The sequence below is a fragment of the Mytilus trossulus genome, chromosome 12 (assembly GCF_036588685.1).
Source record: "Mytilus trossulus isolate FHL-02 chromosome 12, PNRI_Mtr1.1.1.hap1, whole genome shotgun sequence".
In the NCBI taxonomy this organism is placed as follows: Eukaryota; Metazoa; Mollusca; class Bivalvia; order Mytilida; family Mytilidae; genus Mytilus; species Mytilus trossulus.
Genome location: NC_086384.1, coordinates 48631666 through 48703754, shown reverse-complemented (window position 1 = coordinate 48703754; position 72089 = coordinate 48631666). Strand labels below are relative to the sequence as shown.

Sequence of the window (72089 nt, the reverse complement as noted above, 5' to 3'; positions counted from 1 at the left end):
CCAAAAGTTAAGCACCACCGAAATATAACTGGCAATATGTTTATAACTATTGCAAAAAAATTATTAATGTTTAGTGTTATGTATTACCTTCAACATACCCTAAGAAAATCCATTACGACCAAAAAGATTGAACTCCGATAAAGCAGTCAAGCAACCTCTTATCAAAGGTCATCTGCGCGTTTACAAATACACTGTTTCTCCAGGTGGTCGTGTTTGTATTCGTACATTGGTCAGTCGACTTTTCAGAGGCAACCAAAGAGCAAGTTTTGGTGTATAGAGACCTGTACTTACAGGTAGGCACTCTACCGTCAGGTTTTAATGGGATAATGACTATCTATGCTTGAACATAAGAAGCTGAGAAAACACTCATTGTTCAGATGGTAGTCAGCTTCTTTTACTGCCAGTAGAGGCCATAATACGAATTTCGCGGGGAAACAAAACGGCCTATGACCAAAAAACAATGTTTGCACAAGGACTGCATTCAGTGCTGGTGGTGTTCCAGTACGGGGTTGCTTCTTATGCACTTATAAGCTGGGTACGCATATTCTTCAGGGTAGTATAAACGGACATACATAGAGAGATTTGGTGCCTTAAAACATTGTAGTCCCTCATTTTAATAACCCCCCACTTGCGTCTACATTGCTAAGACCTTTGTACATGGAGGACAACGCTAGAACACATAGGGCAAGGATTTTAACCGAGTCCAAAGAGACACAAGCCATTTACACTATTTTTTAACCTTCCATGTCCTCATAAATAAACCTTATCAAACATGTCTGAGATGCCATTGGCGGAAATCTCAATCACAGAGATCCACCTTCACAATACTTAGTCGATCAAAAAGTGGTATTTGTTGTTTAATGCAACAGATTTCCCTAAACTAAAGCTTGAAGGCTTGCACCGATAATGATACGTCGTGTTTGAAACTGTACCGGAAGTGAGGTTGTTACACATGCTATTGGCTCAAATATTGACCTTAAATTTGCCAAACATACCAAAGCTTATGTGTAGACAATTTTAATAATATTGGGTGATCAATTGTTGTAAAAAAATAAAATTACAGTGAAACTTAAATTATGTTTCTGAATTGTGTAATTTACACTATTTCTATGAACGGAAAACCTACATGCATAGAACCTTGCAGAGACTATAATTACATTTCTGGTTTGTTTATTGTATACATTAGCAAAATTGCTATATGATTGATTTCTTTTTTTGGTGGAATAATTGATTTTTTAAATTTGAAAAAAAATCTATGCAATAAAATAGGTGGTGCTTAACTTTTGGCGGACTGTATATATACAGTTTTTTCTTATTAGTGATAGAGTTTATTTATCAAATTTTGTGTCTCTTATTGATTTTATTTGCCGATATTCAGTCTTGTTTCAGTTTTGTTGCAGTCCAAATTTAAAAAGAAATATCTATATTATGTGTATTTTGTGTTATGTAATTTAAACATTGTTCCGAAAGAGAAAACAGTTTGGTAACAATTTGTATTTCTATTCTTAAAAAAGGGACGAAAGATACCAAAGGGACAGTCAAACTCATATATCTAAAACAAACTGACAACGCTTTAAATGATGAGATTTTATATTGCCAATTAAGGTCAATAAGAGTGCAAAAAAATACATTGAAAACATTACATTTAAAGGTTAACTTACGAAAGTTAAAAAAAAAATAGTTTTTTGTATATTCTTGCGTCAGCGGCATTAACATGAACAACTACATGAGTGCCACACGAATAGCAGGAGATGATAAAACTGCATTAGAAGTATTTGCAATGTAGACAAAGCCGCACGGTGCGTGACTGAATTAACGTACCTTAGCCTTATTTTAAGTCTGAAATGTTAGCATCCGTATCTTCATTGGATAAAGCCATGCTAATAATAGGTAAACAGAATTCTCTATTTTCCAAACCTTTGGGTTTTGAGGAAGAAATCTTTATTGTTGCCTTTATATTTAAATTTTCCTGTAAACTCGACCTGCGTTACTTTTTAAGATCATGCTGAAACTGATTACACCATAATGCAAATGTGTAGCCAAAATATATAGGAAACTATAAAACTGAAATATATAAATCTTTATAATTAGACATGGTGCGTTATTTGTGTGATTTAGTATAGATTTGCGTAAAATGAATATCATATTACATGTAGATAGTTAGAAGTGAATAATTGGACCTTTGCATATATATAGGTCTTAAGAATTGCGTACCGGTACTATTATAAGATTGTTATGTAAGGTGATGTTACAAAATTGTATTGGCAAAAATTTCGGCTTAACAAATAGCCGTCGTCAGTGTCAATAATCTTGACAATTTTCATTAACCTTAAACTTTCCCGAATCTGAAGCTGAGCATCTCTCCTGTGACTGTTCCATTCAATCATTAGAATTTTCATGCGGTCAAAGTCATCAAGGTCTTAAATGCTAACTAACTTATAGAAGAGGACTTTCAAATATCGTATAATTTACCGGGATACCATTCATGTTTACAGACTCTAATATTCCATTATACAAAGCATAAATACACATCCTATCAAAAGGATTTCCAGATTATTTTTTTTTTTATCTAAGATACATGTTGTACGTACATGTTTATTCTGTGTCGAATTTCATATCGGTTGAAAGATCAGGGATTATTATTTAACGCATTCGGCTTTTGATTTTAATAAATTTGTTTTATATGTCTCTCGAACACGTCGAACGAAATTTTTTTCAAGAGTATTGTTCAGATAGTATCGATATGATAATATAGCCTAATAATTATAAACGTATATTGGCTTTGAAATATCCGGAATGTCTCACTATCATTTCAGCGGCGCCTGATAGTCTTTTGTAATACATTTTGCTTCTAAAGTTTCACGTTGTTCTCTATTTGCGCAAAATGAAGAAAAAATTTGTCTGAATGGCTCCAGTTGGATATTAAAAACTAACAGTGAACAGGCCAGTCACTTCGCATACATAAACAACTGTCAGTTGTAGCCTCTACTCTTTAATTCAGTAGGAAAAGGAATGTATGATTATTAGAAGAAGTTCCTTTTTGAGACAGAAGAGGATGCGGTGCACCTGTCATTTCCATGATTGATACTTATCGCTAAAATTGACAAAATGTTATCGATATCTTTGTTAAATGATTTTAATCTTCGAAAATGACAGAAACTTTTTAGTTCGGCGTAGATTAAATGCGGAGCCGTAGCTCTTAGGTCCTTATGATATCGTTTTACCTATTAGCTGACCATATAGATCTTTGGTCCGCAAAAAGTCAAAAATTTCAAAAGAACCAAAGAGCTACGGTCTAACGTCCGTAAATAGTCAAAAAATATCACAAGGGCCTGAAAGCTGTGATTCCTCAGATAGGCTTAAGCATTACTGAAATCTAAACCCTTGAAAACTAAGATGGAATTATTGTTACTTTAGTGTATTTAGTAGTGGATGGCTTTGAAAAATTTAGTGTTTGGTTTGTTTTAAATTTATCACTCAAATGCCCTTTATATGATACTTGACCTTTGTGTAACGTGCGCCGGTTTATCAATTTTTAATTTCTCTTGTTACTACATTACAATCGAATTTATATAGAACAATTAACTTTCTGTCTCTCAGCTTTTAATAGTTTTGATGTTATATTTGTTATTCCTGTGGGATTTTGTCTGATGTTCGGTCCGTTTCTGTGTGTGTTACATTTAAGTGTTATGTGTTATGTCCTTGTTCTCCTCTTATATTTAATGCGTTTCCCTCGGTTTAAGTTTGTAACCCCGATTTTGTTTTTTGTCCATGGATTTATGAGTTTTGAACAGCTGTCTTCTACTGTTGCCTTTCTTTATTCAAGTAAAAAGAGGGTTCACAAAGTACCAAATGATGATTTATTAGTATCATTCAAATAATAATAATAACATTATAAGAATAAAATAATATCTGCAAACAAATATAAGGGTATTTAAAGTAAATCTTACACTGGGAACTATTTATTGTTGTTATTCTGTGTTATTTCGATGTGTGTAATTTTTGGGCTTCGTGCAATTGATAGGTTCAATTTTGGAACAACTGAAGTGAACAAGATCTTTCAAATTAACCTTTATGTACCCGTTTTTAGACAAAATACTATTGAATGTCTTGAATTTCGCAAACAAGAAACACGACAATGTTCACTTAATGAAGGAATCAGATGCGGATGCAATTGACAAAAATCTGTAAATCAATATTCAAAGCTACATGTAATTAAAAAAAAATGAAACCTAAACATTAAAATGACTTTTTCATAGATTATTTATTTTTTACAAATATCAAATGAAATAAATTAAATCATCTCTATTGCAGTTCTTGTTAATCTATTGACGATCTAGGATTTAAATTGTAATCGTAATTCCTCTGACAGTACATGTTAATTAAATTGAAGATTACGGATTACAAGGAGTTTGAATATTCTAGTAACCAAGAATGGCCTTTAATCAGTCAGGCATATCTATGACAGGTGTGAATAAAAATTCATGTTGTGTTTTCTTAACAATTTGAGAAAAGTTAAAATGTTAAGATGTTGTTGTCAAATCGTACTAGGTATGTATTTACAGATTTCACCATGTATAGAATTGTAGGAAATATACGGCAGATATAATGAAACAACATATTTTCCCCAAAAAAATATCATAAAGATATATCAGTACCGGTACGCGATTTAAGTGTTTGCCCTATTTGTATGTAATTAGTTTTGACACTTTTTTTGGAGGCACCAAATAAACCAAAATAAAACTATCACCCAAATAAATAACTGTAGTGCTCGCTTCGTGTTTAAAGTTTTGATCACTGTAGTTTTTGATGGAATGAAGTCTAATCAACTTGAAATTTAGTGCCCGTGGTCCCTTCAATGTTATCTTTCTGATTTTAATACCATCTAGAGTTTTACCTCAATTTCACGGTCCACTGAACATATAAAATGAAAGTGCAAGGTTTTAAAAATGCAAAATACTGATAAATATTTGACAAGAAATGAAATTTTAAACCCATAATGGAGCAGATTTGTTGGACACAAGAAAAAACAAGAATGTGTCCATAGTACACGTATTTTGCATTTTTAAAATGTCAACAGAATTAGTATTCCATTTAATTTCAATGATTACATTTTTTAATCAATTTTAAAAATACTACAAACAATGAATAATCAATTAAATGTATTTATTTTCAACAATTAAATATATAATAATAGATTTCTTGATTAAATGATTACCTATAAGGTTTATTGCCACCAAATGCATAATTAAAAAAAAGATGATTAAGGATATTTTGCTTTATGTTGACGATTTATGGATGTCAAAAGATCAATAATTGAAAACATAATTTGAAAAATCATTTCAGTTTAGCTGATGCATTTGAATTTATTCCGTCATCTTTTATTTATAAACACAATGATCCAGCCGACATATATGTATCAACAAATTTAAAAAAAAAAAAAAAACATTTGATGAACTGTTCATTCAAATAATACAATATTTGTGGTTTGATCTGATTGGAAAACATATTTTGCATTTCCGAAAATTTCAAATCAGTTAAACAAGCTCAGCTTAATAAGCCGACGAAAATTATAATAATCATATTATAAAATTAAGGTTTTCGTTTATTGTATTATCATAAAGAGTAGAATGGTTATTCTATATTATAATGTCTATTTTATAAAAGCTCTTTTCTCAAAAAGTAAAACAATACAAATACCAAACTCCGATAACAATTAAAAACGGAAAATCTCTTATCAAATAGAAAATTGAAAGCTTGAACAACTGGATAACAACAGTCATATAATGACTTCCTTAATTTCACTCATCAATTTGTTCTCGTTGTTGTGAAATTCAAGTACTAATAACGTGTCTTGTACTATACTTAAGAATGTCGTATCTTTAGAAAATTGTGACTTACATCTACTTTTATAACAATTTATCAACACATGTTTTGTGTGTTTATATTCCCGTCATCTTTGACGCTACTCCATACAAAATGATATATCTAATTTATATATAAACATCAATACATGTTATTTGTTCTATATGATTATCAACGAAAGAGGTACGTTCAATGTAGTCAAGGAAAATTATTTTACACAGATGTGGTTTTTTTTTTGCTATGAGACACTAATCTGTGGGAGAATGCACTGGCATTCCTGATGATGAAGCATTTGTATATCCCGGAAAAAAATAAAGCTTTTTTTCCTCACAAAATTGTAGCAAGACAATTTGTGCAACCATTTTTTTCTCGACTACCCCACTGTTACAACCGTCTGTTGTCATGACTGGTACCACAGCTTTCATCAAACAGCTGTTAGCCTGTAAAGGTAAAATGTTAAATAAACTCACCAAAGATACCCATAAATGATTCGTTTACAAATTTAAAGACAAAAAAAAGGCAAAATTGACCAATTTTGTTTTTATCATTCTTCATAATTTACACAATACTGTGTAAAATATTTTAAAAATTCCATGATAAATTTCTAAATAAATAATCCCTTGTATTAATTATTGAAATGATTTTGAATCAAGAAAACTTTTCTGCGCATACTTTCTTCTGATTTCGTTCCCTGGTTTGGATTTCGCTTTTGCTCTTTAAATTTGTTGTTATATTAGATTGTCAACATTATTGGTTGGGATCCCGCTAACATGTTTAACCCTGCCACATTATTTATCTATGTGCCTGTCCCAAGTCAGGAGCCTGTAATTCAGTGGTTGTCGTTTGTTTATGTGTTACATATTTGTTTTTCGTTCATTTGTTTACATAAATAAGGCCGTTAGTTTTCTCGCTTGAACTGTTTAACATTGTCTTTTTGGGGCCTTTTATAGCTGACTATATGCGGTATGGGATTTGCTCATTGTTGAAGGCCGTACGGTGACCTATAATTGTTAATGTTTGTGTTATTTTGGTCTTTTGTGGATAGTTGTCTCATTGGCAATCACACCACATCTTTTTTTTATATTATATTTGGATTAAGATTCTGAAATATTGTTCCTACTGCTATCATTTTATTTTACTTTCTGAACAGTTACCTCTTCATTTTTCGTGTATTTCATCATTAAACATAGCTTTAATATTTTTTAAACTTGATTGATTCTTAAAAATGTACAACCCTTCGGACGTTCAAAAAAATTTAGGTTGCCTTTTGTAAATGCAGTTGTTTCTCAAAATACGCCTCTTTTGGGGAGATCTTGAATATTCATAGAAAATTGATATTGTTTATATACTGGTGCTCAGTTGTGCTTTCTGTGTTCAAACTCACAGATACATAACTTGGGAATATTATCAGTAAATAAACATATGCATATTGTTTACATTGAAATCGGTGGTAACATTTCATTCGAGGAAGGGGTAGTAGAATAAGTGTTAGTTTAAAATCTAAGACGTTCAGAGCATATAAACGTTGAAAATATGCCGCACAGTCCTATATTATGACCTTTGAAAAAAAAATATGGTGCATTTGAACTTTCAATTCTAGGATAAGATTTTTTTTTAAACTTCATTATAAAAGTGGTGTAGTTATGCCGTGAAAGGTGTTCCTATGGGAAATTGCATTGTCAATATTTACAGAAATGCAACATATAACAACTCTTTGTAGGTGTCTGCATAATTTTGTGCCTGTATGTGTTTTTGGTTGTCTTTTGCTTTGTGCCTTTTCTATTACTGATTAATTTTTATTTTAACCATTTACATAATGCAGTTAAAGTAAGTGTAGAAATTCAGTTAACTCTCTTACAAATGTAATATCTTCAATTCTATATATCACAGAGTATAACATGTATAAGTACACAACATCATACTTTTTTGTGCTATAAATTCGTTACTCAATATTTTACCTCTTGCAACAATTCCATAAATGATTTTTCGAATGCAAAGTTCTTGAAGACGTGTACAATTGCCTGAATGAAGTATGATCCACTCATGTGTTCACCAATTAACCATGGACCTTGCTCTGAAATACGAATATTTCATTTTTTTACATAAATAAGGCCGTTAGTTTTCTCGCTTGAACTGTTTTACATTGTCTTTTTGGTTGGAAAACAAGTTAGTTCAAGTTATATAATCATCCCTTTTCACTATGTGGTGCGAGTGCCTTGTAGCGTCATTAGTATGATTAAGTTGTCCTTATTCAAAACCTACAAGGGTGTCTTCATTTTGCATGAGACATTGCTTTCTCTTAACACAAGTAAGCCATTCATTGTCCCTCCCAACTATCATCGTTTCTCAAGACCATATTCGCATATATTGGCAAAGGAGACCTTAGTTAGTTAACTGTTAAATTCATTAGTACCTGTTCTTTGATAATTTGACACCACAAACAAGTCATCTGTGTTTGGATTGCTATTTTGTAGGATGTCCTTAGCGGCAGAATCTGATGACACAAAGGCACACACTGCTTCTGAAAGTAAATATGATTCATTATTTCAATCTGACAACTGCAAACTTTAAAACAGATGTTTAAGAAACTCTATGTGTAAGATATTAAACCATGATGTTTATTGTTCAATTCATTCATTCTTTCTGTCTATTCATATATATGCATGGGGCAGCCACACAACATTTCTAGAAGCTTTTAAGAGCCTGTGTCGCTCATCTTGGTTGATGTGCATATTAAACAAAGGAAACAGATGGATTCAACACAAAATTGTGTTTTGGTGATGGTGATGTGTTTGTAGATCATACCTTACTGATCATGCTTGTTACTTATAATTTTTTTTATCTGTAATGAACTTGGCCCTTTAGTTACAGAGGAAAACACTTTGTAAAAACTTACCAAAATTTACCAAATTAATGAAAATTGTTAAAAAAATGCCTATAAAGAGCAATTATTCCTAAAGGGTCAACTGACCATTTTGGTAATGTGACCTATTTGTAGATCTTAATTTGCTGAACATTATTGGCGTCTACAATTTATCTTTATCTATAATAGTTTTCAAGATAATAACCAAAAACGGCTAAATTTCTGTAAAAATTATCAGTTGAGGAGCAGCAACCAAACAACTAGCTGTCCAATTCATCTGAAAATTTTAGGGTAGATAGATATTTACTAGATCAACAAGTTAATCCCTTGTCTTAAATGCTTTAGTTTCAGAGTTATAAGCCAAAATCTACATTTTACCCCTTTGTTTTATTGTTAGCCATGGCGACCATCTTGGTTGGTTGGCCTGGTCATCGCTCACAATTTTAAAAGAAGATACCCTTATAAAGATTTTAGCTACGTTTCGTTAAATTTGACCAAGTAGTTTCAGAGGAGAAGATTATTGTAAAAGATTACAAAAATTTATGAAAAAATAGTAAAAAATTACTATTAAGGGCAATAACTCCTTAAGGGGTCAACTGACCATTTTGATTATGTTGACTTATTTGTAGATCAGTCTTTACTGGACATAATTGCTGTTTACAGTTTATCTCTATCTATAATAATTTTCAAGATAATAATCGCAAACGGACAAAGTTTCCTTAAAATTACTAATTCAGAGGCAGCAACCCAACGACCCATTGTCTGATTCATCTAAAAATTTAAGGGCAGATAAATCTTGACCTAAGAAGCAATTTTAATCCCATGTCAGATATGCTCTTAATGCTTTGGTTTCAGAGTTATAAGCCAAAATATACATTTTACACCTATGTTTTATTTTTAGCCATAGTGGCAATCTTGGTTATTTTGGCGGGTCACCGGATAAACTAGATACCCCAATGATAATTGTGGCCAAGTTTAGTTAAATTTGGCCGAGTAGTTTCAGAGGAGAGGATTTTTGTAAAAGTTAACGACGACGGACGACAACGGACGACGGACGACAACGGACGACGGACGCCAAATAATGAGAAAATTACTTGGCCCTGTGGGCCAGGTGAGCTAAAAATTAAACCAAAAGACATACATGTAGTTCAAATTAAAAACGCTATTGCGATTAAATCTATCAAAGTATAAAAAAACAAACATAGGAAAACACTTGTCATTTATTCACTCAATATTATGTCTGGATATCCACTGCTCTTTGGTAGTTTTGCCGAAGTGGAAAATGACTCAAAACACATATAGGTATCACATTTTACCTATGATTATTATGTTTAGGACACATAGTATATTTAAAGGAGTAGGGTTGATTAAACCCTAAAATTACCATTATGTTTACCTTAAAAAAATTAGGATTTATTGACTAATATCACAGAGAATCATAGCTAATACATTGACTAGATAGAAAATTAGCTTATTTGTTGAAAATTTACGTTCCTCCATTCTACTGATGACGTCACAAGCAGTACTCATTTTAATTTTTCACATAAAATCAATAAAAATGGTAAATTTTGAATTGATTATTGGACATTGAAAATAGAGCGTATACGTCGACAAAAAAGATTTTTGAACACAATGTTTCCAATGACATTTTACATGTTTAACTTGAATATTAAGTTTTTCGACGCCTACGCTCTATGTTTCCTGGTCCTAAATTTGGTTGAAATCTGGCCAATTTTGTCAAAATCCGTCAATATCTCTTATTTTGACATACTTCGGATGTAGAAATTAACGCTTTAGAATAAAACTTTGACGCAAATAGTTCAAATTTACTTTCTAAAATGTCTTTAATACAATTTCAAACATATTTCTTCTTGTACAATTCAATTTAATTATATTCGGGACCAAATATGGCCCTAACCGAACTTACTCCTTCATGGGACACTAGCTACAAAATGTATGAGATTCATACAAAATTTAAATTCTGATTGGTTTTGTTCAATCTTTAATGAAAGTAAAATAGTAAAATAACAACTCGCTTTTAGTAACCAGTTTAGTTCGATTTTGTCAAAATAAGCTTAGGAACACCGATGATGAATTGTCCACTTGCGAATGCATATTTCGACCTCATTGAATCTGTATTCATGTGAAGTTCAATTCAACCCCTTAGCTAAGGATTGATTATGTATTATAGGTTCAAAGAAAATAATGTTAACATTAAAGTTGAAACAAAAGCTAATTATTTGATTGACTGTTTCAAACCAAAAAACAAATCATTCTTATACAGGTACAAATTGAAAAAAAACTTATTTTCAATCTGTAACTTAACTTGAAATCAAACAAAACAGAAAAATCTTTTTGCACTAGGTCCATACATTTCATTATATTGAAGTTTATGCTCATATCGTATATTGTGACCGTCGGTTGTTTTCGAGGACATCTCGATTAATATTAAGATGGCGTCTAGCATACAATACACGCTAAAAAAAAAAAGCTACATTCTAAATATGGAGCCCATGTTCTTTAAATTATATATTGTAGACTTTTATAATTTGGATAAATGTTTAACATCGTTATAAATCTAATATAAGAATTTGAATTGAATCGGTGGTCAAGAATTTGACAGCTAGTGCCACTTTAAATGACATATAAGCCAGTCGTGCTGTTTGGTTTGACCATTCAAAGATGCTGTTTGGAAGTATTAATGGTAACGAGATTAACAATTACAACTGTGAAAGAAAGTATTAAACTCAAAATTTTTTTTTTAATGATTACACATAAATTACCTTTAACGCTATAGGCTTGGATGAAAACAACTTTTGGTTTTCCTTTAAAATGTTTACAGCTTTTGGTTATTTCTAACATTTCCTTCAAAGGTACAATTTTCCCATCTCTGTCATAAATCTCTGATGTGGACGATTCATATTTCCCAGACAAGAACAGTATGACAAGGCTATCATACATAGAAGACGCATCATTGTCTATCTTACTAAACTTTTCTTTCAAAAACTCTTTTATTTCCTGTGATGAAAAGAAAATAGTAGTGTTTCGTGATTTAGTGTGAAGTTTCAGAAATCAAAACTTAAAACTAGATTTTTTGTATGCCAACAAATAATCTAATAATCGTTTGACAAATATTCATTTTCACAAGGCCGATTATATTCGTTGCAGCATCTTTTAAAAAATAAGTTTGGTAGTACTTTATTTGATATATCAGCTGATATGATCTTAAGGGTGTTTGGAAGTATTGAATACTTAAACTGTTATTGCTATTATTGCTAAATTTAATATAGAAACCGACAATAAGATTCTTCACCAAGTATCTGTTACCGAATAATCTTTACAAAAGAATTATTGTATTTCTTTTCCTTTTCTAATATTCTACAAAATTATTATGCAGAAAACTGATTTCTTATATTTTTAGCCTTATTAAAAAAAAAAACAGAACAAAAACTGAACATACACTACACAAACTACTGTTCCATCCCAAACCCCGGATGTTCGGTGTATATATATACATACGTTAACACGATATTAGTTGGATGATAATTTATTTAACTAAAAGCAGAAATTTTCGTGAAGGATTTAAATCCGTTTATTTCATGGAAAGAATATATCTACAGAATTAAAACCCCCACGAAAATTTAACCTACATAATTTATCACTTACAATATATTGAAAACCATGAAATCTTATAGAGAGACAAATCCAAAAAAAATTAACCCCACGAAATTAATGATTCTACAGTATTAACTAAACTGGCGCTTTTTCTTTTCTTTTAGAATTCAAAATACAAATTAATAGAAATATATAATTTATGATGTACAATGTATTTACCGGTACCAATATTCTGTAATCATTGTTTAAAAACCCCACATAGATGCACTCGCTTCTGAATTGTTGAATTCCTTATTATCAAAACAAAAAGCTACATTAATGTTATTATTAACCATGTTAACCAGAACTAGGAAAGGCCATAACAATTAAAATTGAACAACACATTCCAACATAACAAGATGGTTTGACTTTTATTTGCAAATTATAATTGTCAGAATTGTTTTAATTATGTTAAGAAAAAGCACACATTAAATTTTTGAAAATACCTCATTTGTTTTATTAACCTGGGTGCCATCTGTGTCATATCCCATGTACTTAAATAGCTGATTCATGCTGGTGTTATCAAAGTCTGAATGTCTTTTTTCCTTGTCTTCCTCCTCTTTGTTCTCGGTGCTACTAGATTGGGGTTTGTACTGTGTGTTAGATATCAAGATGAACTGCCCTCTCTTTTTACCTGTCATTGAGTACGTCTTAAAGAGAAAACAATACTGTGATATTTCAGATTGTATTTCTCATTTCAGTTGAACGCACTAGAGTTATTGAAAAGGGAATCAAATGTTGGCAATATATTTATTATAATTTGTTTAGTCACATAAGTTTTCTTATCAGGTATTCTTATTTACAGCTTCTTTTACATGTTTTATTTGAAACCATGTATTTCAAAAGCCATACATATCATTGTGTAAGCACATGTACATAATGAGCACTCCCGATTACAAAGTTACTGAAAATCGTCTGTATTACCATTCGGAACATATTCATGAATAATGTATTTTATCGCTGATAATATGATATATATGTGTGGAACTGTTATATTGTATTGATCAAGAAAGAAGTGCACGGTCAATATAATCTAAGAGGTCGACATATAACGTATCGACTGATTGAAAATACTTAGATTATATATTAAACATATAATTGATGTATTACAGAAATATATTTCAATGTTACACCTATCACTTGCTTTTTTAATAATACCCACATTTCATTTAGAGAGGAATTACTCTATGTAGAGAAAAATGACAATATTAATCATGTTGACGTATTTGTAGAGATAATTCTGCTGATTATCTCTGCTTATTTCAATGTCTATTATATTTTTCAAAATAATAAACAAAAAGACAACAAGAATGTGTCCATAGTACACGGATGCTCAGTCTGCCCTATCATTTTATCATTTTTAGTGGACCGTGAAAATTGAGTAAAAGCTCTAATTTGGCATTGAAATTAGAAAGATCATAGCATAGGGAACATGTGCATTAGGTTTCAAATTGCTTGGACTTCAGCAAAAACTACCTCAAACAAAAACTTTAACCTGAAGCGGGACAGACAGCCGAACGAACCAACGGACGTATGAAAGAACGGACGGACGAACTAACGAACGCAATTACCAGAAAACATAGTGGGGCATAAAAATGCAAAAATAGGTCAAATCGTCAATAAAGGGCGATGACTGAAATAAAAAATTGACAAATGATTTCGTTCATTTTGACTTGTTTGCAAATCTTGTCTTGCTGGTCGTTTTTGCTATCTAGAATTTCTCTTTATCTAGCATTATTTTGCAGATAACAGGCAATAAAGGTAGATGGGGTGTCTAAATTATAATTCATAGAATTTCGTAACAATTTGCCAAAATGTAGTTTCTATCCTGCTTGTTGAAGAACATTAATAAAAAGAATGGGTCACCGGACTTATTTTCACACTACTGGTGGTGCAAGATTGCCAAATTTTGTATAGATTATGCATGGAAAACCAAATATTTTATCATAAAACAGAAACTACATCATAGAATTTTGAGATAAATTATAAGAAGATAGCTCCAATATTATTTTTTCAGATAAAAAAAGAAAAAATGGGGTCACCGGACTCGTTTTCTTGGTTCATAATAAAATGGGTAAATTCCTAACACATTCTATTAGAAAAACAACACTATCTGAATTATCTGCCCTTGCATTTGAGTTGTCTCCCTTTTTTTGGCAAAGTTGGAAACAAATGAATCAAACAAAAGTACTTGTTTTTTTGGAAAAATGGCATATTCTATATCATAATGAAAAAAATTGTACTCATGAATACCTACTAATATCAAAATTTGCACATTTTATCAAACATCTAGACCTTGTTTTCTGGTATTTCAAAATTGAAAATGGAGAGAGACACCCTATCTACCCTAAGTTGAAACACCTACGCAGTGTATCGGTCAAGAATAACGTCACGCCGATATTCAATTTGGCCGAACAAAATAGGTGGAGAACGGATACAAATGGAATAATAAGAAAATAGTGTTTAGGAAATGAATATTCAAACATAAATTGGTACGTCATATTCTAGAAAAAATATCTAACGGAACGAACTTCATATATTGACAAGCTTTACATTGATTGCAAATAATAGATTTGTGGGAAATAAGTGCGATCTGAACCTGGGTCGCAATTCCGAATGATTTGAAACAGAAAAATCCGTAGCTATATGGTCCGTTATTAGTAAAAAAATAACGTAAGAACCTACGAGCTACGTTTCTGCAGCTAGGGGTATGGTAATACTAAAAGGAGAACTTGACAATTAGAAAATTTAAGTGAAGACCTTTGCCATCGATTCTTGTTTGAAATTATCAATCTGGTTGTGTCATTGGTCAGGAAAAGATCAAGATGTGAATCAGACTTTCTACTTGAGGTAAAATCCTTAATATCATGGTTACTTGGTCATATGAGAATTCTCTGTAACCTACTACTAATGTCCAAAAACACATAACGTTGCAATGAACAGTTGAATGCTTACAACAAATGAATATTTACTATAGATCACATGTCAACTATAAGTCGTATAGCTTTTGAATAAAAGATATTCTTTCATATTTGAAAATAAGTCTCTGTAAGCTAATTATAATTCAATTTGACTAATGGTTATCAAAAGTACCAGGATTATAATTATAAGACGCGCGGTTCGTCTACATACGACTTAGCAGTGACGCTCAGATCAAATTAGTTAAAAAGTCAAAACAAATATAAAGTTGAGGAGCATTGAGGACCCAAAATTCCAAAAAGTTGTGCCAAATACGGCTAAGGTAATCTACTCTTGGGGTAAGAAAATCCTTAGTTTTTCGAAAAATTCAAAGTAATACCGTTGTTTCTTTTGTAATCTCGTTATACAAATCCCCTGAACATTGTTTTATATTTTTCTTCTGCACTGTTTGTCCACCAGTTTTTAAGTCGGGCCATCCAGTTACTGTTTAATTATTAAAAATATAATTACACGTTATGTAATATCCTTAATGCACTTGTATAACATTTTGTGAGTATTTACTCATTAACTGATTAATAAAAATCACATTAGATTTATTTTTTTTCAATCCTGATATCTTTTGGAATGACTCAGTTTTTATACATTCCACCATTTTTGTTATTTTGTTAGGGTCAGTATTCGTATTCTTGTATTTGTTTTGTGACAATGTGCGTTGTCTGTTGATTGTGTATTGCCTATTTTGTTTTTCTTTGTTGAGATCATTATAGTGATTAAGATTGTAACAGATTGTTGACTGTTGCACCGGAATATGTTTACATTTGACCTATTATGTTTTTCGCACACATTGTTGTCAATATAATGTGATTCTGTGTGCATGGTTGTCGTACTAGTGCAAAGTTTAGCTAGATTGTATTTTTCGTGTTGATGCTGTAATTACTCATATTTAACTTACAATTCCGACAATTTGACTGTATGACCTCTATATGAAAAAGTGTAAATATTGATGTCCGTAGAGAAAGATAGAAGGACACAATCATTTTTGTATGTTTGGTTTTTTTTTCGCTCGATTCCGCTCAGTAAAAATAATTTTTTTTCAATTTGCATGGTTCAATTAACCACAATATATTTAGTACCTTAGTTATATACTGTTTTCATTGTGTCAATTTAGGAAGAAATACAATAAATGAGCAGAACTAAAAACATTGTATATGTACAATGAGTATTAAAACATACATGGTGCCTTACTATAGCTTGTTGAATATACTTTTCGTTAAATATTAATTTCCATTAAAATTACTTTAGCATAGATGACAAAGTAAATACTTAGTACCTATTCCGTTTAATCCTGGGAAAAAGAATAAGTCCTTCTCCTCACTATGTTCCAGAACTATAACGTTTGCCACATGTTGCTTTCCTTTACCCGTTACCAAAGCACTGGTGAGACAATTATCTATCTGAGAAAAAAAGCTCTGTATCTAACATTCTTTTACAGAACATATGTTTACTGAATTTTATTTGTACATACTGACACAGCATATAACACTACTGACAATAATGAATGTTTGGTTTACATTACTCTTCAACTTCCTGCTTAACTTGGTCTGAAACAAGGAAATTTTATTGACTCGAGCGTCACTGATTAGTCTTTTGTGCAAAGAAATACAAAATTTCAATTATGGTATCTATGATGTCTTTTTTTTCAGTAATAATGTTTTTTCAATTTATAATATTGTGTATTCTGTTATCTAACTGCATTATATAAAAAAAATAGGTAGACATGATGAAATTCGCATATCGGTGTCAAAATTAATCTTTCACCATTTTCCTTTTCATATGCCTTCTTTCTGTCTCAGATACAATCATTTTTTTAGTTGTTATTGGCTTTTGACAAGATTTCGGCAACTGAGATTACTCTCAATTTTTTACTGTTTGTCTTCAGTGAATTTTCTAGTTTAGCTATAGCTTTCCTTGTGTGTTTTGTATCGATCATCTGAGTTAAGACGTTTTTGTTATTGTGCTGTGGTGTTAAAACACTATTCTATGTAAGGGACAGGCTTAAACACCCGCAAACATGAACCCCGCCACACGTAATAGTTTTGTTCATTTACGGTTGCCATATAATATCTGTTGTTGTTTATGTTTATGCATTTTGGCCTTTGAGTGAGATAACCATCACATCAAATACTGTATCCCCTAACTCATGTAACATCAATATGACTTTCAATTTGATAAACAACATATTAGTGTCAGAATGCAATTTTTTTAAAAGTCAAACTTTACAGAGAATTGAAAAATACCAAATTGATTAGTTGAAAACATTCTCACATTGACATGACAAAAAGCAATTTCGACGAAAAGACATACCGTAAACACAAAAGAGGGACGAAAGATACTAGAGGGACATTCAAACTCATAAATCGAAAAAAACTGACAACGCCATGGCTAAAAATGAAAAATACAAACAGACAAACAATAGTACACACGACACAACATAGAAAACTAAAAAATCAGCAACACGAACCCCACCAAAAACTAGGGGTGATCTCAGGTGTAGGGTAAGTAGATCCTACTCCACATGTTACATCCTTGGTGTTGCCTAGTTTACCGGATTCGGTGGGTCACATACATGAAAGGGAAGGGGACTGTAGTTACGACGTAAGAAACATATCCGATATCATTCGTGGTGTCGTCCATAAAATATACAAGTACGAAGGGATAATTTCAACTTCACAATTTGGAACTCTTAGTTTAATAGCTTCCTTTTGAGCAGCAACCCTCTATCAAGTAAATCATGATATGAAATACCAGCCCAGGAATATCGTATCAATTGCGAGATTTATATCTCATATGCAGGTGCTGCTAGAATGTTGCTATTAAGAAATGGAAATTTTACAATTGGAAAGCTAAAACCATCTCTTTAGCGTAAAGTTTTGTTTTCAACCGACCCTTATTGTCAATTCTAGATGTACATTTAATAAAATTGAGAATGGAAATGGGGAATGTGTCAAAGAGACAACAACCCGACCAAAATAAAAAAACACAACAGCAGAAGGTCACCAACAGGTCTTCAATGTAGAGTTAAGATATCAGGCCGACTTAACTGTATCTGTAGTATCCTTTATCTCTAGTTCGATGGGATAGACGCGTTTCACATAGTCACCAAATGTTGAGTTATTTAGTGAAAGAACATCATCTATATACCGGAATGTAGAGTTAAAGGATATCACTTACTTCCTATCTTTCTTCCTAAGACGTTCCTGTGGTCAAGAAAATCGAAGACCGAGCAACAATAACCATTTGTTATTGTTAATCTTCAAACATTTTTTATCAAATGGTGACTTACAATTAGCAGTGAGGTATTTTGCGGACTAGATTTACATTGAAATCAAAGACACACATTTAAACAGAAGACATTCAGTTAAACAGAAGAAATATAGTTAAACGGACTGCATTTAAGAAAGAAAGAAATTAACATCAATAGGTTGAGTAAAACACTACCAATCTTAGTCGAAACAAGGCGGATCTGGTTGAGAAAAGGCGTATGATATTTCAAAAATGTTAATGAATCTGATGTTGAGTTGTTTTCTTTTGTTGATGCGGTTCATAAGTATTTCTCGTTTCTCGTTTTTATATTGATTAGATTGTCCCGTGTAAATGGTTCAGCACTAGTAATTGTTGGTGCCCTGTAAATCGTGCTGTTCGATGTAAGCCAAGGCTCTGTGTTGAAGACCGTACTTTGACCTATAATGGTTTACGTTTCCAAATTATGACTTGGATAGAGAATTGTCTCATTGACACTCATACTGCATCTTCTTAAAACTATTTTGAATCATTACCTCCTTCATCATTTCCATAAATGATTTGTCGTGAGCCATATACTTGAAAATATGAATAAAAGCCTGTATGAAGTATGATCCTTGAATGCCATCGCCAATGATCCAAGGTCCCGTTTCTAAAAAAATATTGAAGTCCAGTCACATTAATTTACACTCAGTTAGTTTTAAATTTCAAATACAAGCCGCTTTTAAAACTTGAAAAATTTGCCATGTCAATATAAACAAACAAATAATAACACAAATGCTTCGTGCATTTTAAGACACTTCCAATTGTCATATTTTTCAATACTATCATACAGTTATAGTAGGAAGTTGTTGATAACGAAAGGGTTCAAAGTATTGGTTCAAAAATGAAATTGGATCATTCAATTGAAAATTGCACGGTATAAAATGAGGGGAACTATTAGTCTTTGTTATAATTGTGGTGTTGTTTTTTTTGCATCTAACAGGTAAAATCATATTTTAAAACCTTTATGTACGCTTTATATGTAAAACGTTTGATAGTCACTAGGCAAGTGTATAGTGGCATAAAAACATGTGTGTGGTTAATTGTTTTAACATAATTGTTACATATTGACACGGGATCATATGTTTTATAAGTTCGAAACATACGTCAATAGTTTCTCGCATAAGAGTTAACTTATCTGTACAATGCTGTTTATACATCATGCTGTGTGCCTTATACACATGTCAGTTGTTGTATAGTGATTAGTGCCCGCAACACATAATTTTATCTTCCACAAATACTTAAAATATCCATACTTGTCCTTGGTTGAGATGACACCACGAATAAATCATCTTTATTTGGCTCTTTTGTTGTCAGAGGGATATCATGTTTTTCAGCGTCCAGAACATCAATAGCCTCTGTGTCTCCTTCAAAAAAAGAACATGTATCTGCAATGCTATACCACAACTTGATCAATGCTGTTAGAAGATTAACAATACCAAGAAAGCATCCCACAATTGTTTTCTGGTGTTTGTGTTTTGTCTACTGTTTGTCTTTTATTTGTAGTTTTTTGTGTCCCAATTAACCCTCTGAGAAAAATAATTAGCAATTAAGAACTTCTCTTGATATGCTTACTTCTTTTTTTTACAAACACTGTTACACATACGAATGTTAATCAGCAATTAATAAATGTAAGCGGTTACATTTCAATTTCCTAATCTTCAAATGTATCATATAGTATTTTGTATGTTACTATGAGCATTTCTCACGTTTAATAGACTTTTCTTAACTAATTATGAATGACATGTGATATGCTATCGTTTCACTTCCTCAGGATCATGTCTTTTTTATAACTCATTGCCACAGCTGTTGACATATCTAACATTTGACCGATTGTACTCTATTTAGAATGTTTATTAAAAGTCAGCGTCAAATGCATATTCATGTAGTTATTGAAAAGCCACAGAGCATGTTATTTATGGTACATGTAAAACAAATGATGAAGACGATTATTAAACATATAGATCTGGTTTTTTTTTGTTTTTTTTTTATGTTCAAACGAACAAGAATTTCCAACTGAGATAACTTACTCAGGCAGAACTGCGGATTGACAAACCCCATAATGCAAGTGTTTACAAAAATTTTGAAATAGAATGGCCACATAACATGGTACTTTGCTCAGATCTTATACATGAACCAATTTACTGATCACTGTTTTTCTCTTTAGTGTGTCGTAAAATTTGATTCGTATGTGAAGGAAACAGGGTTATTTTTGTTAAAACAGATGCATGGGAAGCAAATAAATGTGCCTAAAGAAAAGCAGGGCAAACATGGAATGTTTGATGCCGTCGAAATTTAATTAGGTACAATAAATTATTGTTTTTAAAACTTAGAGCTTAACATTTCGATGTATTGTATCTAATATTTTAATTTATTGTGGTTAATAATTTATTTATTACATATTGTGCCTAATATTTTACAATTCATGTTTATACTGATGTTTTAATATGATTTTATAGAACAAAGTACTATTTGAATTTTATTTATATCATTTATCAATAACATAGATTCTTCGTTTCACTTATTATGTTTAATCCCTGACGTTTTTTTCTGGTGATTTTTCTTAATCATTAAAAGAAAATTCAGTGAGTATGTATAATCCCCAAACTAGCCAGTGATCCTACATAATCCCTGACAATTTAAGGGATTCTACCATGTCTACATAGTACAAATTCACTGTAACATATATACCTTCAAAATTATATGTTCTTATGATGACTATTTTTGGTTTGTCTTTGAATGCTGTAGATTTCCTGATCATTTCAATTATCCCTTCTCTTTCTACTTCGATGCCATCTTTGTCATATATGTGTCCTGGTTTATATTTTAGTCCACCGGAGAATATTACAATAACAAGGCTATCAAAGACTGAATTATCTCCCTTGCATAACTGATCAGCAAGGAAAGTTTGCATAATCTTTAACGAAAAAAAACAATAAAAACGATTTTAGAAATTGAAACAGTAAAACTTTAACAAACGGCAAGAAATTTGAGAAAGAGCTAACTCAAGGTTTCACATTCAATCAAGGTTCTAATGAAGGAATATTACTTAAAGATAGTTTATTTTTGGTAAAGTTGAGGAAGGTTTTTTTTTTTTTTAAAGGGACATTCCCCTCATATTTAGTTACCTAATATGATTTACAAGAAAGTAGACGAGTACCTACATTTTACCATTAATTTTACCATCTTAATGTTTATACTACAGCATATTCAAAGAATCATAAAGGACATAACTGTAATATTCCAATCAGGTTTGTATATTAGTAAAATGCTCAATTAAGTCTTCTGCAATGTGTGTGCTGTTTATAGTGACTTTGAACGTTTTCAGTTAAATCTATGCCTTCAATAAGCGTCCCTTTTGCTGTAAAGATTATACACTTAGGCAGTCACGTTCGGTCAAAAAGTAGTCTATACATTTCCAATGGCTTCAACAAACACTTGCTACCCATTGCTGTCCCATAAGAAAGACATGTCTGTCCCTATATGTCCTACAAACAGGCATTTTCTAGTTGCAGTCAATGTCATCCTACCTTTATTTTTGACCCATCCTTAACAAGATATTCCTTTTGTATCTGTTGCCGATTTACTTTCGTCCAGAACGTGCATATTGTATTTGCCTTTGAACACATGCTGACGTTAAGCAATTTTCAGGGTATTAAACTTATGATTGTCCAATGGTTTGTTTTGTTTTTGTTATTAGAATTGACACGAATAACATATTAGAATGCACATTGCATATTCTTTGGTGGTTATATTCAGTAGTGTCATATTGGGACCAAAACAACTTTATGACGTTTATTAAATGGGTAACTGTTTTTTTTTATCCTACGAAGAATGTTGTCAAGACCTGTTCTATGTGTAATCATGGTAAAATTGAACAATAGATGATGTGTTACCTTTCCCTTGCTTTACTTTATGTTATTTCAAAGTAAAGATTGCATATTATTCACATTTTTTTTTGGGGTATTATTAATAGACTAAGTTCATATTATGTAGTAATTGCATATAACTAGCATTGCCTATTACCTCCCCTGAAACATTTTTCTGTAAATCAGTAGCTGCTTTTGACTCATACTTAATTTCCTTAAATAGTTGTAATATAGAAGTTTGATCGAAGTCCACCAATTTTCCACATTTCTCAATACTCTCTGTCTCTTTGGAATAAGAATCAACTGTTGATTTTGTTTCTGTCCTCTGGTGACATTGAACATTTGAGATAATAAGCAGTTTCCCTTTCTTGTTGCCAGTCATATCGTAAACCTAAAATTAAGCGAAAGACATATTATGTTGGCTTATAAGGTTGTTGTTTCCGACAAGATATCAGATTGTCTTCTAGACAGTAACAACATATTAGTTTCTATTCCCTTTACATCACTTGTTTTTTTTTTAATCTTATGTATTTGAAGACTTGTTTTCTTCAAATAATCGATCTTTCATATTTTCTATAACAATATCATGAAATTCATGACATGACGTCTCAAAATATATCGGTTTTTATATATTATAAAAATAACCGTGGAATGTTTTTTGGCTAAACGCCGTTTTCTATCTACCTTCGAAAGTATAGTTTATTATGTGACTTCCCCAAAAGGAATCAAATAAGTTAAAATATACGAATCAATAATATTAGTATATAAGGACCTAAGGTATTGATAAATGAGCACCTCTACATGTGTTCACATTTTTTTAATATTTGTGAGAGTAATATCGTCTTCAATAACGGTATTTACAAGTCTATATGATATCAATTCAAATGTTATCTGCCCTGAAAGAATACAGAAAATATCTAGCTTAATCAAATATTAAGGGAAGTAGTGCACTGAAGGCGTATGTTAATGTGAAGAAAGAAATTCCGCTGTGAAAAAGATTTTTTCAAAATGAAGAAAAGAATATTTTGCTGCATAATAAGATGTTGCTTTTCTAAATCCTGAATACCTTCAAACATATGGAAAGTGTTGTTCTATTGAATGTTTTGGCCAATAAAAAACAAAAAAGTCTGCTACAGAATAAATAAAACCTAAATATACAATAACAAATTTATTCATTTGCCGAAAAATGTCACCAAGAATAACAGTTACGACCTTAATCAACTAACAACTTAACGCACAATTAAGTATACAAAATAATACCTTTCCTTTTCTTCTTTTATATATCTCTGTTAGTGATTTTTCAGTGCATTTTGTTATGTCATCTTTCTTTACAAATGCAATTTTCTTGTTTGAAACTGGCCAATCTATAAGTAGAACATAATAAAAAAAAAAGATATGTTACAAAACAACAAGATGTTTTTCTTGTAGCTATAATCTATACTTAAAGTGTACAGAAGTGTTAGTTTCATGTTTCAACATTGTTGTTTGGTCTTTTGTTTCAAATGAATGACAGCAACCTATTGTTTCGAAATAAAATCATTTCTTAAAAGACATGATATTAGGGATGTGGACTTTACAATAAGACGTACATATAAGTCCATATATGGTACTTTTAACGCAACAGGTGCAGGTGGACATACCTTATAATTATGAGATAGTATCAATATAGGATGAGAATATTTAATAGCAAAAGCCAAATTAACAGTATATAAGGACCCAATATCAAATTAAAATCAAATCAAACCCTCTGCTCATACTTGTCAAATCTGGTATATTTGGAGATGTTAGCTTTTTATTTGCCTCTGTTTCCCCGGAGTACTGTTGTGTTGACTCTTCAATAGCACCACTACAATCTTTTGGCGTTTCCGAATTCTTATTGGATGTCAAGCTGGAATTTTGTGGTTTTATTTCCTTTTTTTTGGAGCCATCTTTTTCTTTTAAGAAGTTAGAAGCATGCGTGTTCTCTGATTCAACAAGTGCTTTTATAAAACTCCCATAAGCGGCCTGTCCTCTCCTTGGTAGGATGGATAAGAGTTCTCTAATCTGTGCACTGGGCGCTGGTTTTTTGTGCTGTAACACATGATTTATTTAAAAAAAAAATGAAAATTGTTTTTTTACTTTCATATTTTCTACAATATCATGGGTTCATGATTGTAAGGTCCAACCTCGGTAAAAATTCATAAAAATGTCTGGGTCCTTTAACAGTTTAAATTCATACAAAATACATATGTATTATCACCTCCAGTAGTTGTTAAATCTACAAATATTTCTTATCGCCTTCTACGATAATGACTCACCATTTTCCGATGTAACATTTAAGGACAAAGTATCAATAAACGTTGGTTAGTTCGTTTGAAATTTTGGACTGCACAGTTAAGTAGTCCTGCTTAAGAAAAATCGTGTATGCTTCTTGAGTAGAAGACAATAGAACCCATTTAACAATAATTAAATGTCAGAAAATATGAATTTAAATTGAAAAAGTCGTATCGTTCGACACCTTTCTATAAATCAGTCTCATTTTTGAAGAAGTATATAATACAACAGGAATATAACTCTATAAAAGTCAGTTGAACATTTTAATTACCTTCTATCGTTTAGGAAACATTAGGCTTCTCAAAGATCATGACAAATGTTTGTCAAACTGTTAAATGTCCAATGGAATTTTTCCGATTCAGAGTGTGGTTCAAGTTTTGAAAGCTATGATATTTTAGTAAAAGGGTCGGGGTATATATGTTGTCAATTTTGTAATGAATATCAAGCAGCGAGCCAAATTAATTTGCGTCGACGTGTTGTCTCTTCGACATTTACCCCTTTTCGTTCTCAATAAAGAATATATAGTGTATTGATTTTTTTCCTTTCAAAATGTCCTGTACAAAGTCCGGAATATGGCCTTTGTTATATTATTGTTCGTTTCTGTGTGTGTTATATTTTAACTTTGCGTCGTTTGTTTTCTCTTATTGTTGAGTGTAAATTCATGTTGCAATATTATGTCACGGTACTTGTCTATCCCAAATTCATGTATTTGGTTTTGATGTTATATTTGTTATTCTCGTGGGATTTTGTCTGATGCTTGGTCCGTTTCTGTGTGTGTTACATTGCAGTGTTGTGTCGTTGTTCTCCTCTTATATGTTATGCGTTTCCCTCGGTTTAAGATTGTTACCCCGATTTTGTTTTTTGTCCATGGACTTATGAGTTTTGAACAGCGGTATACTACTGTTGTCTTTATTTGAAATGTAAAACGGTACAACATGTATAAATCCCAAAAGTCAACAACATGTCTGTATATATTAAGAAGTTTTAGTCGCAAGATAGCCGTATGGAAATAGCTGCAGATGTCTACAAAAAATTACTCTTAGTAAAATTGAAAATGGAAATGGGGAATATGTCAAAGAGACAACAGCAAGACCAAAAAGCAGATAACAGCCGAAGGCCATGAATGGAAGGTCTGAGCGGTCCCCTTAATAAAGATAAGTGTTGTGTTTCTTTTAAAAAATCGGTATTTATATCTTACAGACCTGAATTGCATCATTCATTCCCGAGGTCAATATCCCATCCTGATGCAATGTATCGCATATTGTTGCTACATTTGACAAATTTTTAATAAGGAACGCATGATTTTCTTGAAGAATATTTCTGTGCTTTGCTTCCATTATGGTTGTGTTGTTCTCCTGGAAATTTATTAAAGAAAAACAAAGATTATCAGATTGTTTTGTAATGTATATGTATATGTCATATGAAACGAGTGAGTGGTGAAAAATAATGTTTTTTTCCAATTATTGAACCAATGCATGTATATATCATAAACTTAGTCTTCTGTGCGCAATTTTTTTCATTTTTTACGAAAACATATCGTATAATTTTGTTTTTCTCTCTCTTTTTATTATAATGTAAAAATATGACAGCTTCTTAATTGACGTGTTTAAGTCGAAGTATACCGATTATCACATTATAGTAATTAATCAACAAAGAAGCATAGATATTGAATACGTGTAAAACATGTACCATCAGATAATAGTTTATTTCAATAACAGAAGCTGCATAAGTATTGCGATCAACGGATGTTTACTAGAAGTGTCACGCTATGCTAGCTTGCATACGGTTAATATGTCGGCGAATTGCTTCCTGGAAGCAGGCAATTAAAAAAGGAAATTTCTTCTTAATGTGGACAAATTAAAGAATTTTCTTTAGAAAAATTATATGTTCATTAGCACGATTAGTTTTATAATGAAAACTGTCTATTTAGTTATAAAAACATATGCATCATTTTTTTTTTCATTTGAGGTTTCATATGCCTTTAATTTTATATACTGGAGAAAAATTTCGAGTTAAACACTTTTGTATGATCCTCATGTCTATGTCTTGGACAATATACTATCTTTTAGCTATCTAGTATCAAAACATGATTGGTTAATATAAAATACGTTCATTTTTCACTTGAAGCACAATATCAATTGACCACAATGTTTTCCGAATACCTAATGACCTAATCAGATGTTGGTGATCTTTCAAACTGTAGAAAAACTAGTATTTGTCCACTGTCTTACACACTAGAACTAGATATATATCATTGTGAATAACTGCGTGATGCAACTTATCTTATTAAAGCTTCATTAGGCGATTTTATTAATCAAACTAAAGAATTTCCTACTTTATGCAATGTTTCGATTATGTTAGAAGACATGTGATGACAACTCGTAAAAAAGATGATAAGGATAAGCTAATTGAACAGTACGTGTTGATTGAAAGAAATTGTTGATTTGTAATAACATTGGATATGCTATGCACCAGTTTTATTCTTATTATTAAACTATGTAAATACCTACTCATGATTATTCATCCAACACGAAAAAGTCAATCCTCTGTACACATGGTAAATACATATATTTATACATAAATAATTCAAATTCAATTTGCATATGAATACATTTTAAACAGATAAAGATTAGAACTTACAAAGCTTTAAAAAAGAAGTTTTTAATTACAGTATAAGGTAGGTTGATATATTTCTTGTTATGAAATCAACCATAACATGACATAATTTTGTATGACAAGTATAATAAAGAGAAATGAAACCGAAGATTCATGAAGAAATAAGTTTTAGTGCGTTGATAAGAATATGCATTCATTTATAAATAAGTACATTCGTCTAACATGACTATTGTGTATTTTTTTTTAAACCCCCACTTTTCCAAATAAAATGGTTGACACATTTTTATTACAAAAAAAATCAAGACTTAAACTTAAATTGTTCAAGGTAAGGCGGAAATCTTGTTTAGAATAAATATGTCTATGTATACAGCAATTTATACTGCTGTTGTTCTATTTGAGCAGTCAAAATGCGTCTATGTAATATACGGTCAATGACATGATATCACTTTTCCTCATGAATATTTGAATAGAAATTGCCGAAATTATGATAAATAATTCATATGACCGTTTTCAACCTGTTATTGTTTTCAATGTATACAACGACTCAAACTTATTTCTTTTGCATTCTTTATCAAAAAACATATTTCACTTGTTAATATTGTTGGTTTGCAAACTATAAATTATTATTTTGTATGCTTATTGTTGATATTTCACTTAAACTCTTAAACAAATTCAATAACCATAGATTGCGAATCTAAACAGGTAATGTACATTTCATCGTGTTGTATATTTCTCCGCCTGCATGATATGAGGCCTTTTTATAAAACGGGGAAGTTTCCCATTAAATCAAATTATAGCATTAAACAACAATTGATTATATGAAAATGTGTTTTTTTTAGATTGCAGAATAAAGAAAATAATAGTGCATTGATTCGACATATCAGACAAAAGATTGGCCGTTGGCCTTGGTGAATATTATATCTCTGGGGTTGATAAATCATTGTATCAACCTCATCAAAAGTCAATAATTGTATAATGTTTTATGCTGATTGTTGATATTTTAGTTAAATTTTCATATAATAAATTGGTGTTTAATGTGTTATGATATGAGGCCTTTGTATAAAACGGGGAATTTTCCCATTCTTTAAATCAAATTATAACATTAACACATTATACAAAAATTGTTTATTTGAAAATGTGTTTTTTTTAGATTGCAGAATAAAGACAATAATAGTGCATTGATTTGACATATCAGAGCCTCGCATTTCCCCGTTTCTAAGCCTCATCCCTTTATCGTTAATATGTCTAGTAAATGCACTGTTATTGTCTATGCATATTTACCATACAAAAAGATTCAGGATATTCATTAATTGTAAAGATACCAAATGTTAACACAAAATATTGCAATTAATATTTCTTTAATACTTATGCAATAATGCAAATAAAAGAAGATGTTTGTATTATATAATTTTCAAAGTGCAGAAAATGAAAATGATACGGATCAACCGAATAACAAACAGTATCAATTATACCGCAGCAGATGTGCATTTCGATGGTAATGATTGGTTAAAATTTTGTTTCTAACTTCAATGTATAAAAAGGTTCTGTAAGAACTTTATGAAAGTCTGTATTCATGAAACAAAATTAAAAGTCTCTATAATGTTATCTTAATAATGTACTCCGATTTCTTAGACACATTTGTCCATAAGAGGGACTTGGATTTTTGGCAAGGCCCCATTAAGTCATATACCTCTTCTCGTGATTCGATATTTATACATCCTCGGTTTTCAATTTGTTTTTTATGGAACATCCGTAATAGAGTTAACTCTTTCTAAATAGCAACACTACTAGAGCGCTTACAGCACCGGGTCGATATCTACGTCGGTGGAATATCAGTCCCCGAGGGCTTCACCAACTCATCAGTAGTCAGTATATCGGTACCAAACGAGTTATAACAGAGCTTTGTAAAATTGTCCGTAAATAAATATTGAAATTTTAAAGAAACAAAGGTTCCAAATCCCTCAGACAAAGCTGGCCTATTATAAATTGGCATTTTTACGGTATTTGTTTTTTGGTTTTATAGCATTTCAACTGTTATGATTCCTGTATCCTCGGCTTTCAAATATTTAGCTTTAAGCGTTCTTGATAAACGTTAACCAAGAAAAGAGCTGTGGATGCATGCAATTATTTAACGTATCATCTAACTATTTTACAAACTACAGGGTTGAGGATTAGAAATTAGACTAAAGTGTATATTGATAACAAGGCAAATCAGTTCTCAATTGTTAGGCTGCTTACTTTTCTTGCCGTATGCACAAACATTTGTTTTGACATATTGTATTTATATTGATCAACGCTTAACAAAAAAAAAAACTATACATTTCTTAAAGTAGGTAGAATTTACACCATCTTCAAAAGGGAGAAACTGCCATGATACTATAAACCATCAACAAAGTACTTTCAGGAACTAACATATGTCCGCGTGGAAACAATGTGGATATTTTGTTAGCTTTCCGGTATGCTAACTACTTCCTGTACTTTTAAAATTAGTAAGTTGTACCTTAAAATTGAGTTATTTCATTGGGATCTTATATGTGAATTTATTTAGAGATAAATTTGCATAACAGTGTGCTGTTCGCACGGTTCGTATAATTGATTTTTTTACTGAAATCGTAATCTTTTCTTTGAAATATAAGTTTGTTTCATCGAAAACTTATCCCTTATACACATATTTTATCGTTAAGGAAATTATGATATCTATTAAAAAGAATTTTCTGTAATCCATTTTCAAAGGAATGCACCACTCCATAGGCATAAAAAAAAATTGGAATATGATTTTTGAAAAAGTTATTGAAATTAATAAATATTCAGACAATTATTATGAAGACAACAACATATCAATATATAAGAATTTCTCTATTTCTAATTTTCTGAAATCTCGCAAACCATAAAAATTTTGCGGATACTGAAGACGTGTGACACTTTTCCTTCGAAAAAATCCCAACAAAATGACTTAAGTCTTTACTTCAGTAATCATTCTATGAAAGAAACGATTCAATATTTTTTTTTATTATATAAACGAGCGATATTGGCTTATATCAACGAGTTGCATTGTGGGAAATTTCAGACGAATGTTAGCATTTATACGAAAAAAGGCAGATTTCTCGGTATAAAGTAATGACTCTTTTTTTAAAACAGGGTCACATTTAACACGAAATACGTCTACTGTATAATTTCCATGAATTATTTTATGTAATAACAAGCAAGGTGTATTTAAACGAGAAAATTAAATTGTTGAATGAATGAAACATTAATGCACGATTTATCATTTGTAGATGCATGTACACATTCAATAAATATCATATATCAAATTCAGTGGAATGCAATTGAGATGAATTCTATTGTTTGCTTAGCCAAACTCACCTATAAGTCAAAGATACTGCTATGTTGTCCCATATCAATGCGATGTTTGTCTTATATCAAAGCGATGTTTTTTTAATATAAAAAATTTATGAATGCGATACTTTTCTAATATTACTGCTAAAGTTTTCAAATATAAAATGAGTACGATGACACGTCACAATGCATGTCCGGAAAATCGCAAACATAATTAACTAAATATCATTGAGTTGGAAGCCATCTCTGCGGGCCCCGCTGTCAATAACGTGGGGTAAATAAGTTGTATGGATAATCTGATATGAAGCATTATTTGAAGTTATTACATAGTCTCATGTGTGATTTCAATCTAAGATTTTAAGTTAAAACTGATAAATATTCTCATCTTACTTTCATAGTATAATAGTGATATGACTGCATGATGTGAACTAATTGTTGACTACTCTAAGGTGACTTCTGGATATATGGATTGATGTTTGAACAATATGTTTAAAGGTGCTGCCCAATTGATATTTGTCACATATTTTTAGAATTATGCCTTCAATATATTATGACCCACCAAGTATAAAGTATGAAATATAAACGGTTCTCGAGAGGTAGAGCGGACACAATTTGTTAAGAACAACGAACGGATGGACAGACCGACAGACTGACCTTAGACCTAGGATGCATACATTATGACACATTCTCTGGTGTTGGTTTATATATATGTTAAGTTGAAAATGTTTGTCAGGTATAAAGTATGAAATAATAACAGCTGTCCTCTCAAAATATAGTGTGGATCAAATTTGTTAGCGATGGACAGACCAACAGACAGACAGACCTTTGACCTAGGAAGTGGTACATACATCATGACACATCATCTGTTGTTGGTTAAAATGGATGTCAAGTAAAATATTTTGAAATCATAATGGTTCTCAAGATATAGAGCGGACACAATCTTCACCACAGGACACAGGATTGTCAACTGAAACCAAAGTTTTTTTGACGTTGACCTTTGACCTAGGAAGTTGTAAATACATCATGACACGCCCTCTGGTGGTGGTTAAAATGGATGTCAAGTATAAACTTTGAAATCATAACGGTTATCTAGATATGGAGCGGACACAATCCCACAGGACACGGGGTTGTCAACTCTAAACCAAAGTTTTTGACCTTGACCTTTGACCTAGGAAGGTGTACATACATCATGACACGCCCTCTGGTGGTTGTTAAAATGGATGTCAAGTATAAACTTTGAATTCATAATGGTTATCTAGATATGGAGCGGACACGATCTTCACCACAGGACACGGGGTTGTCAACTAAAGCCAAAGTTTTTGACCTTGACCTTTGACCTAGGAAGTTGTAAATACATCATGACACGCCCTCTGGTGGTGGTTAAAAAGGATGTCAAGTATAAACTTTGAAATCATAACGGTTATCTAGATATGGAGCGGACACAATCCCACAGGACACGGGGTTGTCAACTCTAAACCAAAGTTTTTGACCTTGACCTTTGACCTAGGAAGTTGTACATACATCATGACACGCCCTCTGGTGGTTGTTAAAATGGATGTCAAGTATAAACTTTGAAATCATAATGGTTATCTAGATATGGAGCGGACACGATCTTCACCACAGGACACGGGGTTGTCAACTAAAACCAAAGTTTTTGACCTTGACCTTTGACCTAGAAAGTTGTACATACAACATGACACACCCTCTGGTGTTGGTTGATAATCATGTTAAGTATTAAGTATGAAATCATAATGATTCTCTAGATATGGAGCGGACCCGAAAGTGTTACGGACGGACGGACAGACGGACAGACGGACAGACGGACAGACGGACGGACGGACAGACGGACGGACGGACGGACGGACGGACAGACGGACGGACGGACGGACAGACTGACGGACGGACGGACAGACTGATCACTATAGGGCGACCCGACTTTTAGTCGGGGCCCTAACAAACTAAGTACATGACCGGCTGAATGTTTTAGGATCAATATCACTAAAATTTCGTATCTGTAACAAAATTAACGCTTACAGGAACTTATCATTCCGAAAATGTTGCATGACCCTATTGATAGTTGAAAGTGTAAACAACCTATTTAGTTTATTGTTTTGCAATTACATGCTTTAATCAACTAATTCTAATCGAAGTGATGATGCAATGGCGGAATTTAAATGCGTTTGTTAATAGTCTACCGATCTATTAGATTCTAATATAGGTCCAGTGGTGGATCCACGGGCGGTACGGGGGTTGAAACTCCCGTTTTTGGCCGATCAATGCATTTAAATGAGTACATATGGTATGACGCCCCCCCCCCCTCCCCCTTATCTTGGGTTTTGAACCCCCTTTTGAAAACGAATGGATCCGCCCTTGAGGTCACACTACTATAGCCTATCAACATGGGTAATATCGAACTAGACAAAACATATCATTACTTAAAATTAAAAAAAAACATTCATTCACACAATCCAATCCAATACAGCTCCAAATAACATTGAATATTCAAATGGTAAAAGAAATTTTCCAAACAAATAAAAATGTACAAATGCTGATGTCCCGAACTTTGAAGATACCAACTGAGTAGCCTCAAACTATAAATTGAACGACTTCAGATACAACGAAAATCAAAAATATTGTCAAACAGAAAAAGTATTTATTATCAACATAGAAAAAAAATATTGAGAAGAGAAAACAATTCCTTTTTTGGATATCAAAGTCTTTCCCCGTTGGTTAATCGATATCTGTATGAACATAATCAGCTCGCCTCGTGGACGCTTTTCACATCGCGATCATCTTGAGGGCATTCCGATGTATTGTTGCCACAGAGATTAGACTTTAGTTTTTGAATATTAACCGATCGTATAGATACGCGAACATTTCTTAATATAAAGTAACATTCAATATCGCTTGTTATAAATCATTTCTTCAATGAATACTAAATAAATGTTTAGAAAACAAATAAATAAGATGTAAATGTATGTTGACGTTAAAATGTGTATATATATATTTTTTGGCATATTTAAGAAATAATTCATAGAAGCCATAGATTGTTGGCAATTTACACATGGCCTTAGCCGTTATATTCGAACTTTATCCTGTTGATTTCTCCGAGCTTTTGTGCGTTACTTCGTTTTATTATGCAGTTATGCTTCCAAATAAGAATAACCGTTATTTTGTCTTTTTTTTAATGTGACCTTTTAAAACAATAAAATTGACAAGGGGTCAGCAAATAGGTTCCAATACATGTAGACTTACGTGAGAAGTATATTGTAACAGCCAGTATTATGTATACCTCTAAGTCTGCGCTAAGTAAAGATATATCGACAGTTTCATCACAGTGTTTTAACTAAGCGAAAGAAGCACGTCATACTAGAATCTAAATTTAGATCGTTCAGATCTATTTATTGAGGTGTTTTTTTCGTGTATCATTATACATGTAACTGTCGTTACCGTTAACGCTTTAGAAGTGTTCTAGTTCATATTGCACTGTGCAAAAGATTCAGCGCCCAAATGACGTTTTAAAAAAAGGATGATCTGAAAGCAGTTATTCATAAGGGAAAATTTTGAAGTTTTATAGATATAAGAAGATGGTACATGAGTTCAAATGAGACTAACTTCCATCAAAGCATAAAAATGTATTTAAAGTAAACCATTATAGATCAAAGTAGGGCCTTAAACACGGAGCCTTTGCTCACAGCGAACACCGCGCTATATAGGAACCAAAAGGTCATATTTTGTCGAATCAGTATGAACGAGGACAGTATGATTCATCTTTGTCGCAAGTTAGTTTCATTGTTATCAATAGAGAAAGTCTTCCATGCTTGCGTTGCGGGCATATCATATATATATAATTTCGGTGCGTTCATTATACAATTTGCTAATTGTTTTATACATGATATATGTGAACAATGATTTTGATACTTAGCTATTTGATTACAATATACAGGTGATTTATGGATACATTGGAGTTTTTAGGTAGAAAACCTAATTGTCAGTACTAACATTAAATTTCCCTGTAAGCTCTGAATTACTTTTGAAGATCATGCTTTAAAGATAATATATTTATACAAATGTGTAGAAAAAGCACTAAACTATGAAACTGACATATATTGTTAGATGTGGTGCGTTATTTGTGTGGTTTAGTATAGTTTTGCTTAAAATGAATATCATATTAAATAGTTAGAGGTGAATAATTTGACCTTTGCATCACACTACAACAATTGATTTCGTACCATTAGTAAGAAATTGATATAAATAATAATGATTTAAGTATATGATATTTTTCATTTATTAATCAACTTCAGTATAACTTGGTTACGTTAAAAAGGAGAGAAGAATAGGCGTTTTCCGATTTTAAATTCCTTACCTGCAGAAGCTGTCAAGACAGTCTTTCCTTTGCAATATCGTATTTATATCTGCCAAAAATATGTACCCGTCTATACCTCTTTTCCCGGAACGTTAGGATCACATTGTATATACTGCTTAGAGATTTTCTCAGAATTGAAATTAAACTAGTTCTAGGTAGATTTAAACTTCATACCTTTCAAACAAAGGTGAACCAGTGACGGGGTATTTAAATGAATATAGTTGTGGTGGTTTAATTGTAAAGTAACTTCCTGCTTTAAAAACTTAAATTATTTTGGACAATCCACTTTCGTTTTGCCAAATTTGTAAGCTAAGGAAAGTACGCATATGATCCATACATTATCAAAAATTCGTACTTTTCTTAAAATAATAAAAAAAACAATAGTTAAAAATAATAACTTTGTTTTGAAGCTTGATACCTTCAAATGATTCAAAATTAGGACGCCAAACGCGCGTTTCGTTTACATAAGACTCATCAAAGACGCTCATATCAAAATATTTATAAAGTCAAACAAGTACAAAGTTAACGTTGAGGAGCATTAAGGATCGAAAACTCTGAAAAAAAAAAGTTATACCAAATACGTCTAAGGTAATCTATGTCTGGGATGAGAAAATCCTTAGTTTTTCGAAAAATTTCAAAGTTTAATAAACAGGAAATTTATAAAAATGATCACAATATTGATATTCATGTCAACACCAAAGTGTTGACTACTGGGCTGGTGATACACACGGGAACAAGTCCATCAGCCGTGGCATCGACCCATGCCAGTAGTGTAAATAGTTGTTAAAGGTACCAGGATTATAATTTAATTTCGAAGGTTGTGATTTGAGTCTTATATTGCGAATCTTGCAAATTGCAACACTTAAAGGAGCTGATATTGGCAACCCGAATATGCGACAGCAGACTAAAAATAACTTTCTGTTATATAGATGCGATTCTGGTTCTAAGACAAGTGCATGAGACCATCCACAAGAACTTGCGATCTTTAGATGTTCAGTACGTCAGATTTTTATTTATTCATAAAATCCTATAACATATAATCTAAAATTTATAAAAATCATAAGGGAGGACCTAAATAGATGTAAACAATTCACCAAAGCTTCATAAAAAGTAGTTTTGGTTCGAAAACTTGAAATCCCCCCTTTTTATAATGAAGAAAACCTTTATATACTCATTATGCTCATAAACCTAAAAAGGAAGCTCCCCTTAATATGTATAAACATTTCACAAAAATTTCTCGAAAACTGGTGAAAACATATTTCAGTTTTGTCCCAAAACTTGAAAATCCCTCTTTTTTTAATTAAAAAAACCTATAACCCGCAAACGTAAAATGTAACATATGTTAAAATAGCTGACTATGCGATATGGGCTTTGCTCATTGTTGAAAGCCAGATGGTTACCTATAGATTGTAATTTCTGTGTCATTTATCTCTTATGCATTGTTGTTTCTTTGACAACTATACGGTATACCTAATCTTCTTTTTTATATTGTACGAGTCATCATTGTTTTGCCAGCAGTTTGAGAGTTTTATTTCACCAGTAGAAGGAATATAGAAGTATAACATATTATCTATCACTTTTGTGAATTATGTATATCTAATGACAATTAAAGATTATACGTTTCCGGGGTTGTAAGTTTTATTAATTAACCAGGGAGATGTTCAAGTTTCTGACAATAAATAAAAAAAATGCTTTCAGCTTATGGGATGTTATTTAAAAAAACTACAAGCTCTAAAGTGCATGTGTGTCTCCCCTAACTTGCTGTCTGTACGCATTCAACAAAGACCACTCTTCAACATAGTAAACGATGGTAGAATTCATGAACAAATCCTTATTTTGTAGAATTTTTATTGCTGATTATTTAGTTTCTGTCTTTCTTTGGTTTTTGCTAAATACTCAAAAGAGGGTAAAAAAAAATCCTCATTAAGGGACTTGACGATCACTTCTATAATGTGACTTGTTAAAAGTTCTTGTCTTGCTGAACATGTTAACATTCTAAATCTGAATAAACCGACATTGATTGTTGCTTATTTTGGCAGAATTAGCCAAGTAGTTCTTGTAGAGAAGATTTTTGACAACAAAACTGGCAGACGGACGCCAAGTGTTGAGAAAAGCTCACTGGGCCCATTTTTGAAACTTTGGTGGCTGTTGTACTTTTTGTGTGTTATTTTCTGATATTACATTCAGAAGATATCATGGTTTTCACACTTAAACCTTTGAAGGAGAATCGGGCGAACATGCATCATCCGTTCATGGCCCAGCTCTTTGTTATATTGTATCAGTATGGCAATCGGTTGACTGCTCATAATGCAAAAAGTAAAATCACAAAAATACTGAACTCAGAGGAAAATCAATTTGGAAAGTCCATAATCACATGGCAAAATCAAAAAACAAAACGCATCAAAAACGAATGGACAAGAACTGTCATATTCCTGACTTGGTACAGGCATTTTCAAATGTAGAAAATGGTGGATTAAACCTGGTTCTATAGCGCTAACCCTCTCACTTTAATAACAGTCTCATCAAATTCCGTTACATTTACATGATGCGTTAAATAAACAGTCACAATCAATAAAATAGTCAAAATATGGGAACATCAGTCATCATAGTATAACAATTTAACAGGACACAACAACATCTACTATCTACGAACACATGGATTGATTTGAGTGTCTGACGTCAGAAAAATCATATACGTCACATAAATTTGTCGTTCAATGTGCATACAATAGTTATCAAAAGTACCTGGATTATAAACAATTTTAAATTTTACATAGTCAATGAGCGCAGACAGGGTTAAAAAATCAAAAGTATGTAAGAATAAATTACAGAAATCGAACTAGTCCAAAAGTTATACATAGAATTTATGAGAATCCAAAACTTTTAAAAGGAACAATTTAACAAGACACAAAAACCTATCCACGAACACATGGATCTACTTGAGTGTCCGACGTCAGAAAAATTATATACGTCACATAAATTTGTCGTTCAATGTGCATACAAACAATTTTAAAATATACATAGGCAATGTACGCATACAATATATCGTAATGTTATGAAAACTTGGAGTTGTGTGCTTTCAGTTTAGAAACTGAAACTATTTGTGATACACATTTGTGTTTCTAAGACTGATTTATTTTTTATTCGTGTTAGTTCAATACAACAAACCTCTCAAAATTAGATTGAACAATAATAGAATTTTCTTTTTATTAAAAAGATGAGAAGTTTGATGAAACATAATTTACATATAACATAAAAAACTGTAAACAGTAGCATACATGAAATCAAAATTAAAATTGTATTATCTGGCAAATAGGCAAAAGTTTACTATAAATAAATATATCATGTAAATATAACAAAAGTAACATATATACAAACTAACTTAAAACGATATAAGTGCTGGAAGTGTGAAAATATCCTTATATTTTAAACATTATTTTCTTTTTACTCTATATAAAAAAAGTCATAATCTTCAACAACAAAAAAAACATTCCTATAAAAATGGTCAGACAGTGAAATAAATCAAGTAAATCATATTCTTTTAAAAACGAAATTAACCTTGTAAACAACGTTTCCATGTAAACTAGATGAAAGAACATGGATTCTTTAAAACTATTACTTTTGTCATTGACATCCATACATAATGTGTTTGCAGTGTCAAAAGTATGGAAAGAGTAATATGTGTTAATTCTGATTTAGTTTATCAAATGAGGAATCACATAACTATACCAAATTTATAGATGTATCTAAAATAGTAACCTCAATAGTTTCTTTGATACATTTTAAATAATCATTTGAGATATTTCATGATAGAATTGCGAATAAATATGTTTTTCTTCCAAGGTATCCTATGCTGAATGTGTATACTATTTTGACAAAGATAATTCAAATATAAATCATTTGTTTGGTTTGCAGACATATATCTCAAAATAATGGAACACTTAATTGAACGTCCGCTTGACCTGATAACATATATCTTCATAAAAGGTAACATTTACTACATGGAAATTAAGGAACTTGAATTTGGAAGCTGATTTCATTGAATGCATAATTTGTGAAGTCCAACAATGCTGAGTTCAGGAACTGTCACTTCGTGATAAAACAATTTTAATCAACTGTTGAATGTTCTTCAGGTATCTTCCACCTCTATTTTACTGATATTTCAAAAACAAGTTTCTGTCAAATGATGTCCGATAACAACATACATAACTGCCAGTACAATATGCAGTCTTTTGTTTTATTGCAAATACCTTATGTCATCTATTTGAACATTTGAAAATGCCTGTACCAAGTAATTAATATGACAGTTCTTGTCCATTCACTTTTGATGTGTTTTGTCATATGATTTTGCCATGTGATTATGGACTTTCCCATTGGATTTTCTCTGAGTTCAGTATTTTTGTGATTTTACTTTTTGTTTTATTGCAAATAGCCAATTTCAATACAGTAATACAGGGGTATATCTAAATCAAAATGGGGTCACAATGACAATGTTGTTATTTAATTATAAACAAAATCATAGACGTCTTAAATCCAATTGTCTATTATTCTAAAAAAAAAAAAAGGCAAAGTCTAATTTTTATATAATTTTAAACTCTAAAAAAGACTTTATTCATTAGAAGCAGTTTGTTTTCAAAGGGCTTGCATTAATGGTATTTGGCATTTTGCCTGGAAAAGAATTGCCATATATGTTTAGCAACTGGTGTAGTACTGGAATAATGATGTATTCGTTAGCTATACAACAGTATGTTTTACTACTTAAATGTTATCTCAATTAAGGAGATCACCACAAACTTAAAGTAATTCATAAAGGCGACCTCATAAGTTTTAAAGAGGTCATATTGTTATTATAATTTCCATATTCTGGAGTAAATATCAGCATTAATTTGCATATCTAATTCCTGTGAATATGATTAATCCATAACTCAAACAGGAGTCTTTTAACATTATCATAAGAAAGAACCTATGAAGAGAGTAGTGTTTGAAATTTCATGACTTTCTTGGGTTTTTTTCTTTTTTCTCCTAAACATTGTATGAAATGAAAAAGAGTTCGGTTCATAACAGTTTGGTAAAACGCATGGCATGCATATCTGTGTTTTCACTAAAATATTGGTATACTTTACAGGTTATAACATGTATAATGAGATCTTTTTTTAACTGAAAAACACATTTTCCCAACAAATACAAATTTATATTTAACAGTAAATGGTATATAGGATGAGGGAACATTGAATTGGAATACTTGTTTTTAGAGAATTGACATGAGCCCTCTACTATATGTACATTCAGCATTGTCAAAGATTCAAGACTCAGTAAAAACTAGTTGTCCTAAACATTATACAGTCATATTACTGATGAAAAATGCTAAAGGTTCTTTTCACGTAACAACTAGTTTTATCTATTCAAACTGCAGTTAAACATTATTCTGATGGTGAACACACTGGCTTTCCTGACAAAGAAGCACTTAAATCTTGTGCTTTAAATTCAAGTCCTGGAAAGAAGAAAAGTTCCTTTCCTGCACAATACTCCAATAAAACAATTTGTGCAACAGGTATCTTTTCGACTGTCCCAGCTTTTTTGTTTGGTACCACAGCATTGAGAAGACATTTGTTTGCCTATAAAAAAATAAACAGTAAAGTTGAAACCTTTCTAAAAAGAATATTTATAATCTTTTTGAAAATGAGCTGTGAGAGACTGAGAGTTCCTGTTGAAGTTTAATGACTCAATACATGATATTTTATTAGTAACTGTTTTTGACTTTAAACTAGCTTTCAGACACTGAGAGTACTCTCATATCGTACTTTAGTGTTAATTTGACCAATTGATACAATTTGTAATGCCTTTTTGTTATTCAATGTTCACTCATTTTGTGTATTAAGTCATCTCACTATTTTTAATTTATGATACCATCCTTAATTATTTAGTTTGATGATCAATTTTCGCTGCTTTTCTTGTACTTTGAACAACAAATTTCATTATTTTGTAAAAAATATTTTCATACGCCATGTACATTTTACAACAAAATCATCATATTTACCTGTGCACGTTATTTCATTAAAGGTCATTGAGACTAAGGTTACAGTTTTCTTTTTGATATATTTTTCATCTCCCCTTCTTTTTATTAATATTTTACTTAATCTAATGTATTTGTTCTATGTATGTTTACTCGTTTTTGGCAATATGTCTTCTGATTGAGTTTAGCCATTTCAATTGATATTATATAATGTGGCTTTCTAAGTTGTGATGTAACATTCAGGTAAGGGTAATTAAAGGTTGATGCTTGTTAAACGTTGAAACTGCTGCATTTGTTTTCAGCAGTCCTACGTGTAAGGCAGGAACCTGTTGTTCAGTGGTTGTTTCTTTTGTATTGTAATGTCTTTTATCTTTACTAGTATTTGTATATTTGACACATTACCTCTTCTAATATTTCAATTAATGATTTGTCATGGGCATGTTTCTTGAAGACATATATTAGTGCTTGAATAAAGTATGATCCACTCATGTTTTCACCAATTATCCATGGACCTTGTTCTGAAAGAATAACTTTAGTATGAGACTATGTAAAATTAACTTGGGCTGTCATATTATGCAACATCACCAAAAAGTAAAATCACAAAATACTGAACTTAGAGGAAAATCAATTCGGAAAGTCCATAATCACATGGCAAAATCAAATAACAAAAAACATCAAAAACGAATGGACAAGAACTGTCATATTCCTGACTTGGCACAGGCATTTTCAAATGTAGAAAATGGTGGATTAAACCTGGCTCTATAGCACTAACCCTCTCACTTTAATGACAGTCTCATCAAATTAAGTTATATTTACATTGATGCATTAAATAAACAGACAACATAAATAAAATAGTCAAACAATTAAGATAACACAAAAACATCTACTTTCTACGAACAAATTCATTGATTTGAGTGTCTGACGTCAGATAATTTTAAACATCACATAAAGGAGTAGGTCCGGTAAGGACTCATTTTGGCCTCAATTTTCAGTTTCATCTGACGAAAGATTTTGACCACTCATCAAACACTTAAGTGTCTATTTCACTTGATTCAATTAATTTTTGTGAAAGATTTTAACTGATGTAGTCATTAAAAACTGTCCGATTCAAGCTGAAATATGAAAAATCTTTCAAATATGCCAAAAAACGTCACTTTTCAGATGGTTTTTGTCAAAAATGAAAATGGCTGCATCGGTGTTCATCCACAATCTTTATATATGTTATGTATTATCATAAAATACAACTTACATTTCAATATTAAGGATGAACACGCATGCGGCCACTTTCGTTTTACACGGAAACTGTCTAAAACTTAACTAAAATGATAGAATTTTGACGATTTCTGTAATTTAGCATGACTTAATGGTGATATGACCCGATATATGTGCATTGTATTGTCAAAAACAGCCCATATTTATGTAGCAGAAGCATTCACCTGTTCAATAAATAACTTAAAGTTTACATTTTAATAATTTTGTAAAACTGTTATATTTTGGGGCCAAAAAGGGGTCTTACCTGACCTACTCCTTTGTCATTCAATGTGCATACAAACAATTTTAAAATTTACATAGACAATACTTAGATTGTATTGTGACAACAGTAAATGTCTTTTCTTCATATTTAATATCTTCCATCTGCTAAATTGCAAAAGAGTTCAGAGTAAATGGGACACTCAGGATTAAATGCCCAATTGTAAATTAAAATCTGAGACAATTTTGAAGGTTAAAAGAGGGCGGTTAAGTGTTATTTTTATGCAACTTGTTTCCCCACTTTTATTTCATGTGTAGCCGTGCAAAAGTTTTGTTATTCAACGTGTTTCTTGAAATCAGTAAAAAGATACAAGACTTTTTTTATTGTTTCACGTTCTCCATGCAGAAACTCCTCTTTACACCCATCTTCAAATCTATAATAATATGAACATAAATCGTTCTATCCTATTCCTGGATTGTTAAAGTTAATCATGATACATATAGGAGGATTGTATCATTGATTTACAACTACTTTGTCAACATTCTGCAATGAAAAATAAAAATTGAATGTTCATGTTTCAATAAAATAATCGTACAAAGTGAGAGGTTTAGCGCTATAAAACCATGTTCAATTCACTATTCTACATTTCAAAATACCAGTACCAAGTCAGGGATATTGTTGTCCATTCATTTTTTATATGTTTTGTCATTTGATTTTGCCATGTGCTTAGAGACTTTCTGATTTCATTTTCCTTGGAGTGCAGTTTTTTGTGATTTTACTTTATGCAGTGTTCATGTATCCATTTATAACACCAGGAGATTAATATGTAAAGAATTTTGTAAAATAATATTTCAGAAGAAAATAAATAACAGTTTTTATGGTGCAAAACTACCTGTATACTTGATATAGCTAATCATTCTTAATTTGTCATTACCTGTTCTTGGGTAACTTGATACCATAAATATATCATCTGTGTTTGGAGTACCATTCCTTAAAATGGTATCAACTGCAGAATCGGTTGAATCATAAGGTGCACTTTCTTCTAAAAATAAACACAACAACTGTTTTAAATAGCTTCATGTTTAATAAATTTAGATCAGGGAAACCCTTTCAATATGATAATTAAGTTTTGCCTCATTTTAACAGAGAATGCATATACCCCTGTTTTACTGTAATGAAATTGGGTATTTGCAATAAAACAAAAAAGAAACACACAGCAGGAGGCACTTGCTCTATCAACACATCCACAAATACCCTAGTCCTTTTGGAGTTAATATCTTTCTCTCACATTCTTTTTGTTACCTAGTTTCTTTATTAGTTAACAGCTATATATGAACATAAGTACATTACATTGTTGTCTTAATAAGTCCTTATATCCATTAAAACGGGGCCAATGTTAAATAGAGTTGTTCCACGAATTTCTAACTTATTTGTATTGCAATGTTTTTATAATGTTATGTTACTGTTGTATTCCACTGATGAAGACAAATAAAGGCAATAGTAGTTTACCAATGTTTCAATCTGGTTTATTTTTCAAAGAGAGAAAACATGGTAAAATCAGACCAGGGAATTGTTAGAACTCTAAAATAAGCGAAAACTGTCGAGTTAACAGGGTTAGCAACTTCTGCTATGCATTATCCACCATGCAAATTCACACTCAACAATTGTTTCAGTATTGGTAAAATAAACAACATCTGTCAAATAAGAGATCAGCCTTCTTTTTTAAATGAACTTTTTGAGATTAAATTATTGAGTTTTACACCACCACATGTTCATGAGCCCTTCTTTAGTCAGTAGCCCCATGGATAGTCAACTTTCTTATGGTGAATATTGCTGATCAATAGACATATTGCTAATCTGACACTGATATCAGATATTGTAAAGTTTCTATTAAAATATTGGACGTTTTTAGGCTTTTCCTTTTTTTTTTTTTTTAAATATTATAGTACTCTTTGTTTTGTGTTTTTTATATATTTGATATTTATTATGTCTTTGAGGTGCTGTCTTAATGAGTTTAATTGCTATATAGTTACCTAGAAAATTGTAGGTTTGAACAAAACATACTTTTGGTTTCCCTTTAAAATATCTACAGCCATTCATAATTTCTAAAATTTCACTCCTTGGAACAATTAATCCATCACAGTCATAAATCTTTCCTGCTTTTGAGTCAAATTTTCCAGATAAAAACATTATTACCAGACTATCATACATTAAAGATGGATCATTATCTATATCATTCAATTTTTTTTTCAAGAAATCTTTGATATCCTGCAAAATAAAACATTCTTAAAGTTTATTTTTAACTCAATCAAAAGTATGGTGTAATTTCTTTTCTTCACATAATTTGTATATGGGTATAATATATGGTGTAGTTGAAAACATGGTACTGTGGAAAAGGTACATTTTCATGCATGCTTTCAATATTTTTCATTGCAGATATGGTTAAAGTTGTAACAACAAAACTTTAAAAAATATATACAAATATATCATTACCCACTGGCTTGTAGCTATTAGCCTTTCATTTTTTTTTCAAATATATTTGAATTAATTATTTAATCCCTTTAACTACCTCAAGGAATTGTTGACATGACATATATAGATTTTGTCTACTATCTAAATCATCAAGTTATTCAAGTTCGATTTATGGTATCACAAAACAAAAATTTTATACCTCCAATTCTTCAGTTTTAAAATGCTGTAACTTTCTTTATAATGCTTGAAAATTTATAAAATTAGTATTTATGGATAGCTAACAGATTACTCTTTCAAATTAATGCAATGTTAGTATTTTATTGAAATTAGCTTCTGCATGCTTACCCTGAAAGGTTATATGTTGTTCCTAGAGCCATTATCTTCATAAGGTTGTCTCACATTTCGGATAGAATGTATAAATCAAATTGTATACCTAATCAAACATTAACTTCTTGTATGTTGTAAGGATGTTTACACTAATTACAAATTTATGAGAGAATTGAATATGATAGCTATAATTTGAGACTTCCTTGTGTTACTCCTGCTGGGATGATTAAGATTTCGTTAAAATTTCCTGTATAGTTATAGAGATGAAAAGCTAAAATAATTCAAGTAAACTGACCAAGATTTTGCAATTAATTGCACAATAATTGATTACATAATGATTGAATAACAAAAATATTGCATCCATTTAAAAGATTAATCTTTTGTCTACCTATAAATACCTCTTTTATTAATTTATATGTATTTTTGAGAAAATAATAGCATTTTAAATGTTGGAGATTGAAATTAAAAAAATCTTTGTATTGTGCTACCTTAAGCAGTCAGGGGCGTTACTTAAACAAGTTATTTTTTTTAATTACTTATATAAGTATTTTTTTATTTTAAAAATAATAAAATTACTTAATAGAGTTATTTTAATTTGCAACAGAAACTTACACTTAATGTAGTTTTCATGATTTTAAACAACATTTTATATCATAAAATGAAGGTTTTATCAGATTTGAGAGGAGTAAAGAGATTAAGGGTTACTTTGAAAATAATGACAAAAATATTACCTGAATAAGTTATTTTAAACATTTTTGAAAAAAAATAGCAATAACACTTATCTAAGGCACATATTTAACTGATTTAGGTTACAAATTATAAATAACTTCAGGTCTTAATTAATTCACAAGTATCTATCTATTTATATCAGTCTACCTTCAAGATTTTAGAGGAAAATGATAATTTAATAGTCCCAAGAGACCAATCTTTGACCCAGAAGCGTCGGTATGAAAGATAAGTGCGTCGGAAAGTTAATTAGTGTTTCAGAAGAATTAGTTTTTAGATATCAAGGGAAAAATAACCAGATAACTGTGAAAATTATTGAAAGCTAGTAAAATCTGTATTCTTGGACACCTATAAAAATAATATTCAGAAAAATAACTTATATAAGTTATATTTAAATTAGCCTCGTTTTCAACATTACTTTTATAGGTAATTTTAATTATTACTTGTTTAAGTAATGCCCCTGACTGTTAAGAGAAGATAATTTCAAAATTGAATACCTCTTTTGTTTTCTTAGTTAGAATACCACCAGCTGTGTCATATCCCATATATTTAAAAAGCTGACTCATATTGGATTTATCAAAGTCTGAATTTGTGATACACTCCTTATATCTTTGTTCTTTCTTCTTTGCATCTTCTTCAGTCTGGTTTTCGTCAAGTGTGCAATTACACTGAGCATTAGATATCAAAATAAATTTCCCTCTCTTTGTGCTTGTCATTGGGTATATCTAAAGAAAATAAAAAAGGTGCAGGCATTATCTAGTTTGCATTATAATTTCACTGAATGCTCTATTGTAACCAGTAGATATACAGATTTTTTATAGATTCTCTTTTGGAATAGAATGACTACCACACATGGAACAACGGCTTTGCTGGGTGTGATGTATATATGTATGAGTTAAATCATATTCAGATATTAATAAGTGACATATCAGTTAAACAAAAAATGGCAGAATATATCAAAGAGACAGTCAAAAGTCATAAGCAGAAGAAAAACAAACACAAAACAATTAACTGAGGTGAATAATCGGCAGCAAACTGGGTGTTAAGGCACTTTCACGCTTGTTCCTCTTGAATAATTGTTTGCCTATTTTCCATTTAACAAACCTTTCTAAAATTGTCTGTTTATAAATTTTGAAATTATTTAAAAACTGAGGTTTCAACTCCCTCAGACAAAGTGCACTTTAGATCCATTTGACTATTTATTTTAGGTAGTTTGGACATATAGCTATTAAACAGTTTCAGTACTTAAACATCCTTGGATTTAAATGTTTGATCCTTCCTGATGAAGGTAAGTTTAGAAAGTGCTTCGGAAGAATCAAATTAATAACCATGTTGTTTTTGATTTTTTTCCCAACATATAAAGGACCATAACCCCTAAACATGTGAAAAGCAACAGTGAAATTTGTTGGTATCAAATGAGATCAAGTAACAACAAATCAAAATGTATTAGCAGTGGTTCATAAGTAGTTGTCAGGTCAGTTCAAGTAATAAAAGTAATGGATCCGACGGTTACTTAGTACAAAATAAAATTATTTAGTAGAACAAACTTCACATTATCAATATATGCAGAGTTTTTTAAATTGAATTTTAATTATATAAGAATAAAATAACAAAGTTCAAATGTTCCCAACCTGCACCTGTTTTATCTGCCCAAGAGCAATAACTTAAAACTAAATGTACATTTGAAAACATCTTTAATCAATGATGACTTACACACAATTGCAATGCAGTTTCGAGCATAACTCTTTTAAAAATAATTGATACTAAATAATAACACTGATATATAAACAAAAAATGTGAGTTTTAAAAAAATATGGGAAGAATTGTACAAGCGAGAGAGTAAACAAGACGGGATGAACAATTTTTCAAAAGGATAAAGATACTTCAACGTTTGTTTGTGTTGAAAATAAAGAATATACTCATCATATATATCAGGACAAAATTTTGTATATATGCCAGACACGCGTTTTGTCTACAAAAGACTCATCAGTGACGCTCGAATCCAAATTTTTTTTTTTTAAAAAGCAACATAAAGTACAAAGTTGAAGAGCATTAAGGACTAAAATTCCTAAAAGTTTTACCATATCAAGCAAGCTTAGGTGATTTATGCCTGAGGTAGAAAAGCCTTAGTATTTTCACAGTTGATTTATAAATAAAACCATATCAATGATAATTCATGTCAGCACAAAAAGTACTGACTACTGGGTTTGTTATACCCTTGTGGAAATAAGTCTACACCAGCAGAGGCATGGACCCAGTGGTTGTAAATATACTCATCATAGATGTCAGGAAAAAGAATGCAAATGTATTTTTATTTTTAAAAAAAAGCATGAACCTTCATAGCATATGCATAGGTTATTCATACTATTTGCAAATCAGAGTTGTTTTTCATAAAATATGATAATCTTAGAGATAAGCTACTAGTATTTTGTTTGCATTGTTAAAAACTGAACAAATGACCTCTTTGTTTTGCCACAACTACAATAGTAGAGCAGCGTTATGTTTTCTGGTCTGCTAGTCTGTTTCTCCATTTGTTCGTCTGTCTATTCATCCGTCTGTCCAGCTTCAGGTTAAAGTTTTTGGTTAAGGTTGTTTTTTGATGAAGCTGCAGTCCATTCAACTTGAAACTCCTTGCACATTTTCCTTCTGATATGATCTATCTAATCTTAAAGCCAAATTAGATTTTTTACCCAATTGCACGGTCTATTGAACATGGAAAATGATAGTGCAAGTGGATTGAGGCATCTGTCTACTTTGGACACATTTTTGTTTTGTAAATCAATTTACTTTCATTGCAATCAGTCTTTTCACATACCTTTGCCCTGGTTGTGTGTTTTTATAACGTGTGAATGATCTAAAGATAAAGATATGTTAACATTTTGTGTGTGTTAAATGGGCGAAATGAATAGCTTGCACTGGCTGTATTTACTATTCTAACTAACTACAGATTAAGCCTTCAAGAATTACCTTTCTTTGATTTTGTATCGTTTTCTGGAAATTTTCTGAACATGCTTTGATATCTGATTTCTTTACAGTATTTCCACTAACTGCTAAATCTGGCCATCCATCAACTTAAAGGAGAGAATGAAAAAATACATTTTTGGACACAGTATTATCTGTTTCAATCTTTTTATTTGGAATTCATCCATCATTGCAAGGAGTTGCCTTACAGTTTAGTACAGATCCAGCAATACATGTAGATGAGCTGAAAAAGTTAACGCAGCATTTACTTGCATGCACTTCAAGTAAACGCTGTGTTAACTGTGTGTTCACTCAGAAATTTCAGTAGACATAAAAAATTAAATGGGTGTTTACTTTCGTGTTTACCTATGGATAATGCATAATCAGGGCGTCTTCTAATTTTGTTTAGAGTAAACAGGCGTTTACTCTCGCATGCACTTCTGCGTTAACGTAAAAAAAAAGGCACACATTCTATTTTTTGTCAAAAGTAAAGGAAATGTTTACTGTTTTTAGTAAACGCACGTTACCAGAAAAACTAAAGTGAACTAAAGAAATATGTGCACTCGATGTTAATGTGTCTTTACTTTATGTAATGCTTGTTCTGCATCCAACTGTATTTATTTATCTGCAAACCAAATACAGGTTTCCGCAGAGTCATCTGCTCTTGATCAAAGTATTTAAACTTTTGTCTGTTATAGTGCCCTGTTGAATAAATTCAATTTTCTGTGTAGTATATTAACTGTGAACTTAAAATTTCTCCTAGGAGAAATCTATCACTCATTGATTAATTTACCTGACAAAACATTGTCTGCCTAGTTTCTTTGACATACATGTATTAATTCACAAAACTGCATGTAATGTTGTATTCATTCATTACCAATAATATTTTTGTTATCTGTTCAATTTGAACACTGATTTTTTTTATAAAAAGTTTATTTTTTGACAACACATGTAGTATTGTTCCAATAAATTTGCAAGTTTTTGTAATTGTTTATTTATAGAAAACATTTATGGAGGCCTTGATTTAAACATCAAACTTTTCAAGTTTTTATTTTTCAAACACCAAACAAATGCAAAGTTTGTTAGGAAAAATACTCAAAATTTGATCAGAAATTAAATTTGAACTTTTGAATCAGTGTTTATATCAAATTTAAAATGTATTATTGAAAATTAACAAACGCAAAATCACATGCAGTCTTTTAGTCTTTTTTTTGGAATTGGTACATGTTTTTTCATCATTGAATGTTAATTTGTTTTATCAGGTAAATTAATCAGTGAGTGATAGTTTTTTCTTGGGAAGAATTTAAAGGTCTTGTTGAATAAACTAAAAAGAGAACAAAAGCTCTTGTATTTGTTTGGTAGGACAAAAGAACTTACAAAGGTTCAAACAGATAGGTCACATGAATCTGTGGAAAAGTATCATTTCATTTGCATCAAATATATGTAGATATATATAGTTTTTTTTTCAAATACATATTCTAACAAATGAATCAAGAATGTCATTCTGTAATATATATATTAAGGATCTATCAAAATATAATATGAGTCGACTTGCTATAACAATAGCTGATCAAATGTATTAAAAATTTCTAATATTTATTTCATTTCATTTGTCAGCACATTAATTTTCATTGAACATGGTTTTGCATAAAACTAGGTTTCGACTATGTGTATCATAGCATCCTGAACCAAAGTGTTTATAATTCAATTTATTTCAAAAATATGAATACTGACTGTTCTTTATACTTATTTTCTAAAGCATATCTATCATTATGGAAAAATTCAGTGTACAAGTACCTTTCTTTGCAACAGGAGGAACATCTAACAATCCTGGAAAGAAGAACAAATCTTTTTGTACGCTTTGTTCAAGAATCATTACTTCAGCTACAGCCTTCTTTCCCTGATCAGGAACAACAGCATTGGTAAGACAAATATTAACCTGGAAAGAAATCCAAAACTCATTTGCAAATATTTTTTTTTATATAGTATGGCAATTTGAATCCTATCTAAGGGTACTATCAATGTGATTAATAATGAATATTCTAGGGTTACTTTCTGTAAATACAAGCATGGAAAAGATTATGATGCTCATTTTTCTGGGGTTGGTTTTGATGATCTCTGGCAGAGATATAAAATGTTGAGTTTGTGCCCATTCTTTCATCTTTGAAAACAGTCAGGTTCAGAGTCAATCCTACACAAATTAATATAAAAATAGAGATGTATAATACCCTTTTAAACCTCCAGCTAATTCTCAGAAAATTCTTCTCAAACTCTTGAGAAAATCCAGCATACAGCTGGCCTCTAAACAAAAATGTGCTCTAGGTCAGTGAAATTGGACGTCATACTAAACTCCAAAACATATAAATGAACTAAAATTTAAAATCATAATAGACTTACAAAAGCCTGAGACTGCTGACTTGAGAAAAGCACAAAATATATGTGACGGTGTAAACATGTTTAAAAGTGAGATCTTAACCCTCCCCGTTGACCTCTAGCAAATGTAGAAAAAAAACAAAAACACAGTAATACATACAATAAAGCTCAGGGTTTTGTCTAATGGGTGATAGTCAGCTCTTTGATTTTGCCTCCAGGTGTAGAGTTTTCTTGCTGTTTTCTGCACTTTGGACGAGTTGTGGTCTCGTTGAAACATTTCTCATTTCCATTCTAATTTTTTTTCAAAAAGATTGGGTCATATCAAATTTTAATTATCATCCATTTACCCAACATGTGTCACACAGACTAACAGACAGGTGGCATCATTGTGTATATATACCGATGAGCTTGAGTTTGAACAAAGTTTTACATACCTACATTTGTCTTCTCAGTAGTAAACCTTTATGATATAGACATTTTAATTGGCCTAAAATAAATTACCTCTTCCATCATTTCCATAAATGATTTTTCATGTGCCATATTCTTAAAGACGTGAATCAATGCCTGTATGAAGTATGAACCATTCATTCCGTCTCCAATTATCCAAGGTCCCTTTTCTTAAATAAAAATACAGTCAAAACACATAAAAAGCATTGAAAAGTGTTGTCTTTGAGCTTACAACACCATTGTCAATAGCATATTTTATTGTATACAGTTGTTGATTGGCCTATTTTCAATGCAACTTGGCAGTATGGAATAAATATTTAAGAAACAGATTGTAGATGTGATAAGACATTTAACAAATAATAAAAACTATAATGCTCACTTCTTCATTGAAAAAGACAGTGATTGGTTGCTGACACTTACTATTATAAGCTTGGTATCTTTGATTAATTTGGCTTTCATATGACAACATTTTGTTCAGATTGAAAGAATGGAACTTCGTAGTCTTTCAATTAAATCTAACACAAATCTCTATTACTTTCTGCAAATAATTTTATATGTTATCCCCTGCTTAGTATGTTTCAAAATTAAACTTTGTAAGCCATCATTTATTTCCCTATGAATATATTTCTAATAACAAATGTCCTTATTTTATATTGAGTAGGAAAGTCATATAAATTTTTCCAATTAAATAATATTTTTTCAAACTGCAAGGTTCTTTTCTCTTCAAGAAGAAATGTTTGGTACGGTTTTAAGCTATGATAATTCTTAATTTTAACATAAATGGTACCAAATGTATAAAAATGTAAAAAAAACTCATGTTAATACATATAAAGTGCTCTCAGTTTGTTTAAAATTTGATTTGAAATTTCTGTCATATCACTTCTTTTCTACACTTTTTTTTTACTGTATTGTTTTCCCCATAATTACATTTTCACACATCATTGACAATAAGACAGTTGAATCATGTTTTTTGTATATGTACTCACCATTGTCGTAAATAAGTATAAAATATGTAACTATTATATTAAGCTTAATTAGACTTATCATTCTGAATTACAATTCTTATACTGGTGTATTAATTCAATTTATCTGCAGACAATAGTTCAAACTATGATAAGAATAATGACAACATTAATGGATTTTTTTTAAATCTTTTTTCCATATTTTTATCAGAAAAAAAAGAACCTGTTATGAGGGAGTCATAATTTCATCAACAAAAGATTCAATCAGCTACAAAATATAAAAGTGTGTAACAATTCGCCTAAATTTGCTGTTAGATACAGGCTCAAAAAAAATTACACTAGACACGTGTTTCTTCTACAAAATACTCATCAGTGATGATCAAATACAAAAAAGTTAAAGAGGCCAAACAAAGTACGAAGTTGAAGAGCATTGAGGACAAAAAATCCTAAAAGTTTTGCCAAACAAGCTAAGGTAATCTATTTCTGAGGTAGAAAAGCCTTAGTATTTCAAAAATTCAAAAGTTTTATTAACAGTTAATTTATAAATATGACCATATTCATGTCAGCACAGGAGCCCTGACTACTGGGCTGGTATTACCCTCGGGGAATAAAAACTCCCCCAGCACCATCTTTTGATTATAAGAAGATTCTCAATCACAATAATATTTCTGCATTCTGCACTTCCTTCTTTATTTATATGTTAATGCATTTGAGCAGGGAGTTGAAAGTAGCCCATAGCATAACACTGGCTATGTTGATAACTTCAATAACAGCACTCATTAGGTTTTGTTCAAAGTAAATAAAAGAGCAAGCGATATATATTAATAATGTCCAAACAAACTAAAGGTTAGCAGAAATTGGTCTTGGACAAATAAACATGCCTCATCCTTAAAAAAAATCTTACATCACATTTTGGGGATTAACTTTTAACATTTAACTTTTTGAAAAACATATAAAATCCTTGGTTAAATTTTTTCATTTTTTTTTTTAAAGATAAAGGTTATTATGTTATATGTATGAAAAACCAAGAGAGAGTCATATCCCATTCATGTTTCAAAAACAAGGACATCATCGACCTTTAATGCTTTTTTTCTGTTTTTTTCTGCTTTTTCAGTTACATTATTCATTTACTATTAATTTTAGCTTTTAAAAAGGTTGCTGTTTTGAAACAGTGCATCAAACATTCAAAATTGGATTAAGAATCCTTAGGACGATCTGTTTTAAATATAATATGAACCACCTAAAAAGTAATCGTGTACCAGTAAATGTTTTGTTTCAATTTTAAACAGTAAAACAGTTTGATTATTTTAATTGCAAAGCAGACTATAATATGTTATGACATTAAACCGTCCTTTATCTTATTTTTTTGTCAACTATTCATAACCTTCTTTCACATCTTATCACTGGTCATATATATATATATGTAAAACTCTAAAAGGTTCTAAAATGCACTTTAAAAGACTTCCCTTTTGAAGGAGGGATATCGGTAAGGGTAATATTTGGCCCCAATTATAAAGTTAAATGCTAAAAGATAAAAACTATTTTAAGTTGATTTAAAAACATGTGAGAAAGTTTTAATGAACAATTTCTGTCATTGTTTTATTCTACAGCATTGGTTTTTACATCCCAGTTATGTCAAAATAAGGGATTTAAGTGAAATTTGACAAAATCGACAGGATCACCGCAAAATTTAAGACCAGGAAACAAACAGTGCAGCTTTTGACAACCAAAATACTCATGTTAAACATCTAAAAAGTCATTTCAAACATTATTGTAAAAGATCTTTTTTGTCAAGTATGCGCTCTATGTTTCCTGACCAAATATTCAATAAAAATTTACCCATTTTCATTGTTTTTTCATGGAAAAAAAATGAGTACTACTTGTGACGTCATGAATGGAAAACCTGAACGTAAATTAGCGACAAAAAGACTTTTTTCCTATCTAGTCACTGTATTAGCTATTATTCATTGTGAAATTAGTCAATTAATCCCAATTTGATATTTAGGCTTAAAAAGAGGCCATTTTAGGGCCTTATCGAACCTACTCTTTTCTGGTTGCCTATATATCAATCCTCTCAATAGGAATGACAAACATATTCTAATTAGCTCATATATTAATTATTAAAACTATATGATGTTTATGAAGTTTGTTGAGGAATTTACCCATTTTCATTGTTTTTTCATGGAAAAAAAATGAGTACTACTTGTGACTTCATGAATGAAAAACCTGAACGTAAATTAGCGACAAAAAGACTTTTTTCCTATCTAGTCACTGTATTAGCTATTAATCATTGTGAAATTAGTCAATTAATCCCAATTTGATATTTAGGCTAAAAAAGAGGCCATTTTAGGGCCTTATCGAACCTACTCTTTTCTGGTTAACTATATATCAATCCTCTCAATAAGAATGACAAACATATTCTAATTAGCTCATATATTAATTATTAAAACTATATGATGTTTATGAAGTTTGTTGAGGAATTTACCCATTTTCATTGTTTTTTCATGGAAAAAAAATGAGTACTACTTGTGACGTCATGAATGAAAAACCTGAACGTAAATTAGCGACAAAAAGACTTTTTTCCTATCTAGTCACTGTATTAGCTATTATTCATTGTGAAATTAGTCAATTAATCCCAATTTGATATTTAGGCTAAAAAAGAGGCCATTTTAGGGCCTTATCGAACCTACTCTTTTCTGGTTAACTATATATCAATCCTCTCAATAAGAATGACAAACATATTCTTACTAGCTCATATATTAATTATTAAAACTATATGATGTTTATGAAGTTTGTTGAGGAAAAAGCATTGTTTACTGTCATTGTATTGTTTTACCTGTAGTTGCACCTTGGTTTTCACGGATTCCTATTGCACAAAAAATAACATCTGAAACTCAGTAATAATTTAGACTGACATCCCTTCACACTTATTTATCTATTTTTATATCATCATGATCCTTTAGGTAATTTAAAGGTTAATACCTGTCCTTGGTTGAGATGACACCACAAAAAGATCGTCTGTATTTGGCTCTTTTGTGTAATAATGGAGACTAGCATTTGCAGCATCAAGAACATCATGTGGGCATGTTTCTTCTTCAAAACAAGAAGAAAAGCATATTAGAGATCTTCAATTACTAGTTGTTCCTATGCATCCATTTTATTTTCTAACATTCAATGAACAGGGGTCAGCATATTTCAAATGAATGAGAAGATTTTAATAAAAATTAAACAAAGAAAATACAAGATAAATATAGCTTGCATATATTTCTCCATTTCCAATATGCTGATTTATAGAAAGTGAGTTAAAAATTAGTATATTCTTTTTAAAATAAAATAATAATTATCATAAGTGTAAGGAGCCATACAAATCATGCAATAGAATCTTGTATGTATTCACCTTCAAAACTGTATGTTCTAATGATGACAATTTTTGGTTTGCCTTTAAAAGCTTTGGATTCTTTCATCATTGTAAATATTTCATCTTTATCAATTTTATTGCCATTCTTGTCATATATGTTTGCTGGTTCATATTCATATCCACCAGAGAAGAAAACTACAACTAAGCTATCAAAAGATGAAGCAACACCATCTTTGTTGTTTAAATGACCATCAAGAAATTTCTTCATTTCCTGTAATTAAAATAATAACAAGTGATGAAGATATTTGTACTTTTGTTTATCAAAGTTAACAAGTCTTTTCAAAATTTAAGGCAAATAGCATACTTTTAATGGTATTTTTTAGAGGATGACACTTTAACACTCCAAATCTTTCTTCCACACAGTTTAATTTCTTATTTCTATTTGTCCTGTGAATAATCTAAATACAGATTAACTTATTTCAATTCATGTAGAGCCTTCTTCTGTTATGAATAAGGAAAAGATGGTAGTTATATACTTATACTGAAACTGAGATGAAATAAATAGAGAATAATACATGGCAAAATCCGTATCATATGTCGTATCATCCCGAGACATCAATATCAGCCCGAGGGCCTTTAGGCCCGAGGGATGATATTGGTCGAGGGTGATACGGCATGTGATACGGATTTTGCCATGTATTATACGCTTTATCATATATTTCAACAGAAGAGTATTATAGTATATGAACTGTTTTCTGATCCATAGCACTAGGTTACCTGCAGTTCTGCTTTTGTCTTGTTTCAAAGCTTTAAAATAACTGCTCAATTATTTATACGAAGCACCTATGTTACCTTACAATCTGTTGTTTTGAAAATATTTTGTTTATTATTGTATATATTGAAGTGTTTTGTATTTTTTATAGTTTTATAGGGCTGATATTGATGTCTCAGGATGATACGACATATGATACGGATTTTGCCATGTATTATTCTCTATATATTGTATCAGTACATGTGTAGGTTTTGTCAATAATAAGTGTATTGACAGGTTATTGATATTCATCTGAGCACCAATTAAACCACTTCATACAGCAGGAGGTTTGGCTAGCCATTAAACCAGGTTTAGCCCACCATTTTAACTTAAAATGTCCTGTACACAGTCAGGAATATGGCAGTTGTTAACTTGTTAACAAGTATTTCAGTTTTAAGTATGTTGGAATTTGTTTTCGTAAGTATCATTAAACACAAAACTCATTTGAAACTAAGAATAAATATCTGACCATAACAGTGTATATATTGACTTTTTTTACACAGTACATATTTATTTTCATGTATTTAGGGGAAGGTATATTTTCGCAAAAAAATATATACATGCAAATATAACTGCAATGTTCATCATGTTCAACGCAATTTACATTCAAGGTTTGTTGTTCTTAACTAGCAGTGAAGTATGAAAATTGTATGCATCATCGAAGGCTTAATTGATACACAGAGAAAAAGAACAGCAACAAAAGTCACTTTAAGTGCTGTTCAAATGCACCATTTTACTCAGATTTTGTTTAATTAAAATCAAATCTTAATATATTTTATAACTTAGTCTAAAATTTCAACCTCAAATCAATCCATGGCCATTTCAATTAATTTTTTGGTCTAAATTTGATAAAACTGAAAATATTTGATGTCATATGTATGTTTCCGGCATCAAATGATGTCACTGGGGATATAAATAACCTAATGTAAATGCTGAACCCATGATCCAATGAAAACAAAACTAAAGCTGTCATGAATTTAAAATCAAAATTTATTTTAGCTGATAATATACATAACATTATCAAACACACAGTATACCTCTCCTGGAACATCTCTTGTCATATCAGCTGCTTTTGACTCATACTTCATATGTGTAAATAGCTGTGAAATAGCTGTTTTGTCAAAGTCCACACAGCTTCTGCACCTATTTTCACATAGTGTGTTCTTAGTAAGGGAATCATTTACTGATTTGGCACCTGTATTCTCGTCTGTGGTTGTACCCTTCAGATTTGCTATACTTAGAAATTTTCCTTTCTTTTTGCCTGTCATATTGTAAACCTAAAGGCAAAGCAAACAAATACAATTTAAGTGAAGTGAACAAAAGTATGTATCCCAACCCCTCAATACTGTTATAAAAGTATATTGAAGTAAGTCAATTTTTTAGTATGTCCCTTTAGAATCCACAGAATGATGCCACAAATTAAATAATTTCCAAAAATTCAAAAGTTCCAGACTCACAGGACTGCATACTGTTTGATTACTAGTCTTAAGTGTTTGGTCAATATTGTTTTTAAATGTTTCCTCATACCTTAAATTTCCTTACTCTACTTTTTAAAAATAAAAAAAATTCTGAGACATAAAAGAGGGACAAAAAATACCAGACAGAGGGACAGTCAAACTCATTTTAAAAAAAAAATGACAAGGCCATGGCTAAAAATGAAAAGACAAACAGATTAACATAGAAAACTAAAGAATTAGCAACACAAACCCCACCAAAAACTAGGGGTGAACTCAGGTACTCTCAGGATAAAATCAACAATATAAACCAATAAAGGGCTGCGCTTTAGCGCATGATACACCTGTTGCTCTTTTAACTTGTCTTTTAATGAATTTATATAATCAACTAGAAATAATGTGAGCCCTGTCAAATATAAATAAAAATGTCCAAAAATTTGGCACTATTAAGGCTACCTCAAATTTAACTAAGTGTGTTGTCTTAATTTTTCATCCATACATTCTATCTTGTTCACAACACACTTTCTGAGTACCAAGTACCTTTTATATTTATAAAATGGAAAGGGAGCTTATGTGAGTTATTGTCTGAAGTGTGGACTACGAACGGACAGTTGGACGGACAACGGTATAGCATAATACGTTGTGTCTGAAAGACGATGGGCGTATAAAAATGGCAAAAAAGACTACAATGACAATGAGGAGCAGCAAGAAGATAACAGGGAAAGTGAAGATGGTGAAAGTGACTCTACTGAAAGTTATGATCTTAATATTAAATGAGGAAGTAGGTGATGAAAGTATGTTATCATAAAATGATATATGCCTCAGGGAACAGTTAGTATCTCAGGGACTGCTAATGTGCTTTCGTCCTTGCAACCATTCAATAATAGTACAAACGTATGACATTCATGGAACCTATTTTTTACAAGAAATTGAATGTTTTAAATTGAACTAAAGATTTTACAAATTTTACGTTTTCATCAGATTTTATTAAGTATTATGTGTTACATCAATAGATATAAACAATTCACCAAAGTTTCATGGACATTGGTGAAAGCCTTTTTGAGTTATTGTCCGAAGTGTTAAAAATCCCCCTTTTTTATGAATAAAGCCCCATAAATCCAAAACTTAAACATGTGTTAAAATCTTAAATTAAAAAAAATTGAAAGGGAGCTTACATCAATAGATATAAACAATTCACCAAAGTTTCATGGACATTGGTGAAAGCCTTTTTGAGTTATTGTCCGAAGTGTTAAAAATCCCCCTTTTTTTATGAATAAAGCCTCATAAATCCAAAACTTAAACATGTGTTAAAATCTGAAATTAAAAAAAAATTGAAAGGGAGCTTACATCAATAGATATAAACAATTCACCAAAGTTTCATGGACATTGGTGAAAGCCTTTTTGAGTTATTGTCCGAAGTGTTGAAAATCACCCCTTTTTTTATAAATAAAGCCCCATAAATCCAAAACTTAAAATCTAAAATTTAAAAAAATTGAAAGGGAGCTATGTCAATAGATATAAACAATTCACTTAAGTTTAAGGGAAATTGGTGAAAGTGTTTTTGAGTTATTGTCCGAAGTGTGGATGACGGACATACAGACGAAGGGACAGACTGATGGACAAACGGACAAACGGACGGACGGACAGACAACGATATACCATATTACGTCCCGTCCCAGGCGTATACAAATGATATTGCTAGAAGTATATAATACCTTTCATTAACTTATTTAGAAGTAAATTTCATTTCATATTGTGCATGTTGTGTTACAAACTTTCTGATTAAAATGAGATTGTTTGCCTTTGCTCTGTCCCCATACAGAAAAAATGATCACTAGGCTAACTGCATTGCTCAACTAGCCGCCAGTTGAGCTAACAGTTGAGGGACAGTTGAGGGCTAGCTGGCCATCAGTTGAGCAAATAGTTGAGGGCCAGTTGAGGGATAGCTGGATTTTTGCCATGCAAATTAGGTAGCCCTCAACTTATCAATGCTCAACTTTATGCAAATGAGTTGAGCAACGTTGAGAAAATATCATAGTTGAGGGCTAGGTGTCTAACAGTTGAGCAATTAGAGTTGAGGGCTACCTAGCTAACAGTTGAGGGCCAGGTCATTAAAAGTTGAGGGCTAGGTGGCCAAAAGATGAGGGCCAGGTCATTAAAAGTTGAGGGCTAGGTTTTAAAAAGTTGAGCATTATGTGGTGATTGCAAACTGATGACTACACATTGTAGAAAAACATATTTAAATTGTGTATTTGTGTATTTTTATAGCCAAAATACTGCTGAAAGATCTTATCTCACAACAGACTACATAAATGCTATATCCTTGCTTTTTAGAATTTATCTAGCAAACAAAAATAGATCTCTAGTTTTATACCAAATTCATAATATTAGAATATTCTTATTTTATTAGTTATACTTTCTAAAACAAATTGTCTTAATAATAAAACAAACATGTCTCCTGTCTTACACATTTTGACAATATATAAATTAATGCATAAATATATTGTTTCATTTTTTTCTTCACTCTTTTAAGTTTATAAAGAAAACACTATAAATATCACTATTTTAACCTAAAAGAGCATAATTATACACTTTTTCAAAATGGTGGTAATCAAATCTAATCCAATGAACTTACCAACAGATGTTTTCAGAATATGTGTTTAAACATCAATCTTCCTAAATCCAAGAGTCATGTCATCAGAAGAATACACTGCACTTTTCAATGTCAATACAGTAATTTGTAACTTTTTTTTTCTACTTTCATTGTAAAAGTTATATTTTATTCATGATAGCTAGAAGACATCTTTGCTTGCCATGTGCATGCTCAAACCCAGTTCAAATTTTAAATGTTTGAGGTTCTTTTGGGTATTGTGACAGTGTGATCACTTTGAGTTTTACCCGTTAATTACCTAAATCTTAAATATTTTATATGTTCTATAATAAAAGAAATACTGTTTGTTTTTTTATCTTTATGTCAAAGATGTAGTTAAGTTAAAATACAAAAAAAAATGTATAAAATTGAAAACATGTGCTTCCCTTAATTTTGCCTCAAACTTTTGTGTACATTTATAATATACTTCCTGTCCATTTGCACTAAAGACATAAAACAGATGGCACATAACATTTATATCACCAGGTCATATTTCTAATTGCTCAACTTTTGCTCAACTATAAAAAAAAAAATCAAAGTTTGAACGCTAAACTTTTCCTCAACTACAAAAATTTCAAAGTCTGAACGCTCAACTTTTTCTCAACTACAAAAAATTCAAAGTCTGAATGCTCAACTTTTGCTCAACTACAATAATTTCAAAGTCTGAAAGCTCAACTTTTGCTCAACTATATGAAAATCAAAGATCAATTGCTCAACTTTTCCTCAACTTAAAGGCCAGCTTCAGTTGAGGGCCAGTTGAGCGACATCTATCCAACATACAGTGCTTGGCCAGGTTTGAGTTGAGCTAAGATGCTCAACACCTAGCCCTCAACTATTTTGCTTAAAACAGCTAGCCCTCAACTTTTTTTTCTGTAGGGGGTCTGATTTGTATGTCACTCATGCAAAGGGTTATTTTCTTGCAATGTTTTATGCCTTTTTATTTCACATGTTTTCATGTTTAGACGTTTTATTTCCTGTTTTCTTGTATCTGGTTTAACTTCCATGTTTCATGTTTCTCCTTCTTTCGGATCTTTTATTCGTGTCGGTACTCTTAATTTCTCATGCTTGTCCCACATTTGATTAAAAAATGAACCAGGACTAAAACTAAAAGTTTGTTGGGAGATTGTTTTAAATTATGTATTTCCAGGATATCAATTGCCAATGATTGCTATCAACTTATATTTTTATATACAATATTTTTCTTTTAAATCAGTTGCAACTAGTGGACGCTTAAAGGTGACTGTAGGTTCTTGGTGTTCATTGAAAAGGACTGCATGATCTTCAAGAATGGCTTAAAATAACTTCTATTCCATTTTTTTATCAATATTCACAATTTTATTCCTCATGCTCTGTTTTTCTCAATTTTAATTCTCTGTGCAATGTTTTTGTAATTTTTATTTCATGTGTTTTCGTGCTCCCTTTTCCCACCCTCCTGAAGGATTGAAAATAATCAATATATTTTTTTTGTGAATTTTTTATTCATGAAAATAAAATATGAATAAAACAATGAAACTTCACTGTTTTTCTAAATTGAGGAAATAATTGATATGAACAATCAGACTGTCCTTAAAAATAATTGGATTAATATAGTGAATTTCCAACTCAGTATAATATTTGATGTTCCATTGTAAATAAACTCATCATAGATACAAGGATTAAATTTTACATTTACCCAAGATACGCGTTGAGTCTACAAAAGAATCAACAGTGACGCTCAAAATCCAACAAAGCAATTGAAATATCAGATTTTAATCAGATTGCTTCCTACTTATTAATCACACAAAAATAAACTTTAAATTAGAGAAACTTTGAAAAATGAAGAAGAAAAAAACAGCCAGATAATACTGTATTTGCTGAATATAACACACCTGAACACTCAATATAAAAAGAAGACGTGGTATGATTGCCAATGACAACAACTCGCCACAAAAGACAAAATGACACAGAAATTATCAACTATAGGCCTAGGTCACCAAATAGCTTTCAATAATGGGCAAAGCCCATACCGCATAGTTAGCTACATGTATGTAATAAAACAGAATTGACAATGTACAACAATTCAAACTAGAAAACTAACAGCCTGAACATGTTTCCAATACTAATTGGTGACTAGAAGCTCCCTGGACATGATGGAGGAAAATGTGACCAAAATATTTTGTACATTTAAACAAGATGTAGCTGTCAATCAAATCAAATCAATTTCTCTCAACTATTAAGATTTACAGCTTTTTTTGATAATTAATTTTACTATCTCAAAGTTACCTGTCTTTTTTCACAAATCTCTTTGAATGCGTCTTCAGTGCATTTTGTTATGTCACGTTTCTGAACCACTACTGATCTTTTCTTTAAATTAGGCCAGCCTTCAGGATCTACAAGTAAAAAATATAGGAACAGAATGTTACCCATATCATAAAGGAAACATTGAGTTCTATACACCCCCACCCCCCCACCCTCCTTATAAAAATGGTTCGATCCGCCTCTGTTATTTATACAGCATACTAAGGGTAATAAGCCTTACAATTTCTGATGTTGAAAATTAGTTACTACCTATGTGACCTATGAAATTAGACTATTTATCAGATTTGTTATAACATGAGCAACATGACGGGAGCCACATGTGGAGCAGAATCTGCTTACCCTTCCGGAGCACCTGAGATCACCCCTAGTTTTTGGTGATGTTCATGTTGTTTTTTCTATAGTTTTCTATGGTGTGTCATGTGTACTTTTGTTTGTCTGTTTGTCTTTTTCATTTTTAGCCATGGTGTTGTCAGTTTATTTTAGATTAATGAGTTTGACTGGCCCTTTTGGTATCTTTCGTCCCTCTTCTTCTGTAATATCATGCAATATTAAAATTCACAGTAATTTTGAAACAATTAATTCATACACTTAACAAGACATACCTTGTTTATTTTCAGATTCTGATTTTTGTGTTCCCTCTGGTTTTCCAGAATGTTCTTTTTTTGCCTCTTGTGTGTCACCATTGCCATTTTTTGGCTTTGATAAACCATTATCTGTTTTACCAGGATTTTGTCCATTACTTTTTGAGTTATTCGTCTCTAAGTGACTGGCAACTTCTCCATTTCCTGTTTCATCAAGGGCATTAATAAAACTTTCATAAGCTTTCGTTCCTCTCCTTGGTAAGATAGATAAAAGTTCCCTGGTCTGTCCAGTAGGCCTTGGCTTTTTATGCTTTAAAAAACAAAATCATGTTTGAAACTCGTTTTATGTCATCTATATAAAATGATCTTAATATTTCAGGGCTGTCAAGTTTCATGTAATAAGCATAATATTTAACGCATTTTCATTCTTATTTGACATTCTTTTCCTGATTTATTGTTTTTTCTCTTTGATTTTAACAATTTTGGTAAAATCTGCACAGGGCCATTTACTTCATGAAAAGTTGGCAGTACTAGTGCTGCATGTGTATATATATTGTAGGGTAGGTAGTAACCCATGTAAACGTGAAGATAATATAGCATAAAAATTTTCATTACAGTAATATAAAATAACTGTAAATTCAGAAATTATTGTGAGGTTTTTATTAATTATGCGATGCCTACGTATGTAAACGCAATGATAATTCAGAAATTATTGCAAAGTTTGTTTTAAAGTGAAAAATGCGATAGAGTCGTAGACGCAATAATTCAAACTGGCATTTTAAAATATTTTATACGAACTAAACAGGATATTACTTAAAATCATCAAAATTAAAATTGCGTTGAAGTCTTAAATACAAAATCGCAATAATAAATGCACACAATAATTTTACAGTTATAATGTTTAAACTTGGACAATGTTGGAGATATCTTCTATTTTATATACCACTTCCAATTCTCTTGACAAAAGTTTATTTCAATACATGTTGCAGTTTTCTAAACAATTGTATAATTATGGTGTTTTGTTGTGATGATTTTTTTGTTGTTATAACTTATGATGATTTAAAAGGATATTGAAAGATATATAAATTCCTTGAAATACCCTGTACATGTATTCCATCATCCAAAAGGTGGTAAAACCAAATTTAAATGGCTCATCAGGAGAGATCATATATAAACAACAACAAAGTTTATAGATGCCCCACTTGCACTATCATTTTCCATGTTCAATGGACCACGAAATTAAGTAAAAAATCTAATTTGGCATTAAAATTAGAAAGATCAGACCATAGGGAACATGTGTACTAAGTTTCAAGTTGGTTGGACTTCAACTTCATCAAAAACTGCCTTGACCAAAAACTTTAATCTGAAACTGGCACTTCCATTTTCTATGTTAGGTGGACCATGAAATTGGGGTCAAAAGTCTAATTAAGTTTTAAAATTAGAAAGATCATATCATAAGAAATATGTGTACTAAGTGTCAAGTTTATTGAACTGCAGCTTCATCAAAAACTACCTTGACCAAAAACTTTAACCCTGAAGCAAGACAGACAAACGAATGAACAAATGAACGAACAAAACGGACGAATAGACAAACAGACGAACGGACGCATAGACTAGAAAACATAATGTCCCTCTACTATTGTAGGTGGGCATAAAACTGAAATACAAATTTAAATTTTTATCCCCTACAAATGTATAACCAAAATGGCTGCCGTTGCCATGGAAACTCCAAAAATGTGAACATTTTCAAAATGCTTCAAAATTGATGAAACTTTTAACAAATGTTAATTGCCTACCATATGTAGACATTACTTTTGACTTTAAAATTTCCAAAATGGCCGCCGTAACCATGGAAACGGCAAAAATGTGAAAAAAATCAAAATCCTTTAAATTTAATGAAACTTTACACACAGATTATGTGGCATCATGGATACCGTAAAACAATGATTTGGGGTCCGTTTTGGTGACTTTTGTGTTAGCATCCTAACACAGGATTACTTGTTAAAAAATGTTGTAGTCTTTAATTAAAGTTTCAAAAAACATGTATAATTCAAAATTATATGTCCATGTTCAAATAGAATGCACAGGACCCAAAAATCGCAGGACAAAATGTCACAATTAAGTTTATATATAATAAATACAACATACATCTACATGCTTGTACTTATTTAATCATAATAATATAGCATATCCTGTATACATGGTATATCATACATCATATAATGACTTGTTTTCTAAAAAAAAATTGTATCAGTTTTTACCTTTAACTACATGTAGTGTTCATGTATAAAAACAACTGTCATGTCAGACTGTGTCAGAACAGAATTTATTGTAAAGTTTCAATATTGATCAAATAGTGTCATGAAAACAATATGACAAACCTTAATTGAATCCATCATCCCTGATGTCAGTATACCATCACCAACCAAATGATCACATATTTCTTCAACATTATGCAGATTTTTTATAAGGTAGGCAAAATTAGACTGCAGAATATTTCTGTGTTTCTGTTCCATCCTCTTGATGTTATTCTGTAGAAAAAAAATTAATGACAATATTATTAACAATGATTCATGTAACAATATAAAAAAGAAGATGTGGTATGATTGCCAATGAGACAACTATCCACAAAAGACCAAAATGACACAAACATTAACAACTATAGGTCACCGTATGGCCTTCAACAATGAGAATACCCCATACCACATAGTCAGCTATAAAAGGCCCCGATAAGACACTGTAAAACAATTCAAACGAGAAAACTAACGGCCTCATTTAAGTAAAAAAAATTGAACAAAAACAAATATGTAACACATAAACAAACGACAACCACTGAATAACAAAACAACAACCACTGAATAACAAAACAACAACCACTGAATAACAGAACAACATTGTTTGTTTAAGCAAATTTGTATAAATTATTTCCTTAACAACAAGAACAAAAAGCATCCACAGCATCTACATCTACATGTACATGATGTATAGTTGCTATACAACAGTTAGATTTCTTGGACTTATAATAAATAACCTCAGTTTCGCTTGTTTCCATAAGTTCATCATATTTGATATTGAACATTTTCTTCCATATTATCTGTTACTATACATGCTATACTAACAAAGACTAAGATAAAACTGCTTTAATAGGTAAATACTTTCTGACCCAATTTTTATTCAAATTCCAGTTGAATTATTGAGTGGGATAGGACCTTTATCAGGACTCTGGGATCAGGTGTTTTTAAGCTCGGGATTTCGGAATTAACACATTCGGGAATTCTTTTTTTTGGATTTCCGGACCTCGGGATTCTGTATTTTTAAGCCCAGGATTTCAAGATTTTGTGTTTTTAAACCCCAGATTTTGGGATCAGGACCCCTCCTAATCCCCCTCATTATTGAATATCTATTTTATTTATACCAAATAAAAAATATTTTTCCTGAATATAAAATGGTGAATAATGTTATGATTTTTTTTTATCAATTTGAGGATTATTTATTGAAAGTTAATTTAAATGAATGTATGATTATGCTGCTGTTTGGTATTTATATACAACTAAATTTGGTATTATTGTTGTGTGTAGTAAAAATCATGATTATTAATATGTGCATGATGTGATATTTCTTTGAAGTAAATAATGCATTTTTTTTAATAGCTTGGTCATCATGGATGAAGGGAAAAAAATGCCCATCAAAATCCAAAAGAAATTTTATCTTTCTGAAACACAAAATGCATTTAACTTTATTATATATAGTGGATGCTAATGTAGGTATTAGAACTTTCCCAACTTTACAGGTAAGTCTGTACTCAGAGTAATTTTTGGCATGTAAATACAGCCATATTTGTCCATATATGTCTAGAAATGTGTCCTAAAATCAACATATCAGAATTTGTAACTGCTACATGAGAATGGTTACACTGGTGACAAACTATTGTTTTCTCTGCTTTACATGTATTGATTATCATTTTCAAAATTTATAAGAATGGTTTTTTAAACAGGTTTTATTACCAAATTCCAGTTACAAGGTTACAGTGGTTACACTGAAGGAACACTTAAGTTATACATTAAATAAAAAGAAACACTATATTACAATTTGGGTTACAACGGTAACATAGGTTACAAATTATTAATAGTCGTGTCCATAACCAATCCCAGCAAAACATATTAATACCTTTGTCAATAAGTGAATTATATATTGCTTCCTGTACAGACTTTTTTTTTCAAAAATGTATTGCGTAAACTATACATTTATTTTGTAGTTATTTTCATCGTAGCCTGATTTGACCTTTCTTATGTAAAATAATTACTGTTAGAAAGGTGTGTGTGTCTGTTATAAGCTGAGGTTATAAGATTATAATGATGTGTGGTAATCAAGTAGACATCTTTGATTTCCAGTGATGTAAAAATGATTAAGCTGCACCTGGTGTTTCGCATATCATTTAGGTCATTTTTTACCAAGGCTGAAAATCCTCATCAGGTACCCTAGCCTTGTATCATTGTAAATACTATGTAATTACAATTTGATTAGTTCTAACCATTGTAACCTCGAGGTACTTTACGGTTACCATTGTTACCTATGTTACCGTTGTAACCTATGTTACCGTTGTAACCTATGTTACCGTTGTAACCTGTTACCATTGTTACCCATGTTACCATTGTAAGCTGATAAAACGGTACTTCTGATCAATGTTTAAAGAGAGAGTAACCATTGTACTTATGTTACCATTGTAACCTATGTTACCGTTGTAACCTATGTTACCGTTGAACCTATGTTACCGTTGTAACCTATGTTACCGTTGTAACCTATGTTACCGTTGTAACCTATGTTACCGTTGTAACCTATGTTACCGTTGTAACCTATGTTACCGTTGTAACCTATGTTACCGTTGTAACCTATGTTACCGTTGTTAACTATGTTACCGTTGTAACCTATGTTACCGTTGTAACCTATGTTTCCGTTGTAACCTATGTTACCGTTGTAACCTATGTTACCGTTGTAACCTATGTTACCGTTGTAACCTATGTTACCGTTGTAACCTATGTTACCCTTGTAACCTATGTTACCCTTGTAACCTATGTTACCGTTGTAACCTATGTTACCGTTGTAACCTATGTTACCGTTGTAACCTATGTTACCGTTGTAACCTATGTTACCGTTGTAACCTATGTTACCGTTGTAACCTATGTTACAGTTGTTGTAACCTATGTTACCATTGTTACCTATGTTACCATTGTAACCTACATGTATGTTACCATTGTAACCTATGTAACCGTTGTAACCTGATAAAACAGTACTTCTGATAAATGTTTAAAGAGAGAGTAACCAGTGATACCTATGTTACTATTGTAACCAATGAAACCAAGAAATTTCAAGATTCTTATATATGTGTAATCTAGTGATACTAAACATGCTAAAGGGTAACCATTGTTACCTTGTAACTGGACTTGATAATGAAACCTGTTGATCAAACAGTACTCCTGATAAATGATTTAATCTAATTCAAGTATTGTTACTCAGCATTTGCGTATTTGTTACTCATGTTACCTATTGTAACCATTCTCATGTAGGGGTTACAAATGCTGATGTGGTATTATTAGGACACATTTTTGGACATATCTAGACAAATTGTCCGTTTGTTATGATGAACAACTATATTTATTATCTAACAAGATACCATTAAAGATGATAATTAATGTGCAACCCATGTAACTAGTTAATAGTTTTGTCTTAAATCTCCTCTACCAACCTTTCATACAAATAGAACTAGTTCTTTTGTCTTTAAAATCCTTATTTTGGAACTGATCAGATCATTTTTTGTTTAGGGTATTTCCCCGAATTTTACCTAAAACTGGTTTGAACTGTATGTGTACATTTTCTTGCTATTGATAAACGCACGAAAACCAGTCTACTTTCGTTTTTGTAGTTTCGACTAAATACCAAACTCAAATTAAAGAAATTAGTAGCCTACAACGTTACAAATTAATACATTATGATTATAGACAATTCTAATTTGTGAATATCTTTATATTTTAGTATTTTTTTTACCTTTTTATGTTAATGAGCTGAATAAATTCATAAGAGAAATCGATATTGATCAGTTTAACCTATATAGCAGTCGACGGACAATGGCCGCCGGCTTGCAAGTCAGAGACATATTATAGCATACTCAAGATAGCAAATGTCTCTTGTCGATTTTAGAGATAGAGATATAGTAGACTAATGACCAAAAAATAATGAATAGAGAAAAATGAATCAAAAATTTAAAGAATAGAAAATAACGGTGTGCCGAAGTATAAAGATGATTGACTGTTAAAAACAAAAGAAGTTAGGTTGATAACTAAAAGTACTGATTGCAGCCTTATTAGTACGGTGACAGACCAAGGAAAAGTCGATCGCTTATTTAAGAAGTTTAATCGTCATTCGGAGTATATACGGCTAAAAATTACAGTATTGGTAGTTTAAATGTTTAAATCGTTCGGTGCATTTTTTTGTAAAATGGGCTTTGAAGTACGTTTGTTTACTTGACAGAAAAATCGAATTTGAAAAGTTTTAATGTCTACATGGTTATAGAACATACATGATATGATTCCTGTTATTATTTACATTGTTGTAACACATTAGGTATCAAATAAAGTTTTGTAAAATTAATCCGTTTACAAAGAGTTTTTGTAAAAGTTTAACACCTCAAATATTTTGCATTTAATAGAGTACTTCCAATTTAATTTTGTCATTTGTTTTACAAAAAATGTAAAATAATCAACATTTATATGACATTTCATACCTTTATCAATCAATAATATCAAATTCATTTATCTCAGAAGCAATATTTCAGCAATACAAGCCAGACACAAGTCCTAACGCTCATATGACGGAGCTACTTGAAGCTTATACGCAGCCTCTATAAAACGGGGTTGTTCTCTAAAATTACTGACATTAAAATACTGGGATATTTTCCTTGGAGCCATTTTGCTGTTTAAAAGATCATTATAAAAGTCTCGAGGGGATCAGGGGCACTGCAGGAAAAAACAAACTGATAAAAGTCTGCGCTTGTTGGGTAGACCCTAACTAGACATTTCATAGATTGAATCCCTTGGTCATGAAATACTGAAAATTGCTGGAATTACTACAAATAATGCAAATTCACACGAGAAACAAAACCAACAGTTATAAAAAAAAAAGATGAAGAACATGTTATTTCCATTGTGGACCATCTAAATGAACCATGATTGATTCCTTTGAAGTGGAATCCTATCCTTAATGGCTTATAATATCTCATCTGAAATGCATGCTACAAGAAATTTTCAAGAGTCTTGAAGGAAAGGCTTGAATATGTCTAGACATTTCTTCACTAGTTCTCTTTCTTTAGGTCAGCCAAGGAGTTTATATAATCCTATATCAAAGTCAAAACTAATAACGTTTGAAAACATGAACTCAAAAACAAACCTTAAATGTCAATCTTGGGAAATAATTTCAGGTCATATAACTCAAGAACTTGTATTTAAACGTGCACTGATTTTGGCAAACTGTAGAGATGATAATATAATAGAAAATGTGCCGTCGCAACCTGAAGGTCCCCTTCCAATTTCTATTTTTAACGATGACGGCACCAAGAAAAAAACATTCAAGTCTGATTTGGTGAAGCAATTAGAATATTAAGTCTATTGTGCACTTTCCCTACCTTCCATTGTACCATCACTCACAACTTTAATCAGAGATGGTATAGCATTTGTTCAATGAAATAATGTTAATATAAGTAGAACATTCGGTGATCTGGCAGCTGATTATTAAAAAATATGTCCAAATGCTTCGCCATAGCGTACACAGTAGCAGCTGTTTTTGACCGCTACGACATGAACAACTCTATAAAAACTGCTAAAAGGGAACACATGCCGTAAAAAGACTACAGCTTCCATTAAAGTGTATCAGATTATTCATATTGAAGGTAAAAGTATTCCTGACTGGGAGAAGTTTCTTTCTGTAAAAGAAAACAAACAGGCACTCCTTAATCATTTTGGTGGTTTTATTCTTCAAAACTTTGACCAATC

General features: G+C 31.2%; 2 protein-coding genes across 2 annotated transcripts; both read right to left on the bottom strand.

The window, feature by feature from the left end:
* Positions 1–5259: 5259 nt before the first annotated feature.
* On the bottom strand, positions 5260–23898 carry LOC134692519 (uncharacterized; the record flags this gene model as incomplete). The annotated part of the gene is made up of 12 exons (XM_063552977.1): positions 5260–6305; positions 7824–7939; positions 8279–8386; positions 11512–11746; positions 12829–13032; positions 15681–15784; positions 16632–16755; positions 19138–19253; positions 19900–20010; positions 21335–21560; positions 22670–22903; positions 23773–23898. Coding segments are annotated over 12 exons (1896 nt in total), but the record flags the coding sequence as incomplete, so codon positions are not given.
* A 14528-nt stretch (positions 23899–38426) lies between these two features.
* LOC134692741 (uncharacterized) lies at positions 38427–69886 on the bottom strand. Its single transcript, XM_063553251.1, has 15 exons — positions 69791–69886; positions 66429–66578; positions 64069–64357; positions 63431–63537; positions 58102–58341; positions 56293–56524; positions 55878–55988; positions 51988–52103; positions 50911–51052; positions 49120–49223; positions 46650–46877; positions 44661–44895; positions 43562–43669; positions 41559–41674; positions 38427–40758 (listed from the first exon to the last, which is right to left on the bottom strand). Exons 2-15 carry the CDS (start codon positions 66561–66563, stop codon positions 40564–40566), a joined length of 2358 nt encoding a protein of 785 aa, XP_063409321.1. The 5' UTR covers positions 66564–66578; positions 69791–69886; the 3' UTR covers positions 38427–40563.
* Between the last annotated feature and the right edge of the window lie 2203 nt (positions 69887–72089).

Bases quoted from the DNA above. Each gene is read 5' to 3' on its own strand.
- LOC134692741 (XM_063553251.1), bottom strand. From the start codon at position 66,563: ATGGAACAGAAACACAGAAATATTCTGCAGTCTAATTTTGCCTACCTT. The intron at 58,342-63,430 runs GTAACTTTGAGA...CTTTGCCTTTAG, and splicing joins AGATTTGTGAAAAAAGACAG to GTTTACAATATGACAGGCAA. The intron at 41,675-43,561 runs GTAATGACAAAT...TTATTCTTTCAG, and splicing joins ATCAAGTTACCCAAGAACAG to AACAAGGTCCATGGATAATT.